We start from the raw sequence: 72,089 nt of genomic DNA on the forward strand, positions 1-72,089 counted from the left end.
ACAGATCACCTTAGTGATGAGGAGGGATAACAAGTCTGGTAATAGTACACGGGCTGTATACACATAGAATCTCCTCCAATCAGAACTCTTTCCTCATCAGCTGACTTGTACTCTGATTGGGTTCTGCAATCATTGCTGATTATTTCCCTTTCTGTACAATGAGAAGTAGCTCATCTGTCATTCAATCAGCACCTGGGCCCGCCCCCTGCTAGTCAATCTCCGCCCCCTGCTGGTCAATCTCCGCCCCCTGCTGACCAGTCCCCGCCCCCCGGTGTATCTCCCAGGCACTGCAGGCAGGACGGTCGGTGTGCGGGAAGGATGGGGGGGATGGGTGCTGTGTGTCTGATCCTGGTGATCGGGGCTGCTGTGTGCCTGGCTGCCTGTCCCTGCTCCGATCCGGCTCTCTGCGATCCCATCCAACACTCCCGGGACTCCGAGGTACATTGTGATCCGCAATCCTCACATTGGAACTTCCTGCTTCTCCTTCTATCACTGAGCCCAGAGCCAATCACACAGCAGCTCTCATACCTGCACTGCCACCTAGGAGATGAGAGCTGACATTTGATTGGTTATTGATCTGTGGGGTGCAGAGTTAAAAGATGAGCACTGGCACCTGATTGGTTATTGATCTGTTGGGGGGTGCAGGATTAGGACATGAGAGCTGACATCTGATCTGGAAGAGGTTCAGAAGTTGTTGATGAGTGCTGCTATCTCATTGGTTATTGATTGGGGGGGAGGAGAGTGTGCAGAGTTTGGTTATTTATCAGCAGCATGCAGAGTTAAAAGTTTAGAGCTGGCATCTGATTGGTTGATTGGGTGGGGGGGGGGGGGGGGGGGGAGTGTGCAGTTACAATAATTCTATCATCTGATTGGTTCTTGATCAGCAGGATGTAGCGTTAAAAGATGAGAGCTGGCATCTGATTGGTTATTGATGGGGGGGGGGTGCATTTAGATTAATTCTAGCATCTGATTGATTATTGATCAGCAGGATGCAGTGTTAGGAGAGCTGCCAACTGAGTTAAAAGATGAGAGCTGGCATCTGGTTGGTTATTGATCTGGGAGGGTTGCGGAAGTAGGAGATAAGCAAGAAGCAAGTGATTGGTTCTTGCTGTGTGGGATGTAGAGTTAAGAGATGAGATCTGGCAACTGATTGGTTATTGATCTGGGAGGGGTGCAGACGTATGAGAGGAGTGCTGGCATCTGATTAGTTATTGAGTTGGGGGGGTGCAGATATCAGACCTGATACAGTGAATGGAGACGGACCGGACCCCTGCTGTGAGCCGCTGTGTTCTCCAGTGTGAACCCAGCAGAAGGGTTGAGTGCTTTCAATAGTTCGTTGTTCTGGGAAATGACGCGTTAGGAGATGAGTGCTGGCTTCTGATTGGCTCTTGCTGTGTGAGATGCAGAGATAGGAGAGCTGGTATCTGATTGGTGATTGATCTGAGAGATGCAGAGTTTGTAGCTATACATTCCGTGACAATTGCTGGTCAGGAAGATGATGAGAAGGGATGTTTTCCATGAGGGCCAGTTTACTCCATAAAAGCTCAGTCCAGATGCTTTTCTGCATGCGTGATTTTTTATGTGTTCCAGTGCATTTTACCTTGACATGTGTATTTCACAGATTTTTTTTGTTGTGTTTTACCATAATACAGTACAGTTCAGTGCAGAAAAAATTCAGCATGTTCTACTTTTTTTCTTTTTTTTTTTTTTAACTGAAACACACTGGAACTGACTGCACTTGTACAGGTAGTCTACTGTCAATGCAGTTTTGATGCAGAAAAAAATAACGCACTGGACTGCATGTGGTGTGAACTGGCCCTAAGAACTCTTTCACACTCCTGGTGGAGTGCCTTCTGAAGATCGATCCACATTCAGATCACTTTTCAGCATTTTCGGCATTGGACTGGAAGTTTTTGCTAAATGTCTGTCCTGCACTATGATCGGCGGGGACTTCTCTAGGGGTGTTGCCGGTTCTTCAGAATGAGCAAAATATGATTAATAACCAGTGACCTCATTCTGTTCCTCTTTCTAGGTCTATGTCTTTCATGTACGTGGCAAAAACTGGAAGCGCTATGATTGGTCTAAGGTGACCACAGTGGCTTTATTTGCACCTTATGACCCCGAACTGATGTGCTTCGCACACTCCAAAGGAGCGAGATTCGTGCTACAGGGTGAGAACGGCATTAAAAATGGCTGGATAATACATGGGCTCATCGAATGCTGTTACAGGATACATAACCCGGGTCACTAATGCATTGTAAAGGGTATAAAACATTACTGGACAGGTGAATATATTGTCGGCATCCAGCAGGCTGAGTTAGACACTTTTTTTGTTTTAAAAATGTCGTTTTATTAACTTTGTAGAGAATAGAAAAGGTTACAGCACAGTTGCAAAAACAACTAAAAAGTCAACGAGAAAAATAAATAAATATATACAAAAGTAGAAAAATACAAAATCTCTTATGCTGGTTCACACTTTTTTTTTTTTTTTTTTTGGTCCACACTGGAATTGGATCGCATGAGTGTGAACACCCATGTGATCCATTTCCTGTACCATTTCATAGTTTACACTGCGATTCGATTTGGGGGTGTCATTAACGCAGGGCTCGACAAATCCCAGGCGCCAGTTTGCCGTTGCAACTAGAAATTGTGCCCTGGCGCTTGGGTTTTTGTCACTGACAGGTGCCTCTGTTGCTCTGTGTCTGGTGCCTCCAGACACAGAGCACTGTCTGGTAGTCGGGATGGAGCAGGAAGAGAGCAGCTCAGCAGCCTCTGACATCCTCCTCCTTCTCCACACACTGTTGGCAGAGCAGCGCCGCAATGTGTGAAACTGTGTGTAGAGGAGCTGTCAAAATTTAGGCTTAATGTCAGGGTGGGCGGGACCCAGCTTTCCAACACCAGCCAATGGGATGGGATCTGGGCGGACCGATACATCTGTGGCCCCTCCCCTTTCTTAAGCAGCCCAATCATTGGCTGGATAGCTTCCGGGTCCCGCCCACCTCTGACATCACGCTGAATTTGTCAGCTCCTCTCTCTCCATACAGTTTCACACAGTGCAGCACTGCATGGAGCATTCCGTTTCACAGTTACCTTATCGGCTGTGAAACCTGCCAGTGCCATCCAGTGCCACCTGGCAATGCCAGTTAGTGCCACCTGCCAATGCCATCTGACAGTACCAGTTAGTGCCACCTGCCAGTGCCAACCAGTGCAATGCACTGCCACTTGCAAATCAGTGCCAACCTGTGCCACTTGCCAGTGCCACGTGCCAACCATTGCCACCTGCCAGTGCAATCCAGTGCCACCTGCCAGTGCCAGTTGGTGCCACCTGCCAGTGCAATCCAGTGCCACTTGCCAATCTGTGCCACCCATTGCCACCTGCCAGTGCAATCCAGTGCCACCTGCCAATGCAACCTGCCAGTGCCAAGCAGTGGCACCTGCCAGTGCAATCCAGTGGCACCTGCCAATGCCAGTTACTGCCACCTGCCAATGCAACCTGCCAGTGCCACCTGCCAAGCAGTGGCTCCTGCCAGTGCAATCCAGTGGCACGTGCCAGTGTCACCTGCCAATGCCAGTTAGTTCCACCCATTGCCACCTGCCAGTGCAATCCAGTGCCACCTGCCAGTGCAATCCAGTGCCACCTGCCAGTGCCAAGCAGTGCTACCTGCCAGTGCAACCTGCCAGTGCCACCTGCCAGTTAGTGCCCCCTGCGAATGCCAGTTATTGCCATCTGCCAGTGCTGCCCATCAGTGCCATCTGCCAGTGCTGCCCATCAGTGCCAATGACCCAGATGATTGCTGAGATGGAGGCGGGAGAAGTGATCTCCCTTCCGTTGCTGCGGTGCACCAGGAGGAAGTGGGAGCTGGGACCCTCTAAAAAGAGGGTATCCCCCCCCCCCAGAAAAAAGTCAGGGGGTCACCTTCCATTAAAGCCAAAGTTCAATTTTTGGGTGGAACTCCGCTTTAACATTGACTTCCCCAGCGGTTCGCAGATGTCTGTGTGATCCAGAGTGCGATTCAGGTGCGGGAAGCACACAGGAATCGCTGGGTTTCCCCGCATGGCACCAGTGTGAACTGAGGCTCAGGCCGGTCATGCAGGACTATACTGCCCTAAAACAGTCCCTTCCTCCCCCAGCCCAACCCCTCCTAACCTTTCCTAGTAATTAGTTCCCAGCCATTGGCTTCTGTGTTGCAAATGTCACAAACATTGGCACAGATGAACAAGAAACTTAACATAGAAAAGTGACGGAAGAAAAAGACAGAGTAGTCCATCGAGTCTGACATTTTTTATTTTTTTTTGCAGAGTACATACAGCTATAGAGGTTAGTGAGATCCTGGCTTAAAGCACTTTTATTGCTTGTTAAATGTTTAAAGCAGAATTCAACTTTTTGTCCTAGTGTGCAAATATAGGGGACACCATGACAAAGGTGTTCTATCGGGTTGAGATCAGGACTCTGCAGACCATTCAAGTTCCTCCACCCCAAACTCGCTCATCCATATCTTTATGGACCTTGCTTTGTGCACTGGTCCAAATCATTTGATGGAGGGGGGATTATGGTGTGGGGTTGTTTTTTAGGAGTTGGGCTTGGCAGTGAAGGGAATTCTTAAGGTTTCAGCATACCAAGACATTTTGGACAAACTTTGTGTGAACAGTTTGGGGATGGCCCCTTCCTGTTCTAACATGACTGTGCACAAAGAAAAGTCCATAAAGATATAGGTGAGTGAGTTTGGGGTGGAAGAACTTGACTGACCTGCACAGATTCCTGACCTCAACCAGATAGAACACCTTTGGGATGAATGTGAGCGGAAACTGCGAGCCAGGCCTTCTCGTCCAACATCAGTGTCGGACAAGTGCGCTCCTGGAAGAATGGTCGAACATTCCCATAGACACACTCCTAAACCTTGAGGACAGCCTTCCCAGAAGAGTTGAAGCTGTTCTAGCTGATGAGGGTGGGTCAAATCAATATTGAACCCTATAAACTAAGACCGGGATGCCATTAAAGTTGATGTGCGTCTAAAGGCAGGTGTCCCCATACTTTTGTAAATATAGTGTATTTTTATTAAAAAAGCAATTGAACTTGTCCTGTTAATGCTGTAACCTTCCCAAGAGCGATCCTAAATCTTCTTTGCATTGATTCTCTCTATTTGTAGGCGATGTACCATTGAAGGAAATCGTAGACCCAAAGCAGAGATCTGCCTGGATTGCAGGGATGGTGAACCTGGCCAAGACTCAGTATATGGACGGGATCAACTTAGACATTGAACAGTCGGTACTTCCACATACACCCGAGTATTACGCTCTAACAGATCTGGTGAATGAAACCACCGAGACCTTCCACCGAGAAATCCCGGGATCTCAGGTGACCAAGATGCTTTTACTTTTCTTGCTTGTTTAGAGAGCACCAGTCACAGAGTTTAAAAGATTTTTATAGACTTGGCCCAAATTTACCCCCCATACATATCTTTCTACCTCTAGATTATTCATAGTTGTTTTACCTTGTTCCTGTACTGGGAAACCACTTTTATTACTCACTGTGACATCATAACTATGGTAAGTTTCATGTAGGGTCAGCTGCTGGGAACTCATTCCCTATTGTTGTAGACATTCCCCCAATGCTACATCTCCCAAGAGCCTTTTCTTAAACAGAATGAGTTGTCAGGCTCTAAGACCCCATACACATGGTCGGACACTTTGACCACAAAATCCGTCTGATTTTTTTTCCGATGAATTTTGGCCGAAACTTGTCTTGCATACACACGGTCGCACAAAGTTGTCGGAAAATCTGATCATTCGGAATGAGGTGATGTACAAAACGTACAACGGGACTACGTAGAGGCCAGTAGCCAATAGCTTTCGTCTCCAAATTTTTTCTGAGCATACATGGCACTCTGTGCATCGGAATTCTCTACACACAATCAGAAAAAGTCAGATCGGATTTTGTTGTCGGAAAATTTTAGATCCAGCTCTCAAACCTTTTCTGTCGGAAATTCCAACAGAAAAAGTCAGATTGTCAGGGTGCACATGCCAGCAGACAAGTTCGTCCCTCTAGAAGTACTTCAAAGCGCAGAACACTTATTCCCTTTGCTCATAGGAAACAAGCATTGACGCATAGAAGTGTGCATGCGCGAACTGGCACGCAAACAGGAGCCGTTGCGCACTCCCATGCGTGCCAACACTTGCCTGCATGCACACGTGCGCACCCATGATTGTCACTGTGTGAAACAGTCTATTTAAAACCAGCCAGTGCCTGCCTCTAGTGCTGCTTCGTCTCAGCTCCTGTGTGCTCTGTTACCCGTGAAACCTGTGGCCTGATCTGTCTGTTAACGCAGCTTGTTTTGACCATCCCTTGAACTCCACCTGCATTGACCTCGGCTTGTCCTGTGACCCTTCTACTGCCTTCTCCCTTGGCTCCTGTGCGCACTCATCTGGTCCCAGACCTGGCTTGTCTCCTGACTAGGCTGCTGCCTGCACCCTGCATCTGACTGTCTTGCCGTGTATGACCCAGCCTGCCTGACCCTGCTTTCTGTTGCTGTCACCTGCACCAGCTGCCTGCCAAGATCTTCTGGTATCTTTTCCAGCCAATCAGAACATCCGCCCTGCTGCCTGCAAGATTCCTTGGCACTCGTGCGACTCTGCTCTCTGGCGCCTTCTGTTCACATTATCAGAAGCCCCGAGTCAGAGGTGTAAGGGAGGTCTTCTTCGTCCAATCAGGCTCTACTACCAGGTACGTGATACCGATAGAGCCCACACACAATTGGATTTTCCGACAACGTAATCCAATCTGAGTCAATTTCTGTTAGAATTTCCGACTGTGTGTATGGGGCATTAGGGTCCTGTCACATGTCACCTTCCATTTCGTCTCGGCAAGAAATCCTGGACTGATCCCTTGCAGAGTTGGATCAGGTTAGATCCTGATGTCCCACATGCGATATCCGTGTCCTTTCCATTCTTTCCTCCATCTTATGCCGGAAGAACAAAGGACCAATGTAATCCCTATGGGTGGACAGATGTAATCAGGACATACATCCACGTATTGCAGCCCACATCCAATCGGATACACAAAAGCAGACCCGGATCGGAAGTTCTTGCTCTCGCTCCAACAAACCTGTTAGAAAGAACTGAATTCTGGAAAGCATATCCCTTAGCTACAATCGTGTATGGTTCATGGAAAAAATGGAGAAAAGAGCTACATGCTCCCCCTTATCCAACAATAGAATATTTCATGGCTCCCCAATAACCCATTTTTGGATAAGTGGGAGCATGCATCTACTTTTTTTTTTTTCCCCATGATGCATTGTATGCCTAAGCAGGCAAATGCCACGTCTGAGCACTATGAAGCAAGGGCAGGGGGGCTTAAAGTGGTTGTAAATCTTCACATATACCCAGTGAAGTGACTGGCCTCGGTTGATACACAGAGATGGAACAAATCCGTGACCATGGAGAGGCTGAGTGCGGCCGTCGCCACAGAGAGGCTGATTCAGATGCGTTTCCTGTGCGGTTTTACTTTGCCTGCACCTGTAAAAAAAATGCATGCGACTCTAATACATTGACATTAAATTTTCACATATCGGTAACAACACCAAAAGGGTTACTGCAATAGAAGTGATGAGCTTGTGTTAAAATTCTCTGCATTAGAGTGTGTTTGTTATTTTTTTGTTTTTTTTTTGTTTGTTTTTTGAGTATCTGGAAAGCTGTGACCTGGCAAGAAATTCAGGTTGAGCCAGAAAGAGAATGTGTTTTAAGTATATGTGAACCTTCCCCTTGTAAAACAACCCATTCAGTTAAAAAAGTAATGAAAGGCAATGCATTTGTCTTTGTCAGTTTTTTTTTTTTTTTTTTTTTTTTTTTTTTGGGGGAAAAAAAAAAATTCTGACACACACAATTTGTTTGAACTGAATGGGTTGGTATATTTTGAAAAAAAAAAAAATAGATATATCTATCTATCTATCTATCTATCTATTTTTTTTTTTTTTTTTTAAAGATTTTATTCAGATTTTTTTTTTTTCAAATAAAGACTTTTTTTTTTTTTTTTTGATGACCAAGCCATCTTTTGCGATACGGCACTGTGTTGCTTTAACTGACAATGTGGTCGTGCGACGCTGTACCCAAATAAGTAAAATAGTTTTGTCCTTTTTTTTTTTTTTTTCTATCTATATCTATCTATTTCTTTCTATGAAATGTAGGCAGATCATGGCTTGTGGGAGCGGCCCTGGTGCAAGCAGTGTGCTGATATCAAAATGCCTTGGCAAGCAGGTGTCGGTGTGAAGGAGCGGGTTTTCCTAGGCAGGCTGTATTTGCATGCAGGTTTGTGTACCTGCTGGAGAGATCACCCACCACTCCTTATACCAAGAGGAAGGTAGGAAAATTTAGGAGGAACCCCCTTAGTGGGAACCACTATAAAGTCCTGGCCAATCTTCAATCCCTTCCACTCTGCCCAAAAAATAAAAATTGGTTGGGAGCTAGGCTTTAATGCCCTGCCCAGGGGCCGCATGCCGCCCTTTATAGCAGCAATTGTCTTCATGTAATATGTCTCAAGTCCATGAATGTTTCCCCAAAGCATGTCCCCAGTCTCCAACTACTCCTGTAACAATCTCTGACCACCTCCTGCAACATGTCCACGGCCCTGATCATCTCTAGTATCGTGTGCCACGGCCCTGATCATCTCTAGTATCGTGTGCCACGGCCCTGATCATCTCTAGTATCGTGTGCCACGGCCCTGATCATCTCCTGTACCATGTCTCCAGTATCTTAACCTCTCCTGTACCATGCCTGCCATCTGACCATCGACCGAATTATATCCCTTGTATTCTGCCTGCAGTCTCTAACCATCTCTTGTATCATTACCATAATCTTTGACTATATTTTGTTGCATGTCTGCTGATAATGAATATTCACAACTTTATGCACAGCCCTTTGACAGGGGTCAAAAAAGTTGACCACCACTTCTTTAATGCATAGCATGAGTTAATTCAGATGTACTTTACAATCTATGTTACTCTAATTGCAGGTGACGTTCGATGTTGCGTGGAATCCTAATTGTGTGGCTATGCGTTGCTACAACTATTCTGCTATAGCGGAGCTGTCTGACTTTTTGTTTGTAATGTCCTACGATGAGCCGCCTCCGAGCTGGAATAAATGTATTGCTGGAGCCAACGCAGCATTTAACCAAACCATAACCGGTGAGCGTGGAAATCTTGTTATGACATGTTTTTTTTGTTTCGTTTTTTTTAAATGATTTCCTGTATATTCCACAGTTCTTCACATAGCACGTAGAAGCTTTGACTTAAAGAGGAAGTAAACCCTGATGAGTTTACTTCCTCTTTCATTCCCTGCAAAGGCAAAGCATAATGGACTACTATGCATCGCATAGTAGCCCATTATGTGTCACTTACCTGACACAGGAGCCAGCGAAGTCGCCGCTGTCCCCTGTAGTTCGCCGCATCCATCTTGTTGGTGGGGTCTCGCAGCTCCGCCGCTGTCATTCGGCGAAGCCGTGATGACGTAACTCCCGCGCATGTGCACGGGAGCCGACACGCGCAGCAGCTCCGTCGCTGAGAATGCCGCGCTCAGTGCGCCTGCGCGCCGCTGTCTACGGCGCATGCGCCGTAGACAGCTGTGCCCGTTTTCGGGCAAATATCTCCTAAACCATATAGGTTTAGGAGATATTTCTTGGACCTACAGGTAAGCCTTAATCTAGGCTTACCTGTAGGTCAAAGTGGTTTGTAAGGGTTTACAACCACTTTAAGTCCCTGCCCCAGAGGAACTTATTTTCAATATCTAACGTCAACAGAAGGAGGGGTGTGCCACACCAGGAATCCCACACACTAGTCAATGTCAGCTATATATTTTTCAAGAGATTTAAAGGGATATTAACCACTTGCTTACTGGGCACTTAAACCGCCTTCCTGCCCAGACCAATTTTCAGCTTTCAGAGCTGTCACACGTTGACAGTTGCGCAGTCATGCAACACTGTACCCAAACAAAAAATGTATTTATTTTTTTCCACACAAATAGCGCTTTCTTTTGAAGGTATTTAATCACTGCTGGATTTTTTAAATTTGTTGTTAAAAAAAAATGAAAAAAGACCAAAAACTTTGAACAAAACAATTTTATATTTTGTTATTAAATTTGGCAAACTGGTAATTTTTTCTCCTTTTATTGATGTACGCTGATGAGGCTGCACTAATGGGCACTAATAAGGCTTCACTGATGGCTGCTAATAAGGCGGCACTAGTCACTGATGAGGCGGCACTTATAGGTGGCATTGGTGGAGACTGATGGGTGGCAATGATGGGCACTGCTAGGTGGCACTGGGCACTGATTGGTACCACTGGGCATTGACAGGTGGCACTGATATGCACTGGTGGGCACAGATGAGATGGCTGTGGCTCTTCCTTTTTGGGAATGATGTCCCTTTCACAGAAGCCGGTGATCAGCCTTTTTTCTCCTCACGCTGTCAGTGTGAGGTGAAAAAAAACTGATTACCGATCTTCTGTTTACATCACGTGATCAGCTGTCATTGGCTGACAGCTGATCATGTGGTAAGGGGCCGGGATCGGCCTCTTACTCCGATATGTGATCAGCTGAGTCTCATTGACTAAGGGTAGTGCGTCATATGGTCATATGACAGCCTCCCAGCAATGTAGGTCTGCACTGTAGCCATAATTCGGTTATAGTGCGGATGCAAGCAGGTTAAAGCTTGTGGTGGGGTTTTTTTTTTTTTTTTTTTTTTTTTTTTTTTTACTAACCACTTCCCGCCTGTGGGGGCGTGGCCTGGACGGCGATGGAGTAGGTCGCACGTGAGTTGTGCTCCGCTCTCGGTTTATCCTGCATACCTATCCTGTGCATCAGCGACAGCTAAATACCCACGGGAATCGCTGGATTAATACCCCAGCCTTCGGCCTGCCATGTCTCCTTCCAGGAAGAACAGCGCGGCGATGTCTTCCCTGGACAAATACCACAGACAGGATCGTGAGGCGGCTCAAGATGGCGCCTCCTCGGCACCTTCTCCTCCACCGGCGACGAACTACACTGAGAAGGTGCTGGAGGCTATCTCGGCCTGCCAGTCTTCTCTTACTACTAAAATTGAGGAGATTCGGGTGGACATATCCCTCATCAGACAGGACATGTCCAAGCTTAAGGATCGTGTGAAGGAGACGGAGGACAGGATTAGCCAGGCGGAGGATGTGCTCCACCCGCTGCAACACTCCCATGAAGAGTTGAGGCACCAACTCCATCTTCTCTCTCAGAAGCATGACGACCTCGAGAATCGATCCCGCAGGTCGAACCTCCGTTTTATAGGCCTCCCGGAGGGAGCGGAGGGCTCTGATCCACCTGCCTTTCTCGAGAACCTCCTGGCCCAGACTTACGGTAGGGAAGCTTTCTCCACTACCTTTATCGTGGAAAGGGCACATCGTATGCCGGATAAACGCCCGCCGGAGGGTGCACCGCCCCGGACACTTATTGCCAAATTGTTGAATTTTAGAGATCGTGATGCCGTCTTGTGCCTTAGCAGGGAGAAAGGTAATATCCCCTACCGTGCGGGACACGTTATGGCCTTCCCGGACTTCTCCGCGGAGGTCCAGAAGCAACGGGCTCGCTTCGAGGTCAAGCGGAGGCTGAGGGTCAATCACTTGAAGTATGCTATGATGTATCCGGCGAAGCTGCGTGTCTTGGGAGAGGACCGTGCTCATTTTTTTGATGACCCGGCGCAGGTAGTGGAGTGGCTGGACCGGCGAGAGGCTGACGGGAATCGTCGGCCCTAGTGTGTGGACTGGTATGTACTCTATGCGGTACTAGGCCGGATTATTGTATCGGCTGGGACTATTATCTGCTGGCTGATTGTCTACTGCCCGGGACATGTGTTCTTTTCTGCCATGACCGTTACTCACTGCAGTGGCTGGGTCTGTTATTAACTGTTGGTCCCTAGAACCCTGCCTGACTTCTCCTGAAGCTATTTACCGGGGGGCTGGTACCGTCCACTTTGTCCCTGTGTGCCGGGTGTCCCGGTATTGCCCATGTCTGCCCCCACTTTGCCTGTGGACCCAGGCTAGACCCATCCTGGCATATATGGTTTTGTCCCTACTAATTTTCCACCCCTTTGATGGCGGACTCCAGCCCTCTTGCACGTGGATCTCCCTTTACTGTGGTGAACTTTACTGGGACGGGTGCTTCTGCCTTCTTTTCAATTTTTTTTATTTATTTTTTTTCCCTTTTTTTTTTTTTCTTGTATTTTTCCATTTTTACTACTGCTGTTTAAATTGCTGTTTGCTGATGCTTTAATTGTCTGTTTTTCTGGAACCGGGGGCGGGGTCCGAGACTCGGGTTTTCGCGGCTGCTCCTGGGGTCTGATACAGCGAGTGATCGCCCTGTGTACAGTGCCATGCCATGTTTGCCCTCCTGGAGAGATAGTTGATCCAGGCGGCGGAGGGAGGCTGCCCTGGGCTCTGTTGATTCAGGGGGTGCGGACATCTGCATGGCTAGTTGGGGGTGCATGCTCCGGCATAGTTGAGGGTGCTGAGAGCTGGGTGGGGGGCGGGAGGTTTGGGGGGGAATCTCTGTTTGTGTTTTGTTATAGGATTTTGGTTTCTGAGTTTTTGGTACAACTAATACTTTCACTACATGCACTGATAAGATCGCACTTATTATGGGGGGGGCATGGGGTAGGACCGTCTTTGGTGCTTAGACTGTACCTTGTAGCTGTATGGCTCCAGTAAAATTTTTGACAAGGAACGTCCGGGGACTCCGGGATAAGCTTAAGCGCACGGCAGTTTTTGCTTGTCTCAAGACGTACAGGGCCGACGTAATAGCACTGCTGGAGACGCATGTTACAGGCCAGCTTCAGTTGGCCCTTAGAAGACCCTGTGTCGGATGGGCGTATCACGCGACCCATACCCCATACCCCATACCCCATACCCCATACCCCATACTCCCGGGGTGTATCTCTGCTAATCGCCAAAACATTGCAATTTCACCTGATTGATCTGCATACTGATCCTCAGGGGAGATTTATTTTTTTGCACTGTACTGTACATGGTAGACGCTACCTTATCCTGGCCCTGTATATACCGCCTCCGTACTCGGCTGGCCTGGTGTCTGAGGGACTGTCTTTCATGGCCCAATACCCCGGCACCCCTGCCATTTGGCTTGGGGACTTAAACCTTGCCCTTGACCCGAGTATGGACAGGCTGCATGGTGGTTGCGGCCCTGCTGGGCTCTAGATTGAGTCGCACCCTTGGGAGCCACTTCCCGCCTGTAGCAAAATGACGGCCGGGCAGTGGCTCAGTTATCCTGACTGGGCGTCATATGACGTCCAGCAGGATAAGCCGCGATTGCGTGGCGATCGGTGGTTCGGTGTGTCAGTCTGACACACCACAACACCGTTCTTGGTAAAGAGCCTTTGACTGAGGCTCTTTACCATGTAATCAACTGTGTCCAATCACAGCTGATCATGATGTAAACAGGAAGAGCAGCTTATCGACTTTTCCTCACTCACGTCTGACAGACGCGAGTAGAGGAGAGCCGATCGGCGGCTCTCCTGACAGGGGAGGTCTGTGCTAAATTGTTTCAGCGCTGCCCCCTGTGGATGCCCGCCCAGGGCCACCAGGGATGCCCACAAAGGATGCCCACCAGGTATGCCACCCTAAATGACCAGGGATATGCCAATCAGTGCCCAGGCAGATGCCCATCAGCAATGCATGCCAGTGCCATCAATGATGCCTATTAGTGAGTGCAGCCTTTCAGTGCCGCCTAGCAGTGCACATTGTCAATACCTCCTCATTGGTGACATCTCATGGGTGATGCCTCATCAGTGCCCATCAATGAGTGAGAGAACTTATTTATTTATTTTTCTTCAACATTTTTGATCTTTTTTCTTTTTATTTGTTTAGCAAAAACTAAAAACCACAGAGGTGATCAAATGCCACCAAAAGAAAGCTCTATTTGTGGGGGAAAAAATTGTAAAAATGTTGTTTGTGTACAGTGTAGCATGACCGCGCAATTGTCATTTAAAAAGTGACAGCGCTGAAATCTGAAAATTGGCCTGAGCAGGAAGGAGAGAAAGTGCCCAGTATTGAAGTGGTTAAATAAACATGTCATACTTATCTGTTCTGTGCAGTGGTTTTGCCCAGAGCAGCCCAATCCTCTTCTTTTCGGGTCCCCCGCCTGTGCTACCATCTCCTCCCCCTCAAATGGTGCCCCTAGAGAAAGCAGCCAGCTGCTGCTCTATGTACCCATAAGATTCCCCCCCTCTCTCCTCATTGGCTCACTGGCTGTGATTGACAGCAGTGGGAGCCAATGGACACCTGCTGCTGTCTCAGCCAATGAGGAGAGGGAGTCCTGGGACAGCCGAATTTCTTGTGCACATCGCTGGATCGACAGGGGGCTCAGGTGAGTATTAGGGGGGCCTGTGGCGGGAACAGCGCACTGAAGGTTTTTTTTACCTTTTATGCATAGAATGTATAAAGGTAAAAAAAAAATAATTCAGCCTTTGCAACCACTTTAAGTTGTATGACCAGCTTAAGAGAGTTAATCCTAGCAGATGTGTTACTTTGTATGGCTAACGATTCCAACTTTGTGATGCTGCTCCCAGGTCGGTCTGCTGACAGTCCTGCACACAATGCTCCACACGAGGGCCAACTCAGTTTGTCAGACTGACGTATGTGTATGTAAAAGAAGTAACATTTTTATTGTGACATAAAAGCAAAACAACACTGCAACAAGGCACTATAGAATCTATTAACTAAAACTGGAGCACGCAAAATCTGGTGCAGCTCTGCGTAGAAACCAATCCACTAACATGTTTTTTGTCCAAGCTGATTGGCTACTATGCATATCTGCATCAGATTCTGCATGCTCCAGTTTTAGTAAATCTCCCCCTGTGGGGCATGAGAAAAGTCTACATGTTTCGCTCTACATCAGCGATTTACCGCTTTTTCTGCTACATCGCTGTGTGTGTGTGTGTGTGTGTGTGTGTGTGTGTGATTCTGCACTTCAGGGTTTTGGATGCGAGCACACGCCGCCAGCAGCTCGTTCCCGTCGTGATTTTGCACAGCTGGAGCCGATCAGCGGGTCTTGTGGACTCAATGTCTGCCACGACCCACAGATCATGGCAGACAGCAGCGGCTCTTTCAAGGCGCTATTTTTAGCGATGTAGCGCCTGCAAAGCGCCCCAGTGTGAAAGGGGTCTAAGGGGAAAATAATACTGGGAGTATGCTATAGGCCTCCTAACCTGAGGTGGGAGGGGGAGACGGCTCTCCTTTCACAATTTGGATTAGCAGCAAGAATGGGAAGTGTCATTATAATGGGGGATTTTGATTATCCAGACGTAAACTGAGTGGAGGGAACCACACATTCATCTAAGGCTAATGCCGTGTACACACGACCGGACTTTGCAGCAGAAAAGGTCAGACTGAATCATTCCGTCGGATATTACGATCATGTGTGGACTTCGTCTGAATGTTTTTAAGAAAAGACAGATGGACAAAGAAATAGAACATGTTAGAAATTTAGTCCATCGGACAGATTTTAATCGTGAAAAACGTTCGTCTGTATGCTGGTCCAACGGACCAAATACAACGCAAGTGCAGCTATTGGCTACTGGCTATTGCACTTCCTTTTCTAGTCCCATCGTACGTCATCGCGTTCATAAAAGAATGGGCTTTGGTCCGTTCCTGTGTGGGTAAGTCTGTTCATTCGGAAGTCCGGCGGAACTCCATCGGGAAGACCGTCAGACTTTTTCTGACGGAAAGTCCAGGCGTGTGTACGTGGCATAAGAAGTCCCTAAATGACTTGCAGGATAATTTCATGGGTCAGATGGTAGGCGCACCAACTAGAAATAAAGTGTTACTAGACCTACTGATTACCAACCATACAGACCTGATTACGGATGTGGAAATACGGGGGCAATTTAGGAAACGGAGATCACAGGTCAATTGGCTTCAGTATAAATCACACAAATAGGAAACATAAGGGAAATACAAAGACCTTGAATTTCAAAAGAGCCAACTTCCCTAAACTATGAACCTTCCTAAAAGGTATAAACTGGGATAAAATCTTAGGAACAAAGAACAGAGAGGAGAGGGGTTTGCTTTAAGAGCCTATTAAATAAGGGCATTAGCCAGTGCATCCCATTGGGTAATAAATTTAAAAGAGCGACCAAAAGTCCTGGATGGCTTAAAGCAGATATAAAAATGCATATAAAAGCAAAAGAGAAGGCCTTCAAAAAATACAAGGTTGAGGGATCATCATCAGCATTCAAACTTTATAAAGGATGCAACAAGAAATGTAAGGGTGCAATTAGGGTGGCTAAGATAGAACATGAAAGAGACATAGCGGAGGAGAGAAAATAAAATCCCAAGAAATTCTTTAAGTATGTAAACAGTAAAAAAGGGAGGACAGACCATATTGGCCCCATAAAGAATGAGGAAGGACGTCTGGTTACAAAGGATGGGGAGATGGCGAAGGTATTGAATTAATTTATTCTCCTCAGTCTTCACAAAGGGAATGGGGGGGGGGGGGGGCTTGTCTTCAGTAACCAAAACTGCAGTGTTTATCCTCGTGACATATCACAGGAAGCACCCTCATGGCTAACGGAGGATAGAATTAGAATTAGACTTGGGAAACGTAACATTAATAAATCACCAGGACCGGATGGCTTGCACTCAAGGGTACTTGGGGAACTCAGTCAAGTAACTGGCAGACCATTGTTCTTAATTTTTACTGACAGTCTACTGACTGGAATGGTACCAGCGGAGTGGAGAAAAGCTAATGTAGCACCAATATTTAAAAAGGGCCCAGAATACATCCCTGGGAATTACAGACCAGTTAGCCTAACGTCAATAGTATGCAAGTTCTTGGAGGGGATGATAAGGGGCTATATACAAGATTTTAGTAAGAAAATGGTCTCACCAAACCAATCTATTAACCTTCTATGAGGAGGGGAGTTGCCATCTAGATAAAGGAAAGCCCGTAGATGTGGTGTATCTGGATTTTGCAAAAGCATTTGACACAGTTCCCCATAAACGTTTACTGTACAAAATAAGGTCCGTTGGCATGGACCATAGGGTGAGTACATGGATTGGAAACTTGCTACACGGGTGAGTTCAGAGGGTGGTGATAAATGGGGAATACTCTGAATGGTCAGGGGTAGGTAGTGGGGTCCCACAGGGTTCTGTACTGGGACCAATCCTATTGAATTTGTTAAACGACCTGGAGAATGGGGTAAACGGTTCAAACTCTGTCTTTGCGGACGATGCTAAGCTAAGCAGGGCAATAATTTCTCTGCAGGACCTGGAAACCTTGCAAGAAAATCTGAACAAATGAATGGGGTGGGCAACTACATGGCAAATGAGGTTTAATGCACAAAAATGTAAAATAATGCATTTGGGTGGCAAAAATATGAATGCAATCTATACACTGGGGGGGGGGGGACCTCTGGGGGAATCTAGGATGGAAAAAGACCTGGGGGTCCTAGTAGATGATAGACTCAGCAATGGCATGCAATGCCAAGCTGCTGCTAACAAAGCAAACAGAATATTGACATGCATTAAAAAAAGGGATTAACTCCAGAGATAAGGCGATAATTATCCTGCTCTACAAGACTCTGGTCCGGCCGCACCTGGAGTATGCTGTCCAGTTCTGGGCACCAGTCCTCAAGAAGGATATACTGGAAATGGAGCGAGTACAAAGTAGGGCAACAAAGATAATAAAGGGACTGGAGGATATTAGTTATGAGGAAAGGTTACGAGCACCGAACTTATTCTCTCTGGAGAAGAGACGCTTGAGAGGGGATATGATTTCAATTTATAAATTCCGTACTGGTGACCCCACAATAGGGATAAAACTTTTTGCGCGGAAGGGAGTTTAACAAGACACGGGCACTCCTTGAAATTAGAAGAAATGAGGTTTAACCATAACCACTTGCAGCCCGCCATATAGCAGAATGACGGTGGGAAAGTGGTTGCCATATCTTGACCGGATGTCATATGACGTGATCAGGATAACAAGCCGCCGCACGCCCCTGGGGGTGCACATCGTGGTGATCGTAGTTGCGTCGTGTCAGTCTGACAGACACTCTTTGGACACGGCTGATCACGATGTAAACGGGAAGAGACGTTTATCAGCTTTTCTTCACTCGCGTCTGACAGACACGAGTAGAGGAGAGCCAATTGAATGCTCCTCTGACGGAGGGGGGGGGGGGGGTACCAGCTATGGCATCTCTGGTGGCCATGGGTGTCAATGTGTGCCCACACATGCCAATCAGTGCCCACCAGCAATACCTGCCAGTGCCTCAAAAACAGTGATGCCCATCAGTGCCCACCTATCTGTGCCACCCATAAGTACCCATCAGTGCAGCCTCATCAGTGCCCACCAGTGAAGGAGAAAATGTACTTCTTTACAAAATTTACCAAGAAAATGTACTTATTTACAACATTTTTATAACAGAAATGAAGAGAAAATTGTTTAAAAAAAATGTCGGCATTTTTTTAATTTGGTTTCGCAAAAAATAAAAACCCCAGTGGTGATGAAATACCACCAAAAGAAAGCTCTATTTGTGTGGGAACAAAATAGGTAGAGGGTTCTTTACTGTAAGAGTGGCAAGAATGTGGAATTCCCTTCCACAGGAGGTGGTCTCAGCGGGGGGCATCGATAGTTTAAAAAAATTAGATAAGTACGTGAACGATCACAACTTACAGGGATATACAGTGTAATACTGACATATAATCACACACAGGTTGGACTTGAAGGTTTGTTTTTTAAACCTTGCCTACTATGTAACAACTGCTTTTAAAAGTGAAGTGCTGATGTAACATGAAACGCGTAGACTTTTCTCATGCCCCACATTGTTTTGCTGCGGTGTTCTGTTGCTTTTATGACACAATAAAAATGTATTTTTTCAGAGTGCAGCTGTCTTTAGATGGGCAATTGACAAGAATATTGGAACTCCAGACTTATTTAGTCCTACATAAATACCAGCTTTTTATAACGTCGGCATCTGCAAAATGCCCCTCGCGGGGCACTAACATGGTGATCCTAGACGTTTTGGGTGCCTGAAGGCTTCTGTTTTGGAAATCAGTCTCTTGTTGGATAGTCTTTTGGAAGGACAAGATTTGCAATATAGATGTAATGACACATTTGTTAAAAATTACTTATTTTTCAGGTTACCAGCAATTTATTAAGATGGGAATTGATCCTAAGAAGCTTGTAATGGGTGTCCCATGGTATGGTTATGATTATGTCTGTCTCAATTTAACCAAGGTAGGTTTTTATTGTATGTCTGTGTGCGAATGTGATCGGCTTTGTAATTTTAATGTATTCATAGGGAAAGCTGTAGTTGAACAATATATTTGTTTCCTTTGCTTTCTTTTTAGGTGCTTTACTTAGTACAGTTAAAGTCAACTTACAGTGCCTTGCAAAAGTATTCACCCCCTTGGCTTTTTAATCTATTTTGTTACATTACAGCCTTTAGTTCAGTGTTTTTTTAATCTGAATTATATGTGATGGATGAGAACACAATAGTCTAAGTTGGTGAAGTAAAATTAGAAAAATATATACATAGAATTATTTTTCAGAAATAAAAAAACTGATAATTGGCATATGTGTATGTATTCACCCCCTTTGTTATGAAGCCCATAAAAAGCTCTGGTGCAACCAATTACCCTCAGAAGTCACATAATTAGTGAAATGATGCCCACCTGTGTGCAATCTAAGTGTCACATGATCTGTCATTACATATACACACCTTTTTAAAAGGCCCCAGAGGCTGCAACACCTAAGCAAGAAGCACCACTAACCAAACTATGCCATGAAGACCAAGGAACTCTCCAAACAAGTATAGGACAATGTTGTTAAGTACAAGTCAGGGTTAGGTTATAAAAAAATATTCAAATCTTTGCTGATCCCTAGGCACACCATCAAATCTATCATAACCAAATGGAAAGAACATGGCACAACAGCAAACCTGCCAAGAGACGGCTGCACACCAAAACTCATGGACCGGGCAAGGAGGGCATTACAGAGAGGCAGCACAGAGACCCACGGAGTTCCATAGCAGAGACTGAAGTATCTGTACATAGGACGACGATAAGCCGTACGTTCCATAGAGTTGTGCTTTATGGCAGAGTGGCCAGAAGAAGGCCATTACTTTCAGCAAAAAACAAAATGGCACGTTTTGAGTTTGCGAAAAAGGCATGTGGGAGACTCTAAAAATGTATGGAGGAAGGTGCTCTGGTCTGATGAGACTAAAATTGGACTTTTTGGCCATCAAAGAAAATGCTATGTCTGGCGCAAACCCATGTCATTACCCAAAGAACACCATCCCCACAGTGAAACATGGTGGTGTCAGCATCATGCTGTGGGGATTTTCCAGCAGTTGGGACTGGGAAACTGGTCAGAGTTGAGGGAAAGATGGATGGTGCTAAATACAGGGATATTCTTGAGCAAAACCTGTAGCACGCGGTGTGTGATTTGAGGCTAGGACAAAAGTGCGCCTTCCAGCAGGACAATGACCCCAAACACACTGCTAAAGTGTGTCAAAGGCAAAGCCCAGACCTCAATCCAATACAAAATCTGTGGCCAGAGTTAAAGATTGCTGTTCACAAGTGCAAGATGTGGCAAGCTCATAGAGACTTATCCAAAGTGACTTGGAGCTGTGATGGCCACAAAATGTGGCTCTACAAACTATTGACTTTAGGGGGGTGAATAGTTATGCACTGTCAGGCTGGCACTTACCGAACCGATGAGTCCGCTTGGGCAGAGGGTGGTCTCCCGTACGTGTCCGACTTACAACCCCTGATAGAGCAGACAGGTGGCTGAAAGTGCGGAGTGGTAAGAGAGCCTGTGATATGGCTCCAGGAGCAGGAACTTGCAGGAAGCTTCTGGCAGCAGGTGTGTAGATAGGACACAGGCAACTGGGTACAGAACAGGAGCAGAGCAGGCAAGTCCGGGTGCAGGCAGGGTACGGCAACAGGCGGGCAGCAGAGGCACAAAAGGAGCAGGCAGAAGAGAGGTCAAACAGGCCGAGGTCAGATGCAGGCAGAGGTCAGCGGTGTCAAGGGAAAGCCGGGTCGTCAGGAGGTAAGCAAACAGGAACACAGGATACGAACAACGGGACAGGAACCGAGAAGCTGTTGATCAGGCAGCACCGGGGAGATGTCAGTGGCAGACCTAAATAGGCCGTTTGACGCCAAGCACCGCGCATGGGCGCGCGCCCCCGAACGCCGGCAGACACACCAGCGGTACCCGAAGTGCCCACCACAGCGCGCTGACGCGCACCAGCGCCAGCAGGGGCACGCGAGGGCACACACCGACGCGCACCAGCGCCCACAGGAGCGCGCAACACCGCACGCACAGGAGCACGCACCCCAGCACGCACCGCAGGACATCGGCGCGCACCAACACGGGCAGCACCGCGACCATCCAGGTAACGACCCTGACATGCACATTGACTTTTTCTGTTATTTTGTCCTATTTGTTGTTTGCTTCACAATAAAAAAGAGCATCTTCAAAGTTGTGGGCATGTTCTGTAAATTAAATGATGCAAATCCTCAAACAATCCATGTTAATTCCAGGTTGTGAGGCAACAAAACACGAAAAATGCTGGGGGGGGGGGGGGGGGGAATACTTTTGCAAGGCACTGTAGATTCAGGGTGTGCACCCCAAAGCTCAAACACACATGTGCACATGTACCCACAAAGATACTGGGATAAAATCCTTCATTAACTGCAATACCAGATATTTAGTGTACATTATTACATGTGAATTATGCAACTTGCAGATTAAGAGATCGGTTATATGATCATTTATTTATACGATATACAAAAGAACCGTGCGACAAATAATAAAGATGTGGCAAGTTTGTGTATACAAGGGGTAGAAAAAGTTACAGTACCAAAAAGAGGCGTGAATAAATTCAGAATCTTATGTAAAAAAAAAAAAAAAAGTATTCTGGATCTTCAACCTTAATACTAGAAAACCCTTTGGTCTTAACCATGAGTGGAATGTAACACACTTCTATGAATAATGAAGCTTTGTGTGAAATAAGTGGAGGAGTTTTGATTGGGTGAAACCATTTCCTTTAGACTTTTTTTCCCTCCCCCATATCCCCTCCATGTTAAACTAGATTGCAGCACAATCCATGTATAATTAGATGTGGACATGGATTGTTTTTTGTATTTTGCTGTGTTTTTTTTTTTGGTTTCATTCTATTCCATTCCATAGACCATTACCCATTCCACAGCACTATACTATACAAAAATAATGTTAGCAATAAATGTAAATGAAAATTTAAAAGTGCAATTTATGGTAGGGGTGGATTGGTAAGGGTTAATAATGAGATGATATGACGTAGAATATGGTGGAGTGGAATGAACTAAAAGCAAAATGGAATATAATCTGATACTAGGTCAAATGATTTTTTTACCCTGTTATGTATTCGCCTGTATCTACATACAGGGAGTGGTTGAACAGTAAACCATCCTGTATGAGTGGCACTATGTTGAGACTATAAAGGCTAGATACAGTCACCAGCATATGAAGATTTAATAATACACATCAATCGATGATGGAGTGGATGGGGCAGAGAGGACAATATATCCTTTTCTGGGGGAGGAGGGTCCTCCTATTTTTCCTGTTCCACAATGCCTATAATAACCTGTTTTGGGTTCCCTCAATCTTTAACCACTTAAGGACCCGGCCTATGTTTCAAACTTGTTGTTTAGAAGTTAAAATCTTTTTTTTTTTTTTTTTGCTAGAAAATTACTTCGAACCCCCAAGCATTATATATACATATTTTTTTCAAACGCCTTAGAGAATAAAATGGCGGTCATTGCAATACTTTGTCGCACCGTATTTGCGCAGCGAGCTTGCAAGCGAAAAAATTTTGGGAAAAAAAATGACCACAGTAAAGTTAGTCCAATTTTTTTATATTAAAGAAAGATAATGTTACGCCGAGTAAATTGATACCCAACATGTTATGCTTCAAAAATTGCACCCGCTCGTGGATTGGCAGCAAACGTTGACCCTTAAAAACGCCATAGGTGACCTTTAAATTTTTTTACAGGTTACCAGTTTTGAGTTGCAGAGGAGGTCTTTTGCTAGAATTATTGCTCTCACTCTAACGGTCGCTGGGATAATTCACATGTGTGGTTTGAACACCATTTTCATATGCATGTGTGACTTGCGTGTATGTTTGCTTCTGCGCGCAAGCTCGGAGGGACAGGGTGCTTTTTTTTTTATTTTTTTATTTTTTGAGTCACTGTTATTCCTATTACAAGGAATGTAAACATCCCTTGTAATAGAAAAAAAGCATGACAGGACCTCTTTTAATGTGAGATCTGGGGTCAAAAAGCCCTCAAATGTCACATTTACACATAAATGCAATTAAAAAAAAATCAAAAAAACCTTTTGGGCAGAAGTGGTGTTTGACGTTGCTTCCATTATCTATTGTTATGGAGCCGAGTGGTGGCCATCTTTCCCGACCGGAGCATGGGGTGCACCTCTATCACCGCCGATAAAAGTGATCTCGCGGCGAGTCTGCCACTTGGACCACTTTTATCTGAAAGTGGACTGCCCGCCGTTGAAGAAAATACCGGGGTTATGGCAGTCATGTCAAATTACTGACTTACAACGACGGCAGTTTGTGGGAAGTAATTCAAATTGAGCATATACTCGAGCAGCTACTCGCTCAGGGAAAAATAACTTTTACGTGAATCGCTTCAGTGCATGGTATTTACTTGTCTGTTTATGGTTTTCATGGATATTTTATTGCATCTGACGGGACCCCCGCAGTCGGTGAGTACACAGGTGTGCAGGGTCTTTATATACTCAAGCCCGAGGATAGCTCAGGGCTCCCAGTTTGGAGACGGCTCCCATGTTGAAGACGGAAGGTCTCCCCTAGGGGTCTGAGGTGCCCCAGCCAGGAAATGGGAGGTCTTATTCTAGTAGTCAGGGGGGGCTTTTATCGCAGTGTCAGGAGAACCCCTATTATTATTATCATTATTATCATCCAGAGGTCCGTGCAGCAGAGCGCTGTGTCTAAAGGCTAAGCAAGTGAAGTGAGGGACTAGTAAGGAGAGCAGCAGTGCCCCCGATGAGGTGGCTCTGCATTTTCAGTTGACTATTCATGTTGATGTGGAAGAACCCCTGTGTGGGCATCTGATGTTTATGTGAACTTTCTGTTTTGTTTAACCACTTCAGTAGTGGACACCTTCACCCCCTTCCTGCGAAGGCCACTTTTCAGCTTTCAGCGCTGTCACTATGAATGACGATTGCGCGGTCATGCAACACTGTACCCAAATGAAAATGTTATAATATTTTTTTCACACAAATGGAGTTTTCTTTTGGTTGCATTTTAATCCCTGCTGTTTAAAAAAAAAAATATGAAAATAACCCAAAAAGTTTTTAGTTTCGGTCAGAAAATTTTGTAAATAAGTAATTTTTCTCCTTCACTGATGTGCGCTGATTAGGAGGCGCTAATATGCAGTTCTGATGGGTGGCACTGATGGGCGGCAGTGATAGGCGGCACTGAAAGGCAGCTCTGACTGACTTCACTTCTGGGCACTGTTGGGGCTGCACTGATGATCAGTGCCCTGATTTTCTGTACATATCTCCCCTGTGAGGAAATGTCACTGATTGCCTCTCCTCTCCTTACATTGAGGTGAGGAGAGCTGATAACTGTCGTTTCCTGTGATTGAACACAGCTGATCACATAGGTAAAGAGTCCTGTCATCGGCTCTTTACCGAGATTGGGGTCATGCCGTGTCCCAGGGACACAGCCTGCCTGAGAGACTGGGGCAACGTCACATATCCCAGAACAAGAGAGCATTCTGCCCGCCGTCATTTGTCTTTACGGCGGGAGGGAGAGGCGCAACTTATTGGAAACTGCACCAACCACATGAGTATAATATAATCGCCCCAATACACACCATGCAGTGCAGGGGGAATTCACTGTATGGGTTGTGAGATTGAGGAATTAAACTCAAGTAGCGGGTGCATTTACAATGAGCTGCGCCAGTCCAAACTGCAGTTTTAGGGTGTGGCAACCCACTTTTATTGACTAAAGGAAAGTTCACTTGTACATCAGTTGCCCCACAGAGGTTTATTCCACATAACATGAATTAACAAAAATACCAAGGCTTGCTTGTTGGCAGCATGGTTGCTCCTCTTGCCTTTTGACTGTGTCATTCAGCTCTCTCTCAGAACACTTGGCTCTCTAGCCTTCAGTCCCAGTGCCCTGCTGCGTGGCCCACCTCAGGCCTAAGGATTGGGGTTCTCCTGACACCCCTGATAGGAGCTGACTTAAATCCTGGAGACCTGCTGACTTGTGGCTGGGTCCTCTGACCCCTCGTTGAGACCTCTGTCCCGTTGCTTCTGGCTGGGCCCTCTGACCCCTTGATGAGACCTTCCATCTCCCACACTGGGAGCGGTCTCCAAACTGGAAGTTGTCTCCAAAAATTAGAGCTTTGAGCAATTCTCAGACCTGACTATATAATGACCCTGCACACTTGTGTAGTGAGCCAAGTTGCAGGCCTTTAGCAAAACCTGGACTCAGGATTGAATGTTCTGATTCAGAACTACAGGATCTGGACAGATGCTAGTTCTGAACCTTGCATTAACCCTTAATGAGTCTCCTGAGTCACCTTTTCTTATAAACCTATAGGGACAGAGCCTCCCTGTCACAGGGTACATTTAAAGTACCTTGGAGTTGCTGTTACTAAAGCTGGGAACTTTGGGACTTTTTTTTTTTTTTTTTTTTTTAAGCAGAGAATTGCACTTTTTAATCTATCCTCACAAAATCAATTATTGCCCTCTGAACTACAGTACTCAGTCTTGCATGTTCATTCCCAAAGCCAACTGTCAATCTGAAACTGTTGAAAGTTGTAGAGAACTTGTAAAGTAATGGTGCATGTGATCTCTCATCAACTGCTATACAAATAAATTTGTCAACTTCCTAATGGACTAACATTTTGCATTTCTCTAAGGGTAACCAATGTGAATTGGGAAAATGTCCGTTCCAATGGGCTTCATACAGCGATGCAGTAAGCAACCAAGTAGGCTACAAGACAATTATGAATCAGGTGAACAGTTCTCTGACAGGACGGTTATGGGACGATGTGCAGAAGGCTGCTTTATTTAATTACAAGGTTTGTATGTTTGTTTGTATCGCTGTATTTTGCTTTTAGTACTTTCCATGACGATCACTAAGACACATTGTATAAAATGTTTACCAGGACACAGAGGGGAAAATCCATCAGGTGTGGTACGATGACCCGGAGAGTATAACACTGAAGGCAACCTACGTCAAGAAGCTCGGTCTCCGAGGGATCGGGATGTGGCATGGAGACCTCCTGGATTATTCTGATGATCCGGTAGCCCAGGAACAAACCAAGGCGATGTGGAAAGTGTTAACACCATAAGTGCTTCTGATAAACCGTCACCTGTAGCCCAGGAACACAAATGATTTGCCGCTAGGTTTTCTATCATAGATGATATATTAAACTGTATGGAATGTTCTATAAATTGAGGGTTTACATATACTTTAAGCACAACCTGATTATCTTGATCAACTAATGTGGAAAACGAAATGGTGGAAAACAATGTTTATTTAAAGCCCAACTCTGGAAAACGTAGAAATTCAACCCTTAGGCCCCATTAGCAAATTGTGTGACAAGAATGCGGGTTTCCACTCGCGATTTCAAAAATGTGATTCGCACACGTTTCTGCGTAGGGCAGCTATGTGCGCAACTGCTTTGCCATAGAAGCTCAGGGACCAAATATTGGCCATGAGCCAGGTGCGTTTTTACACTCGCGTTTTTCTGTTCAACAATCATGGCAAAATCGCAATGCCTTTGGAAATGGCATTCAGGGTGAATGACACGCATTGCACGTTTTGCCACGATTTGGAATTGTGGGCAGAATTGCACCGATTTCCCACTACCCATGATTCCTAATCTCCCAAGTGTGAATGGAGCATTACAGTGGGGTTGCACCAGCATTGCAAGCGTTAACTGTCCATTTAGGACTGGGGGGGCAAAGAAAATAAGATTTACTTAATCGATTCTCCAATACTCCACACTACTAGACCGATCCCCCTGCTGTGTCTTCTCCCCCATGTTCCACTGGTCTAAGGTCCTGACCTCATCAAGACCAATGCAGCATCCTAAGCCCTACATTGGATGTTATGATGGCAAGGGACAGTCCACTGCCCGAGTGTGGGGGAGAGCCATCTGCTGGGGGAGTGGAGGATTGGGTAAGTTTAAAGTGCTTTTACTTTCTATAATAAATGAGGTGTTAACCCTTTCTGCGCAGGCTCAGCCTCACTGCCAGGGAGAACTTTCAGATTTCCCAAAGTTGGGCTAAGAAAAAAAAAGGGGGGGGGGTGGCTAATGAGTAAATAACTGTTTACATCACTGAATATAATTTTTTTAATAAAATAATATTTTATAAGGTTTATTTTTATCTTTCGGTTGGTTATTTCTAGTAACTAGTAGACTAAAAATCAATACTTTTCAGGGCTGGTTCACACCATAGTGTCTGCATTCTGGATGCATTTTTGATGTTTTCACGTGGTTTTTTTTATTTTTTATTTTTCTTCATCTCATTTGAAGACATGCATTCTGGCGCGTCTTCCCACATTCCACACAGAAACAATGCAACATGTTCTACATATGTTGACTGCACTGGAATGCTCTTGTCACGTACCTGAAGGGAGACTGAAATGAAGAGGTTGGCCTCTCTTGTATCTCCAGCCCAGGTCCCGCTGAGAGTGAAATAGAAGGATCCGAAAGGACAAGAGGCACACTAATGCCTGCAGATGAAGACCCAGGAACTTGCAGCAGGAAGTTGCAGCTGGCTGCAGGACTGTAGTGGCAGACACTCGGATAGTAGTACTGGGCCGAGCAGGGCCCAGGAGCACGGTCACAGGGCTAGCCGGGTTTGTTAACAGGCTGGAGCAGGGTACCAGAACATCAGGCAGAGGCAGGGCAGAGAGGAAGCTGGGATCGTTTAACAGACGGGCAGCAGGGTACTGGAGCATCAGGCAGAGACGAGTCAGATGGGAAGCCGGGATCAGAAACCAGAGATCAGGTAAGCAGAATCCAAAAGCAGGGTAAACAGGAGCCAAGGTCAGCAATGGGAATCAGATGGGACAGACACGGGTTTCAGGATAACAGGAGAACAGCTGAAGACCAGTCAGCACAGATCAGTGGTTGGGATCCCCTTTAAGTAGGCCGTTTGGTGCTAGGGGCGCGCTCCTGCGTGTGCACGCTGGATGTCATGAATGCGCATAAGCATGCACGGGCATCTGTAGTCGCCCCTTGAGCGCACGCATGCGCGCTGGGCGATTTCTACTGGCTTCCTTACTGGTGTGAACCAGAACCATTGGAATTCATATTATACCCTGACCATGCGTTTTTTTAATGCAGAATAAAAATGCACTGGACTGCATCTGCACTACCAGATCAGTACTTGTGTTTGGGACCCTGTGGGTTCTGGGACGTGTACACGGAGCACAGAATTCCAGATTTCTGGGCATACGTCTCTGACCACGAATACTGCTCAGTACAGTGTCTTGGTGCCACGTATTTTAGCCTGTCACGGATTTGGGCAGGCTGCTGGCAGCAGGGCTGGATGCTGCACCTGCACCTCCCGGGTGCCCTTAAATTCCATGATTTGGTGCATTTAGGCTTCATTTACATGGGTGTAAACATTTTACTGATGTTATTATAAATGTGTTTTCTAGGAGAAAAGTTCCTGCATAACGATTAGTAAAATACTTGCATATACATGCGTTTTTTTTTTTTTTTTTTTTTTTAATTAATGTTTATTAAAGAAGAGAAGCGTGTACAGAGCATAACGATCAATATAGAAACCAATAGCAAGATCTACAACATTATAACGTTAGTTACATGGGCACAGAAATATACACCCACCTCTTCTATCAGAAAAGAGGAAATATAGTAGACAGAATTAGAAGGGGAGTAAAGGAAAGGGAAAATAAGCAGAAAGAGAAAGAGAAAGAAGGGATGTGGGGGGGGCGGGGAGGGGAGGAGGGGGGGGGGGGGGAGGGGGCAGACCACCGTCAGACAACCTATTGCAAAATAACAGTAGATATAGTAAAAACAAGCGTCATGGTCACTTCACTCTGGTTGAGACATTATGGCTGCATAGCTCGAGGAATATTTGAAGGCAACCCAACAGACCCAGATCTTTGTTGACAACTCAGATTTACCCCGGAGGGAAAGGGTCATATCCTCCATGTAATATGTGGTATCCACATTGAGCAACCAACGCCGGAGGGTGGGGATCGTCTTCAGCTTCCAAAACTGAGGAATGAGGGTTTTAGCAGCGTTTAAGAGATGTGGTGTAATCGACCTCTTGTAGGAGCCTGTCGGCCTTCCCGTGCAATGGAACAGGACATACCACGGGTCATTAGGTACCTCCCACCCCTGGATTTCTTTAATTGTGTATATGATCGCCAGCCAGAATGGGCGGATCCTCGGGCAGTACCACCAAATATGGGCATGAGTGGCTACCTCCCCGCACTCCCGCCAACAGAGTGGGGAGGATTGGGGAGAGAACCTATGTAAAACAACCGGTGTGTAGTGCCATCTGGTCAAAAGTTTATACGCCATTTCTGATGTCTTAGAGGATCCAGAGGAGGCATGAGCCAGTGTTAGGATTTGTGACTGCTGGGACGGAGACAGCGCCATTTGTAGTTCCCTTTCCCAGTACCGTAGGAAGGAGGGGGTACCCGTAGAGGTGAGGGACAGCAAGGCCTGATAGAAGTACGAGACTGGCCGCTCAATCGGGTCAGGTTCAGCAAATGCGGTTTCCACAGGTGTAAGCTCCGCCAGGGTGCGCAGGGGTTTTGGGAGCATGCGAACAAAGTTCAACAGTTGATGATGTTTCCAGCGATCCATGTAGGAAATGGAGGAGTCACCCATGATGGAAGCAAGAGGTAGCACCCCGGATGGGCCGGTGAACTGATGGAGATGGGTGTGAGTGCCCAGCCGCCACGGGTGAATCTGAGGGTCCATGTTACCCGGTGGGAAAAAGTTGTGACCCACCAAGGGCATCAGGGGGGAGTTATACAGCCAGCCATACCTCTTACAGATAGAGTCCCATACCATCAATGAGGAGTGTGTAAGTGGGGACGTGGTAGGCAAAAGGGTTCGGAACTTCCTCGGTATCCACATCAGCGTGGAAGGTTCAGCTCCACAAAGGTCTGTTTCCACATTTACCCAGAGTTTCGTGCCCTTGCAATACTTCAAGTCAGAGAGTCTGGTCAGCACAACGGCCCTATAGTAGAGTTTGAAGTCTGGTACAGCTAAACCCCCGCTACCCTTAGGGCGGATGAGGAGTGTTCTATTCAGCCTGGGCCTTCTCCTATTCCATATGTACCGGTATACCATAGATGTCAAAATTGTAAAAAACCCCACCGGTATCCCAAACGGGACCATCTGCAACATGAAGAGCACCCTGGGCAGCAAGTTCATCTTAACCAGACCTATTCTTCCCAGCCATGAATGTCGTAGCTGGGACCACTTTTGGATATCGGACCTAAGAGTGTTGAGCAAAGGCAGAAAGTTAGCGCGGAAAAGGGACGATAGTGAGGGCGTTAGGTAAATGCCCAAATATTTCATGGAGCTCAGCTGCCAGTTAAAGGGATAGTTCTTTTTCAGGTGGGACACCTGTTTGGCGGGTACAGAGATGTTTAACATTTCCGATTTGGACATATTGATTTTAAAGTTTGACACCGCGCCGTAGGCAGTAAACTCGGACATAAGGTTTGGAAGGGTGATCAGAGGCTGTTGCACGTAGAACAAAATATCGTCCGCGTAAGCCGCGTATTTGTGTTCCGTCGTACCTATGGTAACACCACGTATATTCGGATTTTGTCTAACAAGAGATAAAAATGGTTCTAGGGATATCGCGAATAAAATCGGCGAGAGCGGGCACCCCTGACGAGTGCCATTATATAGGGTGAAGGGGTCACTAAGGGTTCCGTTAATCCGTATCTGAGCAGTGGGGCGGTGGTACAACGCCGCTATTTGGGAGCGCAAAGTGGGACCTATGCCCAGGTGCGCCAGCGTAGCCATAAGGAAGTCCCAGTCCACCCTGTCAAACGCCTTCTCAGCATCCGTGGAGAGTAACAGGGTGGGCTGGGCAGTCCGCCGCACATAAGCCATCAAGGAGAGTGTGCGGAGAGAATTATCCCGCGCTTCCCTCCCGGGGATGAATCCTGTCTGATCCCGTGAAATCCATTGTGGCACCAGGGGGAGCAGCCTATTCGCTATAGCTTTAGCATAAATCTTCGCATCTATATTCAAGAGCGAGATAGGGCGGAAGCTCGCGCAGTCACTAGGGTCCTTGCCCTCCTTGGGTAATACCGTGATATGTGCATGAGTGGTCTCCGGGCGAAGGTCCCCGCCGTCCGAGGTCACGTTAGCATATCTGGTCAAGTACGGCATCAGTATGTCAGCGTACGCTCTATAATACGCTACAGTGAGGCCGTCTGGACCCGGTGCCTTACCGCGCGCCATAGCTTTCATGGCGCCCAGAAGCTCCGCAGTCGTCAACTCCCCCTCCAAGGAAGCCAAAACCTCCCCGAAGAGTTTCGGGAGCGCGGCACGGGCCAGATAGTCCCCAATAAGGCGTCCCCGAGCCTCTCTATCATGGTCCCCCTGGTGCACCCGATATAGGCGCTGGTAAAAGTCCCGGAATGTCTTGGCTATACGGGGTGTCTCGAACACCAAGTCTCCCGAGGGGGTCTTAACTTTGGCAATAAACGCTGCATTCTTCCGCTGTCGCACCGAATTAGCCAGCAGTCTACTGGGCCTATCGCCCCACTCATAAAAACGGTGAGCTACCAACCGCGCGCGACGTTTGTGGTCTAAATGAAGGAGAGACTTCAAGGTCTCCCGCTTTTCCGTTAAGGCGTGGAAAAGGGCCGGAGTCTGGTTCAACTTATGTCGGCGTTCTAGGTCAGTAATGTCCCGCAACAAGTTGGCCTGTTGAGTTAAGCGCTCCCTCTTTTTCCTAGAACCCAATTCTATGAACTTTCCCCTAATATACACCTTGTGGGCCTCCCAGAGCACTCCCGGTGAAACTTCAGGACTGGCATTAGTCTTAAAATAAAACTCCAAATTATCACCCATCACCTTTTTATCGGCCTCTTCGGCTATAAGGTCTTCGTTCAATTTCCAGTTAGTGGCCTTCAGGGGTATGGACGCCACGCTAATGGTTAAGGAAATCGGAGCATGGTCCGAAATGGGGGATGAGTCAATGCTTGACTTCACTATGAGCGGAAGGTGTTGGTGATCAATGAAGCATAAATCTATTCTAGAGTAGGTTTGGTGCACCGGGGAAAAGTAGGTAAAGTCCCTTTCCCGCGGGTGAGCAATTCTCCAGACATCCATCAATTGTAGATCATGGAGTCGAGAACGTATATACCTTATTCCCCTGCCGGAAAGCGAGGAACCACCCCTAGAGGTGTCCAGAGTAGGTTCCAAGGGAACATTAAAATCGCCCGCTAGGAGAATGCATCCACGTGCAAAGTTCCGCAGGGAGCTAAGTGTGGAAGCCAAGAAATGCACCTGGTTTTTGTTAGGGGAGTATAAGGTGGCCAAAGTACACTGCATGCTGCCCAAGGTGCCCCGCAGAAACAGAAAACGTCCCGCAGGATCACACAACATTTCCTCAAACGTGAACGCGGTTCCCCTACGAAGCCCGATGGCCACACCCTTGGCTTTAGAGATGTCCGAGAGGCTATAGTACCACGTAGGGTACTGTGGTGAGTGTAACCTAACTCGAGTCGTCTGCGTGAGGTGGGTCTCCTGGAGGAAGACCACGTCCCCCCGCAAACGGTCCAGTTCCCTATATAAATTGTGTCTCTTCCCCGGGGCGTAAAGGCCCCGTACATTAAAAGATACAATGTTCACAGTAGCCATGGGGTCTCAGGAGGAGGAACCGCGATCACCACAACATTATCAATACAATACCAAGGTGGTCTGCCGCCAAAGAGGGGGGAGGGGAACAGAAGAGGTGGAGGCAGTAGACAGAAAAGGTGAAAGAGAAGAGGAAAGAAGAGAGAAAGGCAACAAGAAAATGCAAGGCCCCACCTTAGTGGGAAAAACAAAATGAACCAAAAAAGGTGCTGTCGAGAAACAGCCATTAGTGCACGCATTACTATGCCGTGCAAGAGCGGGCTGCGTGACCGCCACAGGGCCCCCACGCCCGCCACCCCAACGGGGGAACGGACGCCGAGGCCCCGCGCCGGGCAGCCCCCGCTCAAAAAGGGGGAGGCGGGACGCGGGCAGCCGGGCGCAAACCACACCATAAAGGTCCAAGGCAGCGCCCCGCGGTCCGGTGCCGACACCTAGGCAGAAAAATCTATGAATAACATCATCCAAAACCTAAAGCGCCTGTACAGAACAATATTGGTATAAAGCTAAGGCGGTAGGGTACCCAATGGGGGGGGGGGGGAAAGGGGATCCATGAGTCAGATACGCTCCAAAGGCACAGCGAGGAAGATGAAGAAATGTCACGCCAATAAAAAGAAAAAGGGCAAAAGAGCAGCGATGATCATATCCAGACTGAGGGCCCCTTAGGGGTGCTCAGCCCTGGCCTGCAAAAACACGTTGTCGCCAAAGGCGGTCAGCTTCCTCGCACAAACTTAGTAAAGGGAACCCCCCCAGTCACATTCAGGCGGTATGTCCCACAGATGCAAGTAGACGTCCTGAACAGGTAACCAAGCTGAACAAGTTGGCGGGCAGGAAGCCCTTTCAAGGGCGGTAATCAGGTGCAGAAGTACGGCGGGCACGGCTCACTCTCTGCCAGCCCTGGTCGGTCCCCGCGGGCAGGGGCGGGATGCCTTCTTGCCATCCAGGTAGCTCTGGGATAGGAACGGACATATCCGTGCAGAATTTGGACAGCTCCTCCGGAAAACGAAGTATTGCGGTTTTGCCATCTCTAGATGCGATCAAGGCCGCAGGGAAGCCCCACCTATATTTAATGGACGCCGCCCGGAGCAGTTCCGTGAGGGGCCTTAGGGCCCTGCGTCGATCCAAGGTTTCCTTAGCGAGATCCGGGAAAAAGGATAGCATCGCCCCGTGAAAATCAAACGGATTAGCTCCCTTAGCTTTCTGCTTTTCTTTTCAGGATAATGGTGGACCCGGCAAATAATGTCCCGTGGGACGTCTGTAGCAAGATTGCGTGGGCGGAGTGCCCTGTGCACCCGGTCAATCTTCAAAGGGGTGTCAGGTGCTCGTCCCAGAAGGCTATTAAAAATGCCCCGAACGGATGGTAACAGATCGTCGTCTCCAGTCGCTTCGGGAAGTCCCCTAATCCGAACGTTATTACGTCTGTTACGATTCTCTTGATCTTCGATCTTGTAAACGGTCGTACGATGCGAAATGGCAAGTTGACGTGTAGTCGCCTGGAGGGATCGAATAGCGTTCGCGTGGCGATCGAGACGTTGCTCCGACTCTTCAACACGAACCAGTACTTGCGAGAGATCCGAACGAACTGCGGAGACCTCCTTCCTGATGACCCGCTCGAGGTTCAGAAGCATGGCGGCGAGATCGGAGGTGGTAGGGAGATCGCTCACTCTCGGCGCCGCTCCGGCGGAAGGATGTGACTCACCCTCAGCCCCCGAGCCCGCCGAGGACTCGGGCGAGCGCGACCTCCGGTCCGGCCCATCGCGGGATGCGGAATCCACTCTACTCCGCGGCTTGCGGCCTAGGTCGTCCTGCTCTTCCACCTCGTCCGGTTCCACGGAAAGGAATCGCTTAATCGACCCCGTCGAGGCTCCTTTCTTGGGCAGAGACTTGCCCGTCCGCCGACCCATCACTCAGGTAGGAAAAATATGATTTTTGGATGATTTTTATGTATATTTCTCGGTGTCGGCCTCGGAGCTCACAGAGCACACATCTGCTCTAGCACATCACCAGGCCACGCCCCATATATACATGCGTTTTAAACAGTTAAAGACATATATGCTTACATAATAATTTATTTTCCCCCTTTTTGTTTAGACTTAATTTACAAGCTTACAAACACGTATACAGTGGGGGAAAATAATTATTTGATCTTCTGCAAATTATGTAAGTTTGCCACTTACAAAGAAATGAAGAGTCTATAATTTTTGTCATGGGTGTATTTTAAATGATAGAGACAGAATATTAACTAAAAATTCAGAAAAAATACATAAAACAAATGTTATAAATTGTGTTGCAATTCAGTCATTAAAATAAGTATTTTTTAATTGTTTTTGTTTAATTATTGTTTATTGAAAAAGTAAGAAGAAATAACAACATCATGCTCGGCATAGTCATTACAATACATGTGTTACCATCGTTGAGTCATGTGGTGCGAGAAGCATAGCTAAGGCCATTTTAAGAGCCACGAACAGACATGTAATAAACCTTATGACTGATTACGGAACAAATTAACAACCTGTCAATCCGGTGTGGAGGTAACCCAGAGTCCCCGTACGAGAGCCCTCGCAGGGGGAATCATTAGTAGGCCAGTACACCGTACACAATGCTGACATAGAAAAAGAGTAGGAAAAAAAGGGGGGGGGGGTAAAGTGAATGAAGGGGGGGACAGTCTAGGTAAGCTGAGGGGGGGGGGGGGGGGGAGACTACCTCGGTCCAATCATCCTCAAACATTGGGGTTCATATAGGCAAGCCGGTACTGGAGGCTTAAGACGTGATTTCAGTATAAGCGGTTGTAAATTTAAAGGCAAACCAGCAGGACCATATTTTTTTTTTTTTTTTTTTACCTGATCTCACCGGCTTCCTTAGGAACAGGTCGGATCTTGCATATATCTGTTATCCACCTCTCCTAGCCATTGGCGTAAGGAAGGTATGGTAGACAGCTTCCAATAGCTTGGTATGAGGGCTTTGGCCGCGTTGAGTAAGTGTGGTGTTAGGGATTTTTTTGTATGCTCCTGCTGGCGAGCCTGTACAGTGAAATAACATCACCCATGGGTCATTATGTGTATCAAAACCCTGGATCTTATTCATCCAATGCAACATAGCCAACCAGTATGGCCTAATGAGGGGGCAGTACCACCAGATATAGGCATGTGAGGCTTGTTCGCCGCAGCCCCACCAGCACAGAGATGATACATCCTTGAGTGTCCTGTTTAGCGCTACCGGGGTATAGTGCCACCTAGTGAGCAGTTTGTAGTTCACTTCCGCCACTTTAGAGGCCGCGGATGAAGTATGTGCTAGTAATAATGTGGTAGATTTTTGTGTCTCTGATTGTTCCTCATGGAGATCTTTTTCCCAATTAGCCAAAAAAGTAGGGTATCCGGTGATGGCCTTAGAGTGTAAAGCCTAAAATAAGTATTTGATCCTCAAAAAACATGACTTTGTGCTTGCCAACAAGGGTTTCTCCACCAAGTACTGAGGTAAGACGTTTCTTTTAGTTGGTTACCAGGTTTGCACACACCTCAGGAGGGATTTTGGTCCACTCTTCTTTATAGATCTTCTCTAAATCTTTAAGGTTTCTTGGCTGTCACTTGGCAACTTGAAGTTTCAGCTCCCTTCATAAATTTTTCTATAGGACTAAGGTCTGGACCTTAATGTGTGTCTTCTTGAGCCACTCCTTTGTTGCCTGTTTTGAGTCATTGCCATGCTAGAAGACCAATCCACAACCCATCTTCAGTGTTCTGGCTGAGGGAAGGTTATCATCCAAGATTTTACAATACATGGCCCTGTCCATTGGTCCCCCAATGTGGCAAAGTTGGCCTGTACCTTTAGCAGAGAAACAACCCCAAAGCATAATGTTTCCACCTCTGTGCTTGACTGTAGTGATGGTGTTTCTAGGGTCATAGTTAGCATTATACTTCCTTCAAACACAGCAAATCGAGTTAATGCCAAAGAGCTCAATTTTGGTCTCATCTGACCACAGCATTTTCTCCCAATCCTTCCCTGAATCATTTAGATGTACATTGGCAAACTTCAGACGGGGCTGTACATGTGCCTTTTTGAGGAGGGGAACCTTGTCCCCGCTGCAGGATTTCAATCCATGGTGGCGTATTGTTTTACCAATGGTTTGTTTGGTGATAGTGGTCCCAACTGCCTTGAGATCATTCACAAGCTCCTCCCATGTAGTTCTGGGCTGATCCCTCACTTTTCTCATGATTATCCTTACTCCACGAGGCAGAATCTTGCATGGAGCTCCAGACCGAGGGCGATTGATGGTTATTTTGTATTTCTTCTATTTCCGAATAAGCGATCCAACAGTTGTCTCCTTCTTACCAAGCTTCTTGTTGATGGTCTTTGTAGCCCATTCCAGCCTTGTGCAGGTCTACAATCTTGTCCCTGACATCCTTTGAAAGCTCTTTGGTCTTGCCCATGATGATGGGTTTGAATGGAAGAAAGAGATTATGTGGAGAGGTGTCTTTTATATACATAACGAGTTGTCATTAGGAGCATTTTCCTAAAGTGACAGGACTAACATGAGCACATACTGCCTTTACTCCCACAGTCTGTGTGTGGGAGCTGGAATTATTGTTGATTGGTAGGGCATCAAATACTTATTTTACTCACTGAACTGCAACTCAATTTATAGCATTTGTATCATGTGTTTTTTCAGGATTTTTGGTTGATATTCTGCCTCTAACATATACAATACACCTATGATAAAAAGTATAGACCCTTCATTTGTTTGTAAGTGGGAAAACTTACAAAATCTGCAGAGGATCAAATAATTATTTTCCCCCACTGTACATGTGTTTATACACATAAATATGTAAAGCGCATCTTCTTAGATGCAGATTTTTTTGATTCTGTATTACACAATCTGAAAGCAGCTCATGTTTGCATGGCTCCATTGAAAACCATACAGCTGCATTCAGATCCGTAATTAAAAACAACTTCTATATGCTTTTTTTTTTTTTTATGGCCCTGCGAATGAAGCCTTACGCTCTTGCCTTAGATCCACTTAGATCCATAATGACTATAAGTCTCTAAGTCCATAAAACACCTGATTGGGTTGTTACTAAGGCTGCTTTCACACTGGGGCGGTATTCAGGCGTTACAGCGCTAAAAATAGCGCCTGTGTAACGCCTGAAAAAAACCGGCCCCTTTAACTCCAGTGTGAAAACCGCTCCTACCCATTGAAATCAATGGGACACCGCGGCAATACCGCCGGCAAAGCGCCGCTGCAGCGGCGCTTTGCGGGCGGGTTTAACCCCTTTTCGGCCGCTAGCAGGGGTTAAAACCACCCCGCTAGCGCCCGCCCACCGCCGCTAAAACGACGGTAAAGCGCCGCTAAAAATAGCGGCACTTTACCGCCGATGCCGCTTCCGCTGCAGTGTGAAAGCAGCCTTATATTCTAGCTGGAAGAGGAAGAAAATATAGTGGGACTGTGACTACCCCTCCAGTGGTCAAATATATACACAACCAAAAGGATTAAAAAGCTTGCATATCTTTATCCCATCCTTTTTAAAAACATTGTATTAAAACAGAAACCATATATACAGTTTACAATAGGGCACCAACTCTACCACTCGTCATCGCCAAAAAAACAGGTGAAGGCTTTGTAACATGGAAGTCCTCAGAGATTATTCGATGTAGGTTGACACATTTCGCGGGATTACCCGCTTCCTCAGGACTTCAGATCTCGCATATAGAAATAATTGGTTAGGGCAGGGATATGCAATTAGCGGACCTCCAGCTGTTGCAGAACTACAAGTCCCATGAGGCATAGCAAGACTCTGCAAGCCACAAGCATGACACCCAGAGGCAGAGGCATGATGGGACTTGCAGTTTTGCAACAGCTGGAGGTCCGCTAATTGCAAATCCCTGGGTTAGGGGAACAATACTGAAGACAAATCACACATAAATTAGATATAGGGTACATAATATAATGTAAAGACGAAAATCCTCACATTAAGATAAATGTAAACTATGTTTTTTTTTATATGCGAGATCTGTGGTCCAAAGGTAGCGAGTTATCCCGTGAAATGCGTTGACCTACATCAAATGATCTCTGAGGACTCCCATGTTACAAAGCCTTCAACTGTTGTTTTTTTTTGTGAAGACAAGTGTTGGTGTCCTACTGAAACCTGTATATACAAGGTGGTGTAAAATTTGAGACTAGTTTTACAACACGCAAACAGTTGGCAGCACAACGCCGCACACACCGTCACAAGGTGCACCACCCTTCATAAGTCAGTGTGCCAAAAGACATCCTGTGTACATCTGGAGCTGTGCAACTGGTGCTATTCTGACCACTTACGCTACCACTTCTGATATTTTATCATGGACAGCAAGTTAGAACAAAGAGCAAACGTAAAATTCTGCGTGAAACTGGTCAAATCTGCCACAGAGACGTTTAACGCAATTCAGTAAGTTTACGGCAATGCTGTAATGAGTTCCTGCTCAAGGTTCGCCATTTTGACACCATTGCAGAAATCCAGCGTGAAAAGCAGAAGGTGCTTGACGCGCTTCGAAAAGAAGACTTCCAGGACACATTTCAGAAATGGCAGGAATGCAGGGAACGCTGTATTGCTTTGCAAAGAGACTTTTGTGAAGATGATGGTGTTTAAACATAGATAAAGTACTTTCTTGTAAACCAAGCTAGTCGCTAAACTTTTTGATACCACCTCATATGTTTTTTTGTTTTTTGTTTTTTACTTTTTCTTGATACAACATTTTTAAAATGGATGGAATAAAGATATGTAAGCTTTTTAATAATTTTGGTTGTGTACAGTATATATTTGACCATTGGAGGTGTAATCATAGTCCCACTACATTTTCTTCCTCTTCAAATTATTCATTTTAGGGACGATACCCTCCAATGGTTTTAATTAAATTATCAATACCACTCCCACACATGTACTGTTTTGACTTACCCTCTGGTGGCTACCTAGAATATATCTATAGTCTATGAGTAAATGTAAGTAGACAGAGCAGCAAGCATGTATTATGTAGAACAGGGGTCCTCCAGCTGTTGTGAAACTACAAGTCCCTTCATGCCTCTGCCTGTGGGAGTCATGCTTGTAACTGTCAGCCTTGTAATGCCTCATGGGACTTGTAGTTTCGCAACAGCTGGAGGGCTGCCAGTTTGAGACCCCTGATGTAGAAGGTGCATTGAAAATTACTTTTATGTGCAATAATAACTCAAACTGTGTACTTATCTAAAGTACACCAAGAAGTCGAGAAAATCTAAAGTTTGACGCACATGGGCGAAATCACCTACGTGCGATGAGGCTGGATTCACCCCTATGCAGTGTTAATGCTTTTTGCATGTTGCAGATTTGCTCTACAGAATGTGTTCCATAGGAAACCATGTTAAACGGGCTGTAGTGCAAATCTGCAAAAAGCACAAAAAATACATAGGTTTGAATCAAGCCTAAGTCCTGGCAATCATAATGTAAATACAGTTAGGTCCATATATATATTTGGACATATTTAAGCTATAGTTATATAAGGGATATAGGCTGAAAGTGTACACTCTCAGGTTTAATTTGAGAGTATGTACATCCAAACTGGAGGAAGAGTTTAGGAATTACAGCTCTTAAGAATAGCCACCCCCCCCCCCCCCTTTTTCAAGGAACCAAAAGTAATTGGACAATTGAATCAAAAGCTGTTTCATGGCCAGGTGTGGGCTACTCCTTCGTTATTTCTTTATCAATTAAGCAAGTAAAAGGTCTGGAGTGGATCCTAAAGCCTGGTACACAAGGCCAGATTGTTGGCTAACAAATTGTCAGATATTTGTCTGAAGGGCGTGTGCCAGGAACTTGTCTTGCATACAGACGTTACACAATTGTTGGCCAATAAACACGAATGTAATGACGTACTAGAAGGAATTTCAGCTCTTGAGTGCCACCCTTTGGGCACCTTCTAATGTTGTGGTTTGGTGAGCATTGATTCTGAGCATGCATGTTTGTACTTTTGTGTGACGGACTTGTGTATAGAAACATCTGACAACAGACCGTTGTCTGCTGAAAATTTACTAGCCTGCCATCCAACATTTGTTGGCGGAAAGTTGGACAGCAGTTGTCTGATGGAGCGTACTAACAGTAGGATTTTAGGCCAACAGTCTGTCATCACACAATTCCCTGCCGAATATTTGATCGTGTGTACGAGGCTTAAGTGTGGTATTTGCATTTGGAATCTATTGCTGTGACCCTACATCATGTGTTCCAAGAAGCTGCCCGTGCAAGTGAAACGGGCCATTGTAAGGTTTCAAAAATGAAACAAATCCATCAGAGAGATAGCAGCAAAATTTAGGAGTGGCCACATAAACAGTTTGGTACATTCTGAGGAAAAGAGAATGCACTGGTGAGCTAAAAAGGCCTGGACGTCCACGGAAGACAACAGTGGATGATCGCAGGATCCTCTCTATATTAAAGAAAACCCCATTCACAAAATCCAGACAGGTGAAGGACACTCTCCTGGAGGTGGGCATATCATTGTTAGTCTACAATCAAGAGAAGGCTTCACAAGAGCAAATAAAGAGGGTTCACCACAAGGTGCTAACAATTCATAAGCCTGAAGAATAGAAAAGCCATCTAAAACATCTAAAAAATCCAGACCAGTTCTGGAAAAGAATTCTTTGGATGGATGAAACTAAAATTAATCTGTACCAGAATTAGGGGAAGAAAAAAGTGTGGATAAGGCTTGGACCAGCTCATGATCCAAAGCACACAATGGGGGTTATTTACTAAAGGCAAATCCACTTTGCACTGAAAGTGCACTTGGAAGTAAAGTTGCTGTAAATCCGAGGGGAACATGCAAGGAAAGTAAAAAAACAGCATTTTAGCTTGCACATGATTGGATGATGAAATCAGCAGAGCTTCCTCGCATTTCAGATCTATCCCTTAGATTTACATCGACTGCACTTCCAAGTACACTTGCAGTGCAAAGTGGATTTGCGTTCGTAAATAACCCCCATTGTCATCTTTAAAACATGGTGGAGGCAGTTTGATGGCATGGGCATGCATGGCTTCCAGTGGCACTGGGTCATTGGTGTTTATTGATGATGTGACAGAAGACAAAAGCAGCCGGATGAATTCTGAAGTGTTTAGAGATATACTGGCAGCCCAGATTCAGCCAAATGCAGCAAAAGTGATTGGACAGTGCTTCACGGTACAGATGGACAATAATCCAAAACACACTGCAAAGGCAACCCAGAAGCTTTTGAAGGAAAAGAAGTGGAATATTCTGCACTGGCCGAGTCAATCACCTGACCTCAACCCAATTGAACATTTCACTTGCTGAAGGCAAAACTAAAGGCAGAAAGACCCACAAACAAAGAACTGAAGACAGCTGCAATTAGAGCCTCTCAAAGCATCAGAAAGGAGGCAACCCAGTCCGCCCTTCAAATTTTAATTCTATTCTGATGGCATACAGAGCCAAGAGTATGAAAATTGTGCCTGTGTCCAAATATATATGGAACTAACTGTACATGCAAAGCCAAAAACGCTTTCCTAGAAAGATGAGTGTTGCCACAGTTTGAACAATATCCATTTGGACAATTTGCCTCAATCATATCTTTCTGTAATTTCTCATTAATTTTTGCATCATGATGTGAGAATAAGTCATAGAGTTATCAGATGTTCTTTTCACACATTGTCGATATCTGTTTTCTGTAAATAACTTTGTATTAAAACAAGAGAAAAAATTTGAATGTTTCCTCATCTAAAATAGAAAAAGAAAAGCAAGTTTGTTTCTTTTTTTTTGTTCCCCCCCTCTTATTACTGTCTGCATCCATATTGGGCAAATTCAGTTTTGTTGGCCTGGTCACCATTGTGTCTGGGATGGAAAATGAGTAGGACATTATTATTTTACCGTTCTCACCAGAATAAGAGTAGTGTGTGAATCTAATGGTTACACCGGCGATGACATCTGTCAAATGTGGGATTGCCCCTCATGCTGGCAGTTCACATCCTGTTGCGTCGCCAGAACAGGAAATATTCTCAACTAGGACTTGCCAGCAGCGGGATCACTATCCAGGACACATCCCACTCCTTCAAGCTGCAAGAAAGTGACACATACAAGAGTTCTCACCAACAGCAGGATCAATGGTGTGACATGAGCCTAAGGATCACTTAACCACTTGCCGACCGCTGCACGCCGATATACATCGGCACAATGGCAGTGGTGGGCAAATGGGCGTACCTGTATGCCCCCTTTAAGAGGTGGGGATAGCAGGTCCCCGTCGCATACAGCGTGACCATGCCTCGATGTCCGCCGGTCTCCCGGCGATCATGTCACGGAGCCTCAGAACGGGGAAGTGCCTATGTAAACAAGGCATTTCCACTCTCTGGCTAGTGTCATTACAGAGATCTACTGCTCTCTGTGATCGGGAGCAGTGATCACTGTCATGTGAGTTGAAGCTCACCCCCCCACAGTTAGAATCACACTTAACCCCTTCATCGCCCCCTTGTGGTTAACCCCTTCACTGCCAGTGCCATTTTATAGCACTGATCGCTGTATAAATGTTAATGGTCCCAAAAGAGTGTACGATGCGTCCACCATAATGTCGCAGTCCCAATAAAAATCGCAGATCACCGGCCTTACTAATAAAAAAAATTAAAGGTAAAACATGCCATAAAACAATCCCCTATTTTGTAGATGCTATATATTTTGTGCAAACCAATCAATATAAGCTTATTGCGAATTTTATTTTTATTTTTTTTTACCAAAAATATATAGAAACCTAAAGTGAGGGGGAAAAAAATTTTTTTATACATTTTTGGGAGATATTTATTATAGCAAAAAAGTAAAAAATAATGGGTATTTTTAAAAATTGGCACTATTTTTTTGTTTATAGTGCAAAAAATAAAAACTGCAGAGGTGATCAAATACCATCAAAAGAAAGTTCTAAGAACGGCACTAGACAGGGGTGCCCGCTGTCCCCTCTTTTATTTGTCTTGTCTATGGAACCTCTATTGGCCTCTATCCGAGAGAACCCTGACATAAAAGGGATCATGGTCGGAGAGGAAGAGCACAAACTCGCAGCTTATGCGGATGATGTGCTGTTCTATATCTCCAACCCAAGGATCACGATTCCGAACTTGTTGAGGCTACTGGAAAAATATGGGGAAGTTTCGAATTTAAAAATAAACCTCAACAAGTCCGAAGTCTTAAATATCAATATCGAAGGACAGGAAAAGACCAGACTCCAGGAGGAATTTAGGTTCCCATGGAGAAAGGAGATCAAATACCTGGGAGTCTACCTCTCCAATACCATCAGGAAAATATATGTTAACAATTACATCCCCCTATTAGAGGAAATAAAAAGAGAACTAAAAAAAATTACAATCAGCCACCTCTCCTGGTTAGGGCGGATCAATGCAGTCAAAATGGTTTTGACCCCAAAGATTCTATATAAGTTTCAAATGCTGCCCATATCGCTCCCCCCAGTTTTCTTCAGGGTGTTGAAGGGGTTGATTTCAGGGTATATTTGGCAACATAAAAAACCAAGGATAGCCTTTGCGGTACTGAGTAGGGAAAAAAAAAAGGGGGGCCTTGCCGTTCCGGATTTCAAAAAATACTATAATGCGGTAGTACTAACTCGAGTGGTGGAATGGGGAAAAGAGGGAAATAATAAAAGGTGGGTAAAAGTCGAAAAGGCACTGAGTCAAGCACAGTTAGGACGAATTATCTGGAACCCCCCTCAATACAGGACAATAGGGCCAAATACACACGAAATAACACGGATTGCTCTTAGACTATGGGACAGAACACATGCACAGAATAAATGGAGTTATAATTCACCTTTGATTTTTTTAAAAGACAATGATTTTTTTATGCCAGGGAAACAGGAGGTGGGGGGAAATTGGATAATAAATAACAACGCACAAGTAAAAGATATTATTTACAGAGGTAAAATAAACACATTTCAAGCACTGAGAATGAGCACGGAACTTATGAGTATAGACACTTGGAGGTACCTTCAGTTAAGACACTTTATATTAAAACTGCCCCATCCAATTAGAGGCGAGGAAGACTATAGGCCTCTCGAGCGGCTTTGCTGTAGAGAGAAATCAAAAAACAACATAGGTCGAATATATAAAATTTTATCTGCGGTAGAAGGTTGGGAGGGTCCACCTTATATTAAAAAATGGGAAAGAGAGTTGGGGACTCGATGTTGTACACAGACAATGGAGAAAATAATGAAACTTACACATAGTGCGACGGTTAACCATAAGTTGACGGAACTAAATTATAAGTGCCTCGCAAGGTGGTATGCGACCCCAGACAAACTAGGTAAATTTGTAACCGCGCAATCCCCAGAGTGTTGGCGGGGGTGTAAGACAATAGGAACCATGGCTCACATCTGGTGGGATTGCCCGAAAATCAAAAAGTATTGGAAGGAGGTGTTAGAGCTAATAAAAGCTGTTACAAATAAAGACATAGCAGAAGACCCCTGGACTGTATTGTTTCACGGGACCGAGAGCCCTGTGAGACAATATACGTCCTCTTTAATCCCCATACTGCTCAGTTCCGCAAAAAGTCTAATCCCTAAAAAATGGGGGGAGACGGACAGCCCTAAGATACGAGACTGGATACACAGGGTTAATGAAATACAGAATATAGAACGCTCAGAGGGAGAGGAAGAAGAAGGGGTAGCTGATGAGGGGTGTAAGGATAAATGGGCAGCGTGGATAAAGTTTAAAAAATCATGGAGGTATGTTGAAGAAATAGTAAAATAAGTCTGGGTAAGATGAACATAGGGTTGGCTGGGGAGGATATTTCTCCAAACCCACTGCAAGACAGGGTGGGGGGGGAGGGGCAGAAGAGGGAAAGGAAATGTTTATTTTGCATGTATGTAAAAGATTTTAAGAAAAGAATGAGATATGGATTGAATGTATTTCCATTGTACCCTCTGTCTTATTCTATTTGTAAGGGGCAGAAAAAAAATAAAAGGAAACTAAATAAAGAAAAAAAAAAAAAAAAAAAGAAAGTTCTATTTGTCCACGCAGTGCCGAATCGCAAAAAGTGCTCCGGTCAGGATGGAAGGGGGTAAAATTTTCCGGGGCTGAAGCGGTTAAAGTATAACTAAAGACAAAATATTTTTGTTTTTAGTTTTGGTGTGGAGTGGAGGTGGATTTTTATTTCATTTTTATTGCGGTCTATGCTGACTTTAGAGAGAATCACCCTCCCTATTTGTCCTGTTTACCATTATCATTGAAAGTGAAAGTAAAAGAAAATCCTAAATTTTGGGTTGTCCCCAGAAAAGTAATAGAGGGGAAATCTTCCAATGGGGACACTAGTTCTAATGACCTGAGGGTCCCCAAAGGATTCCCTTTATTTGCAGGGATTTCCTCTCACTTCCTGTTTGGCTATGAGACAGGAAGTGAATGGAAATCTCTGGGATGTCGAATAAAAAAATCTGACAGGGGTCATAGCCTTCCCTTGCTTTATCCAAAATGAGAAAAAGTTCTTGCGCCCCCGATCGTGCAGCGGGCACACGCGCACGCCTACTATCAGTCTTAAAGGAGCTGACGTACAATGACGTGATATTAAAGGGGTTGTAAACCCTTGTGTATTTTCACCTTAATGCATCCTAAAAAACTTCTGCATTCTAAAAAAACTTCTGACAGGGATGCAGCCATTAGTTATTGCTGCTGTCAATCAAATCCAATGACGTGGGCACCGGGGCGGGGCCATGTCCGGTATTCTGCATCTATGGACGCAAATGCTGTACTCGGGAGTGCACCCGCATTGTAACCCCCCGGGAGAACGCTCCTCTTAGGGGGTTTATCGATGCGGAGAGGGGGGCCGGGGGACCCCAGAAGTCGAGGATCGGGGCCACTCTGCAAAACTAACTGCACAGTGGACATGTTTGTTATTTATAAAACAAAAAACAAAGCTTTACAATCACTTTAAAATATTTTTGTTTAAAAATAACAAACATTATACTTACCTGCTCTGTGCAGTGGTTTTGCACAAAGAAGCCCATATCTTCCTCTTTTTGTGTCCCCCGCCAGTGCTCCTGGGCCCTCCCTCCTGCCAAGTGCCCCCACGGCAAGCAGCTTGCTATGGGAGCTCCCGAGCCTAGCCGCTGATCAATGCGTCCATTCAGACACGGAGCTGCAGCCTGGCCCCACCCCCTCTGTTCATTGACTCACTGACTTTGACAGCAGTGAGAGCCAATGGCCTCGCTGCTGTGTCTCAGCCAATCAGGAGGGAGAGTCTCGTGTGGCTGAGGCACTCATGCACATCGCTGGATTGAGATGCTGCACACAAAAGGTTTTTTGATGATTTATTAGGGTATTGGTTATTAGCTTTTTATACATTGGTTTTGGTATAAAAGCCTGGTCTCTATCCTCCACTGCAATTAAGGAATATAGCCTTATAGCGGACAGCCCCACCGAATGGATGGTGGAGAAGCAGCATGCATGAGATCATTCTTTTGCTTATTGCCCTCCTGCAAGTATGTTCACAATTCTAGACTGACAGCACTATGCAAAGCAACAGAGCCCCAATTGTCTTAAAATGTAGATCCTCCCTCTGAGCGCTGATATAAAGGGGAGTACCAGATTATAAAATAAAAGATTTAAACAAGCTGTGTTTTTTATTTTTTTTTAAATTGTATTTAACTTGAGTATGAAACTAGTTTATAAATACATTTGTAGCACTAACTCACGGAGGAGCGGCTGATTTAATTGGGCTTACCGTTACCTTTTTCATCTTGTGTTTGTTTAGGGGTTTCCCGAGGTAGATGGCCCAAGAACTGTAGAGACTGATCACCACCATTTTTATTTGCAAAAATAGTTAACGAACAGTCTCTCAACATAGGGTTAGAGGGTTTAGGTAGGAAAGTCCAGGTACTCTTATGCCGTGTACACACGATTGTATTATCTGGCGGACTTGGTACAGTGGACCAGAGTCTGCCGGACAATCCGCCCGTGTGTGGGCTCCGGCGGACTTTTTTGTTCCCAAAAGTCCGGCGGACTTAGAAAGAAGTTTTGACTCAAAATTGTCGGCCGGACTCGGCAGTCCGGCGGACAATCCGCCCATCTGTGTGCTAGTCCGCTGAACTTTTGAAATGAACGGACTTGCCCACACACGGAGAAAAGTCAGTTCATTTTGAACGTGGCTCCAGGTAAATGGAACTAGCAAAGGAAGTCAATGTTGCTGCCTCCATCGGCGACATTGACACCTCGCTAGCCCCGTCACCTGGTATAGATTTAAAGGGGAAGCCCTACGCGGAAAAAACGGTCCATATCAGACCCTTATCCGAGCACGCAGCCCGGCCGGTCAGGAAAGGGGGTGGGGACGAAAGAGCGCCCCCCCTCCTGAGCAGTACCAGGCGTGCCCTCAACATGGGGGGAGGCTTTGGGGAAGGGGGGCCCTGCGGCCCCCCCACCCCAAAGCACCTTGTCCCCATGTTGATGAGGACAAGGGCCTCTTCCCGACAACCCTGGCCATTGGTTATCGGGGTCTGCGGGCAGGGGGCTTATCAGAATCGGGGAGCCCCCTTTAATAAGGGGGCCCCCAGATTCTGGCCCCCTACCCTATGTGAATGAGTATGGGGTACGTTGTACCCCTCCCTACCCATTCACCTGGGGAAAAAAGTGTACATAAAAAAAAAAACAACACAAGTTTTTAAAATACTTTATTAGACAGCTCCGGGGTCTTCTCTTCTTCCGTCTTCGGGGGTCTTGTCGCCGGACTCCTCCGCTATCTTCTGCTAGCTCTTTTACTAGCAGAGGAGCCCGGCTTTCTCTGTCCGGGGGTCTTTTTCCAACTTCGGGGGTCTTGTCCCACTCTTCGGGGGTCTTAAATCAAAGCATAGTCATGTGTTAGAATGGCCCAGTCAAAGTCCAGACCTAAATCCAATTAAGAATCTGTGGCAAGACTTAAAAATTGCTGTTCACAGACCGATTGCTGTTCCATCCAATCAGACTTGAGCTATTTTGCAAAGAAGAAAGGGCAAAATGTCCCTCTCTAGATGTGCAAAGCTGGTAGAGACATCCCCAAAAAGATGTAATTGCAGTGAAAGGGGGTTCTACAAAGTATCGACTCTGGGGGGCTGAATACAAATGTACACCACACTTTTCATATATTTATTTGTAAAAAAAATAATTTATCATTTTCCTTCCACTTCACAATTATGTGTCACTTTGTTGGTCTATCACATAAAATCCCAATACAATACATTTGGTTGTGACATGACAAAATGTGGAAAGTCTCAAGGGGTATGAATACTTTTTCAAGGCATTGTATGTACATTGAAGAGATTTTAACAAACTTTGTAGCAGAGTATAACCTTTTTTGTTGCTCTGGTGAGAAAGCTGTTTGTTTCACCAGACTGATTGTAAATAGGAGGGTCTGGTGTGAGGGGTGCGCTCCCTGTGCTCTGATGGGGAAAGTTACAGGACTTACAAAGTATTTAGAGAGTATCCCACCAAAAGTGAAATTCCTATTGTAGGAGATTCCTAAAATGTGACATCTTAGTGCAGACTTATGGCAAAATCAGTGAGTCAATCAAACAAGCAGGAAATGACAAATCAGGGATGGGGGTTAGCAACAGCCATTTAGAGGGGAGTAAAAAAAATGTTTTTCCAAATGTTATTATTTTTTATTTATTTTTTTAGGCACATTCATGAATTTATTTTATTTTTATTTTTTTTGGGGTGTAACACCACTTTAAAGTGGGAGTTCGCCGGGAGTTCCGCCGTTTTTTTTTTTTAAAAAGCCAGCAGCTACAAATACTGCAGCTGCTGACTTTTAAAATAAGGACACTTACCCGCCCAGCGCGCCCGCGATGTCGGCACCCGAAGCCAATCTCTCGATTGTCTCTCGGGTGCTGCCGCCACCATCTTGGGTATGGGAATCAGGAAGTGGAGCCTTTCGGCTTCATTTCCCGGTTCCCTACTGCGCATGCGCGAGTCGCGCTGCGCAATAAGGATGGTCCCCGCTGTCTCTGGGATCTGTGTGTTTCCCAGCAGGCAGCGGGGGACTTTCGGAAAGGGGCGTAGATTCTGCAGAATCTACGCCCCTTTCCGCAGATAGCTATGCCGGAAGTGGGTGCAGATACCTGTACTGTACAGGTACCTGCACCCCCTCCCCCCTGAAAGGTGCCAATTGTGGCGCCGGAGGGGGGAGGATTCCAATGAGCGAAAGGTCCATTTTAGGGTGGACCTCCGCTTTAAGAAAAATAGAAATAATGTTTGGGAGTTATAAGTAATTTTCTAGCAAAAAAAATAAAAAACTGTTAAGTGCCAGGAAAAGCCTGATCTTCAACATGTGTGAAAAAAATTGCAAAACCGGTTTTGGCGGTGAACGGGTTAGAGCCTCAGCACGGGGAAGTGGATTTTCAGGTGAGAGGTGATCAGAACCAAGCGGCCCGGTTTCCTCTGGGACAGATCACCTTAGTGATGAGGAGGGATAACAAGTCTAGTAATAGTACACTGACTGTAGACACATAGAACCTCCTCCAATCAGAACTCTTTCCTCATCAGCTGACTTTGTTGTGTTCCTCTCTCTACAATGAGGAGTAGCTGACCTGTCAATCATCTGGCCCCGCCCCCCTGCTCGCCAGTCCCCGCCCCCCGGTGTATCTCCCAGGCACTGCAGGCGGGAGGGCGGTCGGTGTGCGGGAAGGATGGGGGGGATGAGTGCTGTGTGTCTGATCCTGTTGTTCGGGGCTGCTGTGTGCCTGGCTGCCTGTCCCTGCTCCGATCCGGCTCTCTGCGATCCCATCCAACACTCCCGGGACTCCGAGGTACATTGTGATCCGCAATCCTCACATTGGAACTTCCTGCTTCTCCTTCTATCACTGAGCCCGGAGCCAATCACACAGCAGCTCTCGTCCCTGCACTGCCACCTAGGAGATGAGAGCTGACATCTGATTGGTTATTGATCTGTGGGGGGGGGGGTGCAGGATTAGGAGATGAGTGCTGACTTCTCATTGGTTATTGATCTGGGGGGGTGCAGAGGTAGATGAATTCTGACATGATTGCACCCCCCCAATCAATAACCAATCATATCCCAGAATTAATCTAACTCTGCTATCTCCCCCCCCATCAATAACCTGATCAATTCTGGGATATAATTGGTTATTGATTGGTGGGGGGATGTAGAGTTAGATCAATTCTATGATATGATTGGTTATTGATTTGGGGGGCGGGGATGCAGAGTTGGATCAATTCTGGGTTATGATTGGTTATAGATTGGGGGGGGGGTTTGCAGAGTTAGATCAGTTTTGGGATGTTATTGGTTTTGGGGGGGGGGGGTTGCGGAGTTAGATCAATTATGGGATATGATTGGTTATAGATTTGGGGGGGGGGTTGCAGCGTTGGATCAATTCTGGGATATGATTGGTTATTGATTTTTGGGGGGGGGTTGCGGAGTTGGATCAATTCTGGGATATGATTGGTTATTGATTTTGGGGGGGGGGGTTGCGGAGTTGGATCAATTCTGGGATATGATTGGTTATTGATTTTGGGGGGGGGGGGTTGCGGAGTTGGATCAATTCTGGGATATGATTGGTTATAGATTTGGGGGGGGGGGGTTGCGGTGTTGGATCAATTCTGGGATATGATTGGTTATTGATTGGGGGGGGGGGGGTTGCAGAGTTAGATCAGTTCTAGGATATTATTGGTTATTGGTTTTTTTTTTTTTTTTTTTTTTTGGGGGGGTGCAGAGTTAGGTTGATTCTGGGATATTATTGGTTATTGATTCGGGGGTGGGGTGCAGAGTTAGATCAATTCCAGGATATGATTGGGTATTGATCTGCGGGATGTAGAGTTTGGAGATGAGTGCTGACCTCTAACAAGTTATTGATCTGGAAGAGGTGCAGAGGTTGTTGAGTGCTGACATCTGATTGGTTCTTGCTATGTGGGATGGAGCATTAGAAGATGAGTGCTGACCTCTGGTCATTGATCTGGGGGATGCAAACTTCAGGGACGAGCGTTTCCAATAATTTGTTCTGGAAAAAGCAGAGTTAGGAGATGAGCGCTGACACCTGATTGGTTATTGTCTTATGGGATGCAGAGTTTTATAGCTACATATTCTTCTGATTGCTGATCAGGAAGATGATGAGATGGGCCGTTTTCCATGCATTTAGAGCTCTTCCACACTTGTGGTGGAGTACAGTGCCGTCTGAAGAGTGATCCGCATTCAGATCGCTTTTCAGTGGACAGGCGATGGGCGTTAGCATTGTATTGTCTCTCCACCACCCGATTTAACCCTTTAGTGCTGCACTACTTCTCTGTAAATGCATGTGGCATTACCCCATTGAACTTGATGGGTGAGTTTGACAGGCGGTGGCATTTGTCAGACTCTGCACACCGAGTTAAAAATGCCGTGAAGCACATCTCATACTGGAGTCCAATGGAAACCTTTTTTTGCTAAATGTCTGTCCTTCACTAGGAGCGGCGGGGACTTCTGTGGGATGTTGCCGGCTCTCCAGGATGAGCAAAATATGATTAATAACCACTGACCTCCATTCTGTTCCTCTTTCTAGGTCTATGTCTTCTATGTACGTGGCAAAAACTGGAAGCACTATGATTGGTCTAAGGTGACCACAGTGGCTTTATTTGCACCTTATGACCCCGAACTGATGTGCTTCGCACACTCCAAAGGAGCGAGATTCGTGCTAAAGGGTGAGAACGGCATTAAAATTAGCTTGATGGGCTCCAATAAACGCTGTTACAGGATACATAACCCGGGTCACTAATGCATTGTAAAGGGTATAAAACATTGCTGGACAGGTGAATATATTGTCAGCATCCGGCAGGCTGAATTAGACACTTTTTTTTTTGTTTGTTTGTTTTGAAAATTCTGTTTTTGTAGAAAATAGCAATCCCAAAAGGCAACGAGAACAAAAAAATATATACAAAATCTTTCAGGCAGGACTAAAACAGTCCCTTCTTCCCCCTGCCCACCCCCTTCTTGCCTCCCCTAAGTCCTCCTGCACACTGGAGATTTTTTGATGTTTTTGCAGCAGCTGTTTTTGGCTGTAGATTTCGTCTTCTGGGGTCCCTCTGTGGCTCTCATGCCTCCTCCCCGCATCATATAACCCCCTAGGAGAAGCGATCTCCCGGAGGGGTTTACCTTGCGCCATTGGATTTAATTGCCAGCAATGGCTGCACTGCCATCAATCTATCCAATCAAGAGTCGGGACACCGTGGAGAGAGGGATGGAAATACAGGGCTCGCGTAAGTAAAACGGAGGGGCAGGGGGGCTGATCACTGCCAGGTGTTTCTTCACCTTAATGCATAGGATGCATTAGGCCCCTTTCACACTAACGTCCCGTTCAGGCCCGCCTGTCAGTTTTTCAGGCGGACCTGAACGGGTGCTCCATAGAGCTCTATGGAGCGTCGGATGTCAGCGGTGACATGTCCGCTGACATCCGACCCGCTCCGATCCGAAAAAGTGTGACGGAGGAAAAAGCTATTTTTCCATCCGTCTGCGGATCGGATCGGATGACGACGGGCACTGCGGTCCGTCGTCATCCGATCTCCCATAGGGGAGAGCGGCGCTGTGACAGGTCCGTCCCTGCACAGTGTGCGGAGACAGACCTGTCATCTCCCTGCTCAGCGGGGATCGGCGGAGTGATCCCCGCTGAGCAAACGGACATCCACGGGGCGGATCAGAACTGATCCGCCCCGTGTGAAAGGACCCTTAAGGAGAAAACACACAAGAGTTTACAACCCCTTTAAAAATTGATTACACCTGATGTACTGAGGCCTGTCTAATTTCTCAAGGCCCTGAAATGTCAGGATAGTACAAATACCCCCAAAATTACCCTTTTTTGGAAAGTATACAGTCCATGGTATTTAGTAAGAGGCATGGTGAGTTTTTTTGAAGTTGTAACTTTTTCCCCACAATTCTTAGGAAAAAAAAAAACTTTTTTTGTGTTTAAAAAAAAAAAAATAAAAAATTGTCATAAGTTATTTCTTACACACAGCATATTCATACTTTCAATTACACCACAAAATACATTCTGCTACCCCTCCTGCGTATGGCATTATCACATGTGTGTGACTCTTTTTCACAGCCATACAGAGGCCCAACATGCAGGGAGCACCATCAAGCGTTCTTGGAGCATATTCTACACATCTAATTTCATTCCTACCTATCACACTTTTGAAGGTCCTGGAGCACCAGCGTAGTAGAATTACCCCTAAAATGACCCCATTTTGGAAAGCAAAACATACATTCAATAAGGCATTATGAGTCTTTTGAACATGTCATTTTTTTTTCCACACGTTTTTGGAAAATGTGGAAAGAAAATGGAAATGTCCATTTATAAGCTTTTTCTAACACATAACATGTACATAGAAAAAATGACAACAAAATACATTCTGCTACTCCTCCCGAGTACGGCGATACCACATGTGTGAGATTTTTACACAGCCTGGCCACATAGAGAGGCCCAACATGCAGGGAGCATAAATTACATATATCATTTCCGGACAACCTTTTTCCATTTTGGAAAGCAAACACCCCAACGTATATTCTGAGGCATGGGCCGGGGACAGGTAACAAGGTTTTTCCAATGGGCTGGCGACGGGTACTGATGGTTTTTTTTTTTTTTTTTTTTTTTTTTTTTTTGGGGGGGGGCGGAGAACCCAGTAATAGCACTACAGCCATTTGTTAACATTTGTGACTGGCTGTGATTGGACATAGCCGATCACGTGGTAAAGAGCCAATTAAAAATTTTATAATAGAAATTATAAAAGTTTTTTTTTTTTTTCTTTTTTCTTTCAAAATTTTGCGCAGTGGTGATTAAAGTGGAGGGCCACCCTGAAAAAAAAAAAATATTAAAAACTACAAAAAAAAATAAATGAAAAAAAAAATTATTTTTTTTTTTACTTACCAGAAATGCCTGTTGCTAGGCACATAATCCTAATCTTTCTCTTCCTCCTCCGTGGAGATCTTCTGGTCTTCTCTCCTTATCGCATTGTCTTCTGGGTAATGGGTCGCGCTGTGTTCTGGGAACTGTGTGTTCCAGAACACAGCGCGTCCCATTCACAAAACGCTGCGTGACTCGCGCATGCGCAGTAGGAAACGGGCAGTGAAGCCGTAAGGCTCCACTGCCTGTTTCCCTTAGAAGGAATGGCGGCGCCGAGAGCTGAGGGACGGGTCGGCCTCGGGCGGCTGACATCGCGGGCGCCCTGGACAGGTAAGTGTGCTTAAGGCTAGGTTCACACCATAGCGATGCGGGAACGCCGCAAATCCGCGGCGTTTTGCCGCATCGCATGCCTCCCGCCGGCAGTTCACACTGCCCTATGCGGACTGCTGGGAGTGTCAATAAAATGTTAATGACACCCCCAGATCCGTCTGCATATCGCAGTGCGATCTACACATTTGCACAGGAATCGGATCGCATGGTGTGAACACCCATGCGATCCGATTCTGCTGCGGACCAAAAAAAGGGTCCCGTGCGAGTTTGCGGCGGGTGCGATGCGAGTTCAGCCATACTATCTGTATGGCTGAACTCGCATCGCTACGGAGATCGGATGTGATTTGCACTGCAGTGCGGTGCGAATCACATCCGGATCTCCCACCCGCAGCAGTGTGAACCCAGCCTAAGTCAGCAGCTGCAGCGTTTGCATTTTTTTTTTTTTTTTTTAAACGGCCCTCCTCTTTAAATACCACCAAAAGAAAGCTCTAGTTGTGTGAAATTTTTTTGGGCAGTGTTGCATGACTGAGTAATTGTCATTCAAAGTGTAATGGTCTGAGTAGGAAAGGAGTGAAAGTGAATATATATATAACAATTTCATTCCACATACCCCAGGTCTCTTTTGTATGGATCATTGTGTATATACACAGGCCCGGATTGGCCATAGGGCAAACCGGGCACTTGGCTGCAAGTCCTTGCGAGGCTCAAGGCTTGAGCTTGCGCCGCTCATCCAGCCTTTCCTTGGCCACCCAGCTGCCAGTTAAGCTCAGCCATCAGCGCCGGGGGAGGAGCTAGATGAGACGCCTTCGGCCTCTGCGCGGCTGCACGGCCGCCTGTATAGGTCAGCCGGGAGGAGGAGCCAGAGCAAACACCGTGGAGCTGGTCTTCTGTCAAGAAGTGCCGGAAAACGTGAGTTCAGCCCCCCCTGTAAACTGCATAGGAGGAGGGGTGGCTAGGCTGCATATAGAAGAATAATTCTCTATATCCTCCTCCTGCAGTAGCGGAATGCCTCCGAGAGGTAGAGGAGAAGAATTCGGAGACTGCAGGAGGAGGATGGAGCAAATTATTCTTCTATATGCAGCTGCCCCCACCCCTCCTCCTATCCTGCTTCTCTCTGCTGCTCCCCCCTGGGCTCTCCACAGCACCCATGTTCTCCACCCCCCCCCCCGTGCTCTCCACTGCCCCCCCCCCTGTGTTCATCATCCCCATGCTCTCCGCCGCCCTCCCTGTGCTCTCCACCTGCCCACATGCTCTCCACTGCCCCCCTGTGTTCTCCACCTCCCCCTATGCTCTACGCTGCCCCCCTGTGCTCTCCTCTTCCTCCCTGTGTTCTCTGCCTCTCCCCTGTGCTCTTGCCCCACCCCATGTTCTTAAGGTTCTTCCCTGTACTCTCCAACCTCCCATGCTCTTTCCTGGTCCCACCTCACCCCCCCCCCCCCCTACACCTCTGGGGGGGTTCCCCCCCCCCCCCCTCTCCAGGGGATCTGTCAGGGAGGAGAGTGGGGAAGGGGCCGATTAATATGTCATGGGCGGCTCAATGCAAAATGCCCAGGCCTATTTTTTGTCCCAGTCCGGGCCTGTATATACAGCTCAGCTTGAGCTATTGATCTCTGTAAAGAGCAGGCCTTTTCAGCAAAGTAGGTAAAGAGAGCTTGGAAATTAATGTCTAAAGTTCCACCTGATGGGTTTTGTGTGTGGTGTGTTTTTATAATCCTGATCATAGGAAAGTACATGCAAAACCACTAAACATTGCCTTTAATTGATGCAGGGCCTGGAGCGCATTCGATTTTTGTTAAAAGAAACAAAAAAAAAACTGAACTTGTCCTGTTAATGCTGTAACCTTCCCAGAAGTGATCCTAATTGGTCTTTGTGTTAAAGAGCAACTCCACTTTCTTTGACAAAAATAAATAAATCACAAATAAATAAAAAATGTTATTAAAATTACCTTTCCTTTTGACTCTGTGGCTCTGTAATTTTCTGTAACATACAGTATGGCTGCCTGGAGGTGTTCGGGAAACAGAATGTCATCTAGAAACATAATTTCCTGCTTGTGTGATTGGCTCACTGATTTTTTCCATAAGTCTGCACTAAGATATAAGTAAAATTTCAGGCATCCCCTGCAACAAAAATGTAATTTTTGGTGAGCGACTCCCAATAGGAAATCACGCCTAAAGAGATGCAGACCCAGCAGCTTTCCTCAATTAAAGCCCTGCAGGTGCAGCAGCTGATTGATAAATATGACACCACTCCCATTAAACTCACTTTCCCACATGGACACAAACACACAGGGATTTCTTTAGAATAACAAAAGGTAGGAATCTGCAACAACGTTTGTTATAATACTTGCAATGTACATAGATCACTCAACAAAATTGGAGTTGCGTGTTAATTCTCTCTATTTGTAGGTGATGTACCATTGAAGGAAATCCTAGACCCAAAGCAGAGATCTGCCTGGATTGCAAGGAAGGTGAACCTGGCCAAGACTCAGTATATGGACGGGATCAACTTAGATATTGAACAACCGATACTTCCACATACACCCGAGTATTACGCTCTAACGGATCTGGTGAATGAAACCACAGAGACCTTCCACCGAGAAATTCCGGGATCTCAGGTGACCAAGATGCTTTTACTTGCAGCTTATTTAGAGAGCACCAGTCACCGAGTTTAAAGGATTTTTATAGACTTGGCCTAAATTTACCCCCCATACATATCTTTCTACCTCCTAGATTATTCATATCGTTTTCTATGACCTTGATCCTGTAGCAGAAAACTGCTTTTATTACTCCTTGTGACATCAGAACTCTGCTTTTATATTTCTTGCCGGGTCAGCAGCTGGGAGCTCAATTCCTATCGTGGATGAAAATAATCTGTTTCTAAATTAATACAATTTTTAAATGAATAAACGTCATATCAGTACCCCCCCCCCCCCCAATCACATTAGACTTCTCCTATACTGCCTTACATCAGGGCCCCCATTATAGCCCCCCTTACATCAGGGTCCCCATCGGAAGCACTGCACTATCTGGGGATATGCCACTGGCCCTAGCTGTGGGATGGATAACCTCTTGTGGCAGTACGGTTGTGGCCCCCCAGGCTGTAGTTTGAAGACCCCTGATCTGCAACAATGCAGAAATCTGGCAGAGTGTCAGCTTGTAATTCAGGACATTAATAAGATCCGCATTAGGCACATCCAGAGTGCACGAAGTCTTATGTGTGCGTTTACATCGGTGTCCAGGACTTCGGACTGCATAGTTGATGAGCAAGCTATGTGCTTTGTGTACTTTCAGACAGAGAGATCATTCTGGCACCCGTTACTACAAACCCCAACCATGTCGTCATCCCCTCCCATTTTATTGTGCAACAGTAATAAGGCCATGCTGTCTGCCAGATATTATATTATCATGTTTACCCTTTGAGAGAACAGAAGCTAAAATTGCTTTAAAGGGTGACTCCACTTTTGTGGGAAAAAAGTGGCAAATAAAAAAAATATATAAACTTCTACAATTGCAACGCAAGTCATATTGTCATTGAAGGTCACTAAAAATGACCTTTCCTTTTCAATCTGCAGTGCTGCAATTTTCTGTAAAATGCAATATGGCTACCTGGAGGCCTTGTGTACACAGGTGATATACAGTGCCTACCAGAACAATCATTTCCTGCTTGTGTGGTAGGTTCACTTGTCTTCCCAGAAGTCAGATTTTGGGCATCCCCTGCAACAACAAAAACTTTTTTTTTTTTTTTTGTGAGACACTCCCAAATGGAAAAACACGTCTAAAGGGATGCAGACCCTAGTTTCATAGTTAGTAAGGTTGAATAAAGACATCAGTTCATCCAGTTCAACCTGAGTGAGTGTCTACAATTGTCCCTATCCCTGTACATTGCACACTCACATCAGTCCCTACCCTCAATGAGCCCACAATCCAAGGTCCCCATTCATATACTGGGGCCAATTTTGGACAGAAGCCAATTAACCTACCTGCATGTCTTTGGATTGTGGGAGGAAACCAGAGTAGCCGGAGGAAACCCACGCAGGCACAGGGAGAACATGCAAACTCCAGGCAGGTAGTGTCGTGGTTGGGACTTGCAGGGGAAACCCTGCCACTTTCCCCTGCAAGTCCAGCAGCTGAATAATATTTATGAAACTGCTCCCATTCACATTCATTTTTCACATGGACACAGACAAACCAACATCTTTGTTCAGAATAACAAAAGGTAGGAATCTGCAACAAAGTTTGTTAAAATCCCTGCATTGTACATAGATCACCCAGAAGGGAAACTTTAACCGTCTCCAGAACGCTCCATGTACATTTACTGCGGCAGGGGGCCCGGCTGCATGAAATCGCCTACCTGTAGATTGTAAGCTCTAACGAGCAGGGCCCTCTGATTTTCCCCTGTATTGAATTGTATTGTAATTGTACTATCTGCCCTAATGTTGTAAAGCGCTGCGTAAAACTGTTGGCGCTATATAAATCCCGTATAATAATACCTGTACGTGATTTCATGCACAGGGTTTACGGGGGCATGCGCGCCGCTCCCGCTGTGATTGGCTCCTGCTGTGTCCAATCGGCCCGCCGATCGTCCACAGGAGAGATGCATCAGCCATCTGCCTGTGTAAACAAGGCAAACGGAGGATCTGTCAGGAAGGGAAAGGGAGATCTTGTGATTCAGCTTGGCTGAATCACTGATCTCTTTTCCTTCAGTGTGACACGGCCCCGCACAGTTAGTAAGCACCACCTTAAGGAACATTTAACCCTTTGTTCACCCTCGTGTTAACCCCTTCCCTGCCAGTGCCATTTATACAGTAATCAGTGCATTTTCATAGCACCGATCACTGTATTGGTGTCACTGGTTCCCAAAAACTGTCACTCATTGTCAGATTTGTCTGCCACAATGTCGCAGTCTCTCTAAAAATCACAGAACATTGTCATTACCAGCTGACATTACCCGTCAAAAATAAGTCCCTAAATCCCGTAGTTTGTAGACGCTATAACTTTTGAGAAAACCAATCCATACACGCTTATTGGGATTTATTTTTTTTACCAAAAAATATGTAGCAGAATACATATTAGCCTCAATTGATATAGAGATGAAAGTAAAAAAAGTGTTTTTTTTTTTTTTTTTTTTTTTTATAGCGCAAAAAAATTAAAAGCGCAGAGGCGATCAAATACCACCAAAAGAGAGCTCTATTTGCGAGACATCCATTTTATTTGGGAACAGCGTCGCATGACCATGCAATTGTCAGATTTTTTTAAGTTTGCCCACTTAGAAACAAAAAGAGACAAAAATATCAACCAAATTTCCAGAGAAAAAACACACAATACAAATGTTATAAACTAAGTTACAGTTCAGTGAGTAAAATAAGTATTTGATCCCCAAGCAAAACATGACTTGGTACTTAGTGGAGAAACCCTTGTTGGCAAGCACAGAGGTAAGACATTATCAGGTTTGCACACATCTCAGAGGGATTTTGGTCCACTCTTCTATACAGAATTTCACTAAATCCTTAAAGCAGAACTCCGGGATTTTCAAAAATATACCCCATTAGTACACTCCCCCACACAAAACACTAAACAGTTATTACATTTGTGAAATGCCTTACTGTTTAAGCCCTTGTACACACGGTCGGAGAATCCGTCAGAATGTGTCCTATCGGACCATGTCGTCGGATAATCCGACTGTGTGTGGTATGCATCGGACTGATTCCGTCGGACCCAATTTTCCAACATGTTGAAAATATTTCCCAACCAACTGGGCCGATCGGACATACTACGATCATGTGTAGAGAATTTTGATCGGACCAAGTGCCACGCATGCTCAGATCAAATTCCTACATCAAAGCTATTGGCTACTAGCCTGAATGTAGTCCCATCGTAACGAAATTACGTCATCACGTTCTGAAAGATCGGATTTTGGTCCGACCGTGTGTATGCAACAGTTTCGGGCAAAATCCGACGGATTTGGTTGCGGAAATCTCCGACCGTGTGTACAGGGGCTTAGAGAGGTCTGGTTTAATTTTCAGGAAGTCGGCTCTAATTCAAAAAATGCATCTTTTCTGGCAGGGAGGATCTCTTAGAAGAGTGATTGCATCAGGGCCGTCTTTAATATTGATTGGACCCTGGGCAAAAAAATTTTTTTTGGGGGGCCCCCTCCCATGCAATTTCACTCTCCACCTGCTTTGAGACATACAATAAATAGAAGCTGGACTTAAAATCAGTTTACTGTATCAGATCAGGCAGCAATTGTGATTGGTTGCCAGAGGTTACAGCATATCATTACTGCTTACTGACTGGTTGCTAGAAGTTACAGCACACATTACGGCTCACTGATTAGTTGCTAGAGGTTACAGCACATGAATTCTGCTTCTTAATTAGTTGCTAGAGATTACTGTACAGTAATACTGCTCACTGATTGCTAGAGGTTACAGCACATCATCTTCTCACTGCAGGGAAGCATGATATACATATGAATGCCACCTTTATTTACATATCAATGCAGCTGGCCACAGCTATTTTCTTAGTAATGTCGCTGCTATTTACATATGAATGCCAGTTATTTACATGTAAACACAGGGTCGGCAGGTGAGTCATCTGTACACAACAACAGGGCTTAAACTGGGATAGTTGGCAAGTATGAGGCAGCTACTTTGGGCCCCACAACAATGACAGGGCCCAGGGCAGCTGCCCCTTTTGCCCTGCCTTAAAGACGGCCCTGGATTGCATCATATCCTCTTCTCTCTCTAACTGTAATCAGACTACATTTCCCATGAATCCTTGGGATGGGAGTGAATGTGGGAGGTACACTAGGCTTGTATATGTAAATGTGAACTCTCCCACTTCAACATAAATCACACCTCTCATTCTGCAGGGAGTCGTACGTAACACATGGTATGATAGGTTACAGCCTAATGCCCCATACACACGGTCGGACATTCCGACCATAAAATCCGTCAGATTTTTTTCAGAGATTTTTTGCCAAAACTTGTCTTGCATACACAAAGTTGCCGGAAAATCAGATCGTTCTGAACGCGGTGACGTACAAAGCATACGACGGGACTACGTAGAGGCCAGTAGCTTTCATCTACAAATGTTTTCTGAGCATGCGTGGCACTTTGTGCATTGGCATTTTCTACACACAATCGTAAAAAGTCAGATCGGATTTTGTTGTTGGAAAATTTTAGATCCAGCTCTCAAACTTTTTCCGTCGGAAATCGAATTTTCCAACAACATAATGCGATCTGACTTTTTCCGTCTGAATTTCTGACCGTGTGTATGGGGCATTATAAATACAAAGGATTTTATCATAAATGCAAACCAGTGCTACGTGTTGGTGTCGCACCAGTGCCGCGTGTAGGTGGAGACTGGCTAGGTCACTCTATGACCTTTTTTAATGTTTTTTTTTTTTTTGGCTTAGCAGTATGTTTTTGGTCATTGTCGTGCTGGAAGACCAGTCCATGACCCATCTTCAGTGTTCTGGCTGAGAGAAGAAGGGTCTCATCCAAGATTTTACAATTTGTGGCCACGCCCCTTGGCCCCTTAATGTGGCAAAGTCAGTCTGTACCTTTAGCAGAGAAACTGCCCCAAAGCATAATGTTTCAACCTCCATGCTTGACCATAGGAATGGTGTTCTTCAGGTCAGAGTCGGCAGCATTTTTCTTCCTCCAAACACACCTAGTTGAGTTGATGCCAAAGAGCTCAATTTTGGTTGATTCAGAGAAGGTTTGGGAGGAAGTGCTGTGATCAGATGAGACCAAAATTGAGCCCTTTGGCATTAACTCCACTAGGCGTGTTTGGAGGAAGAAAAATGCTGCTGACTCTGACCTGAAGAACACCATTCCTACGGTAAAGCATGGAGGTTGAAACATTGTGCTTTGGGGCCGACTTTGCTGCATTGAGGAGCCAATGGATGGGTCCATGTATTGTAAAATCTTGGATGAGAACCTTCTTCCCTCAACCAGAACACTGAAGATGGGTCATGGATGGGTCTTCCAGCATGACAATGACCCAAAACTTACTGCCAAGGCAACAATGGAGTGGCTTAAGAAGAAGCACATTAACCACTTAAGGACCAGGCCTCTTTTTCAGATTTGGCGTTTACATGTTTTTTTTTTGCTTGCTAGAAAATTACTTACTTAGAACTCCCAAATATATATATATATATATATATATATATATATATATATATATATATATATATATATATATATTATCACCCTAGAGAACAAAATGGTGGTCATTGCAATACTTTTTTTTTCACACCGTATTTGCGCAGCGATCTTACAAGCGCACTTTTTTGGGAAAAAAAATTCTCCTTTTTGAATAAAAAAAAATAAGACCACAGTAAAATGAGCCCCCTTTTTTTTTTTTTTTTTTTTTTTAAATATTGTGAAAGATAATGTTACGCCGAGTAAATTGATACCCAACATGTCCTGCTTCAAAATTGCGCCTGTTCGTGGAATGGCGTCAAACTTTTACCCTCAAAAATCTCCATAATCGCCATTTAACAAATTCTACAGGTTGCATGTTTTGCGTTACAGAGGAGGTCTAGGGCTGGAATTATTGCTCTTGCTCTACTGATCATGGCAATACCTCACATGTGTGGTTTGCCCGCCGTTTTCATATGCGGGTGCTACTCACGTATGCGTTCGCTTCTGTGTGCGAGGTCGTCAGGACGGGGGGGTTCAATTATTTTATTTTTATTTTTTCTTATTTATTTTACTTGATTTTATTTATTACACTTAGTTTTTTATTGTTTTTTTTTTTTTCTGGATCTTTGGTTGATATTCTGTCTCTATCATTTAAAGTACACCTATGATAAAATTATTATATTTGTATGTGATAGTGCCGCGCAATGTAAAAGAGAGAAGGGGGGGGGGGGGAAGGCAAAAAAGAAAGCAAAGAGAGAGGGGGGGGGGAAAAGGCAAAAAAGAAAGCAAAGAGAGGGGGGGGGGTGGAATGGGAAAGAAAAGGGGATGGAAGAAGAGAGACGGGTGAGTAAAGTGATCTAAAGTAGAGAGAAATTTTAAGGTCAATGTGACATACACTTGTGAGTGTACTTATAGTAGTACTCTATTTTGTAATATACAATCCTTACTTTAAAAAAATAAATTAAATGTGACATCTATCAGTGAATATTCATGCGGAGCTATACCAAGTATAAAAACACAATATTGGGATTAATGAAGTTCCCATACAGGTTATTGCCACAGCTAATAAAAAATAAAAAAATAAAAAAGTGCAAGTGGCAAATATAAATAATATCCGTGCAAACAATGTGTAAGCTTCACAATAAATGTAATATACAAAGTGTCCGTGCAAATAGATGTGCAAAACTGCAGATGACCAAAGGTATCCCAGGTAAAGTGCTGGTGCTCTTAAATCGTGCGGAAATGAAGAGGTGGTTCTCCTTTCCTTCACTCCATTCAATAAGTGGATGGGTGTCCACTTACCTTACTGCTGTAAGGTTACAGCGTGGACATGGGTTTTTTTTTTTTTTTTTTTTTTTCTTTTCTTTTTTTTAAAGCCTCTGTGTCCGCAAGCGGGGTGTCCCCAGGACAGTTTCGCTAGATGAGCTTGGGGCGTATGTGGTTTCTTTATTCCCATCAAATGCAATGGATGTACCTCACAAACAGCAAGAAGGATGCTTGATAGTGCAGTATGTTTAAAACTGATTTATTAGATTGCATAAAAAAGAAGGTACTCGCATTTAAAAGCAAATAACTAGGCACAGAAACGAGGGGCAAGCTCGTACGTCACTAACGGTATCTCGTTATTTCTGACGCGTGTTCGTCGCAGTCACGTGACTTCATCAGGGAAATTATTATAGACACTTCATATTTTTTTGTGGGCAAACTTTACAAAATTTGCTATGAATGGAAACGCAGGAACTGAGGTGCTCTAAACTAATGTGTGCTTCTCTATGCAATGCAGGCAGATCATGGCTGGTGGGGTGCTGTACACGGGTTCCTGAAAACATCACAGCACAATGTCTCCGCACTCCTCTCAAGAACTCCTGGCCCTGGTACAAGCCGTGTGCTGGCTATTGGGTGGACTTATGCGAATCTAAAAATACCTTGGCAAGCGTGTTTTGATTTCGGCAAAAATATTTTTGGTGACTAACACAATTTTAGTTGACTAAAATATGACTAAAACTATTCAGATGACTAAAATTTGTATAAAATGAAAATGCCATTTTAGTCAAGACTATGACTAAAACAAAATTTGAGGTCAAAATTTAAGTGTGAAGGAGTGGGTTTTCCTAGGCAGGCTGTATGTGCGGGCAAGTCTTGTGTACCTACCGGAGAGATCACCCACCACTCCTTATGCCAAGAGGAAATTAGGAGAAACCCCTCCTAGTAGGAGCCACAACACCTGGTCAGGCGTCAATCCCTTCTTCTCCTTGCCCAAAAATAAAAATTGGGTGGGAGGTAGTCTTTAAGGTGGTTGTAGACCATTTTAACCTACAGGTAAGCCTAGATTAAGGCTTACCTGTAGGTGCAAGAAATACACGGTTTAGGGGATATTTTCCTAAAAAAAAAAATGGGCACTGATGTCTACGGCGCAGACGCACTGAGCTTGTCGATAGTCAAGGCGATCATGCCGTCGTAGACGGCTCCCGCGTGCATGTGCCGGAAGGTGACATCATGGATGCTCCGGCCAGTCACAGCACCAGAGCAGCGCTACCCGGAAGTCACTCCCGGTATCGCAGCGGCGACTGAGGAGGTGAACGGGGGTCGCTTCGATCTCGGGTAAGTCATTCATAATGAGCTAGTATCCTATGCATACTAGCTCATTATGCCTTTTGTCCCGCAGGGTGTTTTTTTGTTTTTGTTGAATTGGATGGACTTGTCTGTCTTCAACCTGACTGGCTATGTAACTATGTGTTTGTGTTGTTGTGTGTGGTGTGTGTGTGTTGTTGTGTTTTTTTTTTTTTTTTTTGAGAGGGTTTACTTCCTCTTTAATGTTCACCATGAGTTTATTCAGATGTACTTTACAATCCCTGTTACTCTAATTGCAGGTGACGTTCGATGTTGCGTGGAACCCCAATTGTGTGGATAATCGTTGTTACAACTATTCTGCCATAGCGGAGCTGTCTGACTTTTTGTTTGTAATGTCCTACGATGAGCAATCTCAGATCTGGACTGAATGTATTGCTGGAGCCAACGCACCATTTAACCAAACCATAACCGGTGAGGGCAGAGCTGTGTGATGACATGTTGTTTTTTATTTCCAGTATATTCCACAATGCTTGACATAGCGCCTAGAAGATTTGTCTTTAGTCCCTGCCCCAGAGGAGCTTATTTTTTAATGTCTGCCAACAGGGGGAGATGTGTGCCACATCAGGAATCCCACACACTTCTTTAGGATCAGCTATATATTTTAAGAGATAGATAGAGATATATATATATGAAAAATATGGTGTGTGAGCGGTTTAAGAGAGAATTTCAGCAAATGTATTTTTTTGGATGACTTACAATTCCAATTTTGTTATGCCGTTCCAACACAGTCCTGCACACAGAGCTCCACATAACGCAAAACAAAACCAAAGAAATTCCCAGCTCAACCTCTGGGGGAATCTAGGATGGAAAAGGACCTGGGGGTCCTAGTAGATAGGCTCAGCAATGTCAAGCTGCTGCTAACAAAGCAAACAGAATATTGGCATGCATTTAAAAAGGGATCAACTCCAGAGATAAAATGATAATTCTCCCGCTCTACAAGACTCTGGTCCGGGTGCACCTGGAGTATGCTGTCCAGTTCTGGGCACCAGTCCTTACGAAGGATGTGCTGGAAATGGAGGGAGTACAAAGAAGGGCAACATAGCTGATAAAGGGTCTGGAGGATATTAGTTATCAGGAAAGGTTTGCGAGCACTGAACTTTATTCTCTCTGGAGACGAGACGCTTGAGAGGGGATATGATTTCAATATACAAATACTGTACTGGTGACCCCACAATAGGGATAAAATGTTTTTGTGGAAGGGAGTTTAACAAGACACGTGGCCACTCGTTAAATTTGGAAGAAAAGAGGTTTAACCATAAACTACATAGTGTTCTTTACTGTAAGAGCGGCAAGGATGTGGAATTCCCTTCCACAGGCGGTGGTCTCAGCGGGGGCATTAATGGTTTCAAGAAACTATTAGATAAGCACTTGAACGACCGCAACATACAGGGATATACAATGTAATACCGATGTATAATCACACACATAAGTTGGACTTGTCTTTTTTCGACCTCGCCTACTATGTAACTTACCGACCAGTCTGCAACCAACCAAATTATCCTGGATTAAAAACAGGGGTTTAGTTTGCACTGATTTGCTAATGCATGCATAAGCTACAGAACCACTTCACAACATCCCAATACTATCCAACTAAACTTTGAGAGACTCCATAGTAGAAGCACATGCATTATAATAGATGGGCAGACAGTAGGCGTGTCTGGAGGGTGCCCGCCGCTCCTTAAAGGCACAGGTGTGCGCTGGACACCCACCATATAGCACTATGAGTGCCAGCTCAGTTCGTCAGACTAAAATATGCATATGAAACAGAAGTTTAGACAGCTGCACTCGGGGGGGGGGGGGGGGGGGGGGGGAGAAAGTCCATCTTCATTGTGACATAAAAGCAACATAACACAGCAGCAAAACACTGTGGGGCATGAGAAAAGTCTAGGCGGTTTGCGCTACATCAGCGCTCAATCATTATTAAGCGCTGATGTAACGTGAAACGCGTAGACTTTTCTCATGTTTCTTGCTGCTGTGTTATGTTTCTTTTATGATGCAATGAAAATTGACTTTTTGCTGTCTTTGGATGGCTAATTGACATGGATAATGGAGCTCAACGTATCTAGTGCTACAGAAATATAAACTTTTTGCAAATACCAAATTTATAACAGGATCTTTGTGGGGCAATAAGATCCTGAAATGTTGTGGTTTTGGGTGCCTGCAGACATTTGTTAAAAATTGCATGTCTTTTTCAGGTTACCAGCAGTTCATTGATTTGGGAATTGACCCTGAGAAGCTTGTAATGGGCGTCCCGTGGTATAGTTATGATTATATCTGTCTCAATTTAACAGAGGTACGTTTTTCTTGTAGGTCTGTTTGCAAATACGATCGGCTGTGTCATTTATTGTACGCATGGGGAAAGCTGAAGTTCAACAATATATTTGCATCCTTTGCTCTTGGTTTAGTCTCTCACCTCACCAGTTAGAGGTCCACTTACAGTGTCTTGAAATGTATCACATTTTGTCATGTTACAACCAAAAAGGTAAATATATTTTATTGGGATTTTATGTGATAGACCAACACAAAGTGGCCCATAATTGTGAAGTGGAAGGAAGGCACCAGTCCTCAGGAAGGATGTACTGGAAATGGAGCGAGTACAAGGGCAACAAAGCTAATCAAGGGACTGGAGAATATTGGTTATGAAGAAAAGTTGTGAGCACTGAACTTTATTCTCTCTGGAGAAGAGACGCTTGAGACAAGATATGATTTTAATTTACAAATACTGTACTGGTGACCCCACAATAGGGATAAAACTTTTGTGGAAGGGAGTTTAATAAAACACATGGCCTCGCGTTAAAATTAGAAGAAAAGAGGTCTAACCTTAAACTATCTAGAGGGTTCTTTACTGTAAGAACGGCAAGGATGTGGAATTCCCTTCCACAGGCGGTGGTCTCAGCAGGGCACATGATGGTTTAAAAAAAAAAAACTATTAAATAATCACCTGAACGACCGCAACATACAGGGATATACAATGTAATACTGACATATAATCACACACATAGGTTGGACTTGATAGACTTTTTTCAACCTCAACCACTATGCAACTATGAAAATGATAAATGGTTTTCAATTTATTTATTTTTACAAATGAATATGTGAAAAGTGTGGCATGCATTTGTATTTAGCCCTCCTTTACTCTGATAACCCTAACTAAAATCCAGTGGAACCAATTGCTGTCAGAAGTCACCTAATTAGTCCACCTGTGTAATTTAATCTCAGTATAAATACAGCTATTCTGTGAAGCCCTCAGGTTTGTTAGAGAACCTTAGTGAATGAACAGCATCATGAAAACCAAGGAACATACCAGACAGGTCAGGGATAAAGTTGTGGAGAAGTTTAAAGCAGGATTACATTAAAAAAATAAAATAAAATCCCGGGCTTTGAACATCTCGCAAAGCACTGTTCAATCCATCATCCAAAAATGGAAAGAGTATGGGACAACTGCAAACCTACCAAGACATGGCCGTCCACCTAAACTGACAGGCCGAGCAAGGAGAACATTAATCAGAGAATCAGCCAAGAGGCCCATGATAACTCTGGAGGAGCTGCAGAGATCCACAGGACAACTATTAGTTGTGCTCTCCACAAATCTGACCATTATGGAGGAATGTCAAGAAGAAAGCCATTGTTGAAAGAAAGAGAGCCATTTGCAGTTTGTGAGAAGCCATGTGGGGGACGCAGCAAAAATGTGGAAGGCGGTGCTCTGGTCAGACGAGACCAAAAGTGAACTTTTTGGTCTAAAAGCAAAACTCTGTGTGGTGGAAAACTAACACTGCACATCACCCTGAACACACCGTCCCCACCATGAAACAAAGTCTAGACCAAAATCCAATTGAGAATCTGTGGCAAGACTTGAAAATCGCTGTTCAGTCGCTCTCCATCCAATCTGACAGAACTTGAGCTATTTTGCACTCTCTAGATGTGTAAAGCTGATAGAGACATCCCCAAAAAGACTTGTGATGAAAGGGGGTTCTACAAAGTATTGACTCAGGGGGGCTGAATATAAACGCACACCACACTTTTTGCATATTTATTTGGAAAACATTTTGAAAACCATTTATCATTTTCCTTCCACTTCACAATTATGTGCCACTTTGTGTTGGTCTATCACATAAAATGCCAATAAAATACATTTACGTTTTTTGGTTTGTAACATGACAAAATGTGGAAAATTTTGTGGCGTTTGAATACTTTTTCGAGGCACGATAGATCCATAGTGATTTATAATTTTATAGATATATTGTTTGGGAGCCACGTCGCACGACTGCGCAATTGTCAGTTAAAGCGATGCAGTGCCGAAACGCAAAAAGTGCTCTGGTCTTTGGCCAGCCAAATGGTCCGGGGCTGAAATGGTTACAAAGGAACAGTGAGGAAATCCATGCAAATTAAGGGAATTGCTTGGGGACCCCCAGGTCACCAGAAATATTGTCCCCATTGGAAGATTTCCCCTCCTATTACTTTTCCGGGGACAACCCAAAATTATTTTTTTTTTCTTTCACTTCCAATGATGTGCGCAGTTGCAGATCAAACCGAAGCTAGCATGCAGCTTCCTTTGGCTGAAAAGTATGGGAGGGTTTAGTTCAACTTTGTTTTTTGTTTTTTTAAATCTAACTTCACAAAATCGGTCATTGCCCCCTAAACTACAGTACTTTGACTTACATGTACATTCTCAAAACCAACTGCTGGACGTTGTAGAGAACTTGTAAAGTGATGGTGCATGAGCTCTCTCATCAACTGCTAGTGTAAAAAAAAAAAAAAAAAAATCAAAATTTGTCTTTGTTTCTAATGCACTAACGTTTTGTATTTCTCTAAGGATAACACGTGTGAATTGGAAAAACGTCCATTCCAAGGGGCTCCATGCAGTGACGCAGTAGGCCGCCAAGTACCCTACAGGATAATTATGAATCAGGTGAACAGTTCTCTGACGGGACGTTTATGGGACGATGAGCAGAAGGCTCCTTTCTATAATTACAAGGTTTGTATGTCTGTATGTATTGCTGTATTTTGCTCGTATTGCTTTCCATGACGATCTCGAAGTCAATATATAAAATGTTTTCCAGGACAATAAAGGGAACACTCATCAGGTGTGGTACGATGACCCGGAGAGTATAACACTGAAGGCAACCTACGTCAAGAAGCTCGGTCTCCGAGGGATCGGGATGTGGAATGGAGACCTCCTGGATTATTCTGATGATCCGGTAGCCCAGGAACAAACCAAGGCGATGTGGAAAGCGTTAACACCATAAGGGCTTCTGATAAACCGTCACCTGCAGCCCAGGAACATAAATGATTTGCTGCTAGGTTTTCTACCATAGATGATTCTTAAAAAAATGTCAACCCAACATTTCATTTTCCTAGTATATCTAAGCCCAAGAACTTCTTTTTTTTTTTTTTTTTTTCAGGATAAGAACATTTTTTTTGCAAACACAGAAAAACATCCAATGATCATGATTGAAATAAATTTTGCTTGAAAATTATATTTATCTGTCCAAGTGATTATCTGTAAACCAAGTAACCTCTCCTCCATATATACTGGAGAAGGGGAGGTGTTGGTAGTTTTGATGAGCACTCTTGGTAGTTCATTGATCCTTTCCGTTTTTCAGTAACTACCTGCTCGTATGAGGTACGGACAGACAGCTACACTGACAATCTGCAGGAGCCTGACATCGCACCTGTGATCCGCTGATTGGGAGTGGAATGCTTAAGGCTGGATTCGCACCTATACATTTTTAGTGCTTTTTGGAGATTTGCACTACAGAACGTGTTCCATAGGAAACCATGTTAAATTGACTGTAGTGCAAATCTGCAAAAAGCACTAAAAATGCATAGGTGTAAATACAGGCTCCCAATAAAACAATAAAAATTTTTTTTTTTTTTTTTTTTTTTTATAACCTGCAAAAGGTGTGCATTTTATTTATTTAAAAAAAAAAAAGAAAACTAATGCAGTCATCTAAGGACTGGTAAGATCTCAGATGCTTTTCAGAGTGGTTTAGGATGCTATGGGTTCATGAATGTATGTACAGAGCACAGAATTCCTGCATTCCAGGCATGTCTCCAACCACAAATGCTGCTCCTGTTGCCATGTATTCTAACCTGTCATAGACTTTGACAGGCTGCTAGAGGCAGGGATGGAGGCTCAACCTGTGCTTCGCGGGTGCCCAAAAATGCCAAGATTTGGTGCATTTACCACAGTCAGGGATCCACTTAG

The 72,089-nt window shown here is 45.1% G+C and overlaps 2 protein-coding genes across 2 annotated transcripts; both read left to right on the forward strand.

The window, feature by feature from the left end:
* Positions 1 to 241: 241 nt before the first annotated feature.
* LOC143926537 (di-N-acetylchitobiase-like) lies at positions 242 to 27,445 on the forward strand. The gene is made up of 7 exons (XM_077450344.1): positions 242 to 438; positions 2,033 to 2,171; positions 5,148 to 5,356; positions 9,005 to 9,176; positions 19,157 to 19,254; positions 25,977 to 26,138; positions 26,226 to 27,445. Exons 1-7 carry the CDS (start codon positions 319 to 321, stop codon positions 26,409 to 26,411), a joined length of 1,086 nt encoding a protein of 361 aa, XP_077306470.1. The 5' UTR covers positions 242 to 318; the 3' UTR covers positions 26,412 to 27,445.
* A 23,066-nt stretch (positions 27,446 to 50,511) lies between these two features.
* LOC143926538 (di-N-acetylchitobiase-like) lies at positions 50,512 to 71,358 on the forward strand. The gene is made up of 7 exons (XM_077450345.1): positions 50,512 to 50,697; positions 52,441 to 52,579; positions 57,510 to 57,718; positions 66,121 to 66,292; positions 68,077 to 68,174; positions 70,695 to 70,856; positions 70,942 to 71,358. Exons 1-7 carry the CDS (start codon positions 50,578 to 50,580, stop codon positions 71,125 to 71,127), a joined length of 1,086 nt encoding a protein of 361 aa, XP_077306471.1. The 5' UTR covers positions 50,512 to 50,577; the 3' UTR covers positions 71,128 to 71,358.
* The last annotated feature ends 731 nt before the right edge of the window (positions 71,359 to 72,089 follow it).

Source organism: Lithobates pipiens, unplaced genomic scaffold (assembly GCF_037356315.1).
Source record: "Lithobates pipiens isolate NorthernLeopardFrog02 unplaced genomic scaffold, aLitPip1_a1.2 Scaffold_23, whole genome shotgun sequence".
In the NCBI taxonomy this organism is placed as follows: Eukaryota; Metazoa; Chordata; class Amphibia; order Anura; family Ranidae; genus Lithobates; species Lithobates pipiens.

Coding starts and splice junctions, on each gene's coding strand:
- LOC143926537 (XM_077450344.1), top strand. CDS start 319: ATGGGGGGGATGGGTGCTGTGTGTCTGATCCTGGTGATCGGGGCTGCT. Junction 439..2,032: donor AACACTCCCGGGACTCCGAG/GTACATTGTGAT, acceptor TCCTCTTTCTAG/GTCTATGTCTTTCATGTACG. Junction 19,255..25,976: donor TCTGTCTCAATTTAACCAAG/GTAGGTTTTTAT, acceptor CATTTCTCTAAG/GGTAACCAATGTGAATTGGG.
- LOC143926538 (XM_077450345.1), top strand. CDS start 50,578: ATGGGGGGGATGAGTGCTGTGTGTCTGATCCTGTTGTTCGGGGCTGCT. Junction 57,719..66,120: donor GAGAAATTCCGGGATCTCAG/GTGACCAAGATG, acceptor CTCTAATTGCAG/GTGACGTTCGATGTTGCGTG. Junction 66,293..68,076: donor ATTTAACCAAACCATAACCG/GTGAGGGCAGAG, acceptor TGTCTTTTTCAG/GTTACCAGCAGTTCATTGAT.